Source organism: Diabrotica undecimpunctata, chromosome 1, assembly GCF_040954645.1.
Source record: "Diabrotica undecimpunctata isolate CICGRU chromosome 1, icDiaUnde3, whole genome shotgun sequence".
Classification (NCBI taxonomy): Eukaryota; Metazoa; Arthropoda; class Insecta; order Coleoptera; family Chrysomelidae; genus Diabrotica; species Diabrotica undecimpunctata.
The window spans coordinates 5,022,924-5,095,012 of NC_092803.1; the positions used below are offsets into that span (position 1 = coordinate 5,022,924).

A 72,089-nucleotide genomic window follows, 5' to 3' on the forward strand; every position below is an offset into this window, starting at 1 on the left:
GGTACCCTTTTTCATACAATTTGTAATGATTCGAAAAATTATGTAGGTCACCAGTTTTATTTCAACTATTACTAATAGAGAAAACTAGTTAAGATTTGATTTCAGTATAGTGCATCCACTTACATATTACGTGTTTAGTCCTCTCAGGGCTACTATGCAGAAGTTCTAAACTTAAAATGATTTTTTTTTTTTTCGTAGGGCACATTTTTTTTTTTCGATATCTGGTTCCTGACATATTCTATAAAGCTCGAAGTTCTATCGTCTTCTCCACACTCCATTGTGTCCAAGTGGTCGTAGTATTTGTGGTTGTGTACTTATTTTAATATACTTCGTTTTGTACGAATTTATATTATTAAAACCATGTTTGCAGCTGATTCTCTTAATGCTACATATGCCTCTCGTACAGCGTTTTCCGTTCTACCATTCATATAGATATCATCAGCGTAGGCAAGCATTTACACTCATTTATTATATATTGAACCAATGGTTGTGATTTGAGACATACGTATTACTTTTTCCAGAGCCAGATTGAGCAGTATAAACGAGAGATAGTCTCCCTGGCACAGCCCGTTATTTGTTTTAAAAGGTTCAGACAGTTCCTGCTGAATTCGTACTCTATATTTAACTCTTTCAAGAGTTAGTTTTGTTAAATTTACCAACTGATTTGGTATTCCTAGCACTTTCATTGCTTTGAACATTTCTTTTCTATTCACAGAGTCATAGGCTGCTTTGTAGTCTATAAATATGTGATGAGTATCAATGCCATATTCCAGTGTTTTTTCCAAAATTTGTTCTGGGACTTCCTACTTCCTACTTCCAGCCTGGGATTTTCCTACTATCCATTCTGCGTATTTTTTTTTGCATATGGTGCCATACGGTGACACAAGTATGATTACACACGGAGTACTGTGTAAAATATTTTATACGTTCTGTAGTTCAAAGATATCTACTTTTTTGTAAATGGTGCAAAGTATTCCAATATTTTAATCATCGGGGAGGGATGGATTTCTGTGTCCATATTTTACTGTGTCACCTATACCTTGTAATGATTGGAATTTTCAGCTACACATATCCTATAGGTAGAAAAGTTGTCCAAGGTAAAACGAGAGGGGTAATTTTAACAAATCAAAAATAAAACAACATCTAAAATTCTTAGAATTATTTTAATTTATATAAAACTATAAAACAAAAACAAATAAGTCTTATGAAATGGCTGATGATAATAATGAGCACTAAACACTAAAACAACTTCGAACGTTCATGTACATGGACGTGTGCTTTTATATACAACCTTTGTAAAAGAATCAGTCAGATAATATAAGGGTTTTACCAACCCTTTTCAAGTTAACAAAAATTGGTCCCTCAGTACAAAACAGGGCAAAATTCTGGTCTCAGCAGTATATGAGAAATATGAAAGTGTATTCTTTTTTACAGGGGATAAAAATAAAAGACAAGTAAATATTACAAAATAAGTCTTCCCCTTACGGCAAGTCATAATTCTTAAGATAATACTTAATTATAAGTTACAACCAATAAGTATATTGTATACAAGTAAATACTTATTTTTCTTTTATTGGTGGTTTGTAAATATTTCAACGGAATATCGTTCGTAGTAATGTAAAAAGTTTTCGAAATTTATGGATCCTTTTATCTTGCGGTAAAAATAAGAACCAAAGTGTTCACTTTACCACCGAACAACTGTTTCTGTACGCCGCGAGTTGGCACGTTGGCAGTTGCCATTATTTCAAGTATAGTAAAGACGGTAGTAAGTCGCACTAGTCGCAACCAGAAAAAATTGTTCACATGATTAAAAACCGATACAAATGCACTTATAATGGTCAGTGTATTTTTATCGAGTTTATGTTACAAGAAATGAACCAGGTTTACGTAAGCAAAGCAAAAATCGACGGGCAGAAATGCATATCCGTTGAGTTGTTATGTGTTACTAAATGGTTTTCTCGTTTTTTGTCTAGGAGTCTATTAGTTGTCGGGGGGGATCGGAAAATTACAATTATCTCGTATGAGGCAATGTTGCCGATTTTAGCGCTTTATGTAGTTTGCAATATCTAATTCAAAACTTAACGTACTCTATCTCTGAATATACATGGATTTTACGTATGTATTGGTTAAAAAATTTACATAGAAACATTTACGAAAGCTTAAAATATTTGTTTTGAATTGTCTTATATCTTTCATTAACCAAACTGCCAATGTTTACCGTTCAATTTTTTTTAATCTTTTCTAAACAAATTAATTCGCAAATCTTTGGTGAAATTTCTAATGTTTAATTGTTATTAAGTTTTTTATTAATAAAGATAAATAATTTTGCAAATTTTTTTTAATTGAAAAAATTAGGTACCTTTAAAATGAGGGGGCTTTAAGATTAATCGCACATATAAAAGCTTAATTAATCTTGGAAGAACCCCATCGAATGCCCATTTTGCGATTATTTTTCACAAAATTTGTTATAACTCCGATTCTAACAACCGGATTAGACTTTATTAAACGTCATTTTGTATTTTTTTTTTTTTTTTTTTTTTTTTTTTCAAATGGAACAAATTTCATTTTGGCAAAATTAAATATTTCTAATAATTTACGAGATACAATCATTTTAACAGTTAAATTGTTAATAACAAATTATCTGACTCGTTTTTAGCCTAGTACCGTCGACAAATATCGAATCTACGCAACAAAAACATAAAAAAACGTCAAAGAACCGACGGGACATAAAAGTGCATACTCAACCCTCCCCCCTGGCTCAAAGAGTATTATCTCGAAGGTGATTATAGTCATTTAAATCCCAGTAGACCAGAACTTTGCCCCACTCTGTATATATAATATATTTTATTTAATAAATTGGTCATGTATTTAAGTGGCACCATATAGCCCTAATGCCTTTTAAAACAAATTTAAAAGCAAATAACCAATAAGTAAAAAATTGTTATTGCTGCTTAAATTTACGAGTCTGGTTTTTAATCAACTATCGAGCTATACCCTGTTCAAAAATACGTTGTTAAGCAAAAAATATTGGAAACTTACGAGAAGTTACTTGTAACTTCGTTATTGAAATCAGTTCGAAAAACTTCAATATATTGAGTAAAAATTCAATGATAACTGTTACACACCTTTGGCACCTTAAAATTTATTAAAATTACATTATAATAATTATTATCTTCCGTGATCAGGAATTTTTTAACAAAGAAAAAACATACAAATTCTTTAGGGTGTAAACAACATATACTTTAGTATTGTTAGAGATTATATTTAGCTGTGTTTCTCAGATATGACTTAATTCCAATAGCTCCACTTCGTTCATTTAAAAGAAACATACTATTATATGAAAATTCTTTTGGAAAATATTGAATACGGAAAAAACAACTGAGTAATTTGTGAAGATTTTAACATCATTGGTATTCTCAGACATATATCCAATCCCTATACAGTGAAATATTGGAATACAATTGACACAAGGCTCAAAGAATGTCGTAAACAGTCCATTATTAAACCCCCAACATGTTTTGCTTCCATCTCTTCATATTAATCTGGGTTTAATGAAACAATTCATGAAAGGGTTGAATCAAGATAAACCATGTTTCCAGTATTTGGGTAAGAAGTTTCCTGAGATAACTTCTGAGAAAATAAAAGCTGGAATTGTTGTGGGTCCTCAAATGCCAACTAATGGTCGACACTGACTTTGAAAAATGTGTGGAGGAGCTTTAAGTCAGTTGTTAAGGGGTTTCTTTAGAATAAAAAAAAATCCCAATTACAAAGAAGAAGTAAATGGCTTGTTAAAAAGTTTTAAAAACCTAAGTTGTTTTATGAGTGTAAAACTTCATTTTCTTCACCCACACCTGGACTATTTCCAGGATAATTTGGGAGGTTACAGTGAAGAATAGGGGAAGAGGTTTCACCAAGATAATAAATTAATGGAGCAACGTTATAAAGGCAGGTGGAATACTACTATGATGGCTGACTACCTCTGGAATCTCAACAGAGACTATAGTCCAGAGGAACTCAAGAAAAAGGAAGTTTCTTTTGACTTAACGGTTGGTAACATTATATTAATTTGTGTAATAGTTGTAGAGAATTAAAATAGAATCAGTTTTTACCTTGTAATCAATGATTTTGTATTATATTCGTCTTAATATTTTCCAAAGTGATAACAAATAAACTGAATGAAATTATAACACTAGCAAAAGAACAACAAGAATTTAAGTCAGGAAGATCATGCACCGAAGCTATTTTTATAATGAGCCAAGTACAAGAGAAATCATTAGAATACAACTAACTGGCATAACTATGTTTCGTAGACCTTAAGAAGGCATTTGATCGAGTCAAAGGACGTTATTCACTTATTATATGCAATAGAGATACCTCTACGAATAATCAAAACGATTTAAAATATTTACCAAAACAACAAAATAAAAGTAAAAGTAGAAGAAGAACTAACTGACTCTATTGAAGTTGGCAATGAAATAAGACAGGGAGATTCCCTACATCCTCTATTGTTCAACTTTATTATGGATGAAATGATAAAAAAAATCAGAACACTACTAAAACACTATGGGACAGAGCTAGAAGTACAGTAGAGTCATGTCAAAGAAGATGAAGATCAAGCATATCCACTATAGCAGACCTGTCTTTTTGTACAAAAGGTAAATGGCGATTTTTAAAAATCTGTACGTGATAGGGAAAATCCGATGGCAGATTTAGAACTAACGCGGTAAACGAGTTCTAAAACATCTTTCACTTCTCAGTCATCGATCTTTTTTTTTTTAATTGCAGCACTGTGTTATTGTTATGTTTATAATTCTGTATTTTATAAATGGTTTTTTTAACAGCCTTTTTGATCTTATACAGCGAATATGAATAAAAATTTTATACTTAAAATGGTTATACAATAAGAAAATTTCTACATATTGTATCAGCTTTGTTCTTTGTTAAAAGTTCCATCTCCATACAACTAATACTGAGCCATAAAAGAAAATCCTAATTAGAGTAATCTATAAGATTTAAATGTTTTGACATTTCCACAAAATCACATTTATTATTGTTTTGTCGTTGAGTTTAAAATGTCAAATTATAACATAAAAAAATGAGTAAATTATTAAGCCCCCAAAATTATAATTAAAATTTACATGACCATGTTAAAAATCTTATACCGAGAATTTGTATTAATATTATTTGCCTATTTGGTATTATGTAATCTATCATTGACTGTTCTTCCGTTCTATTACGAAGAACTAAAAGAAAATACCGATCAGGAACGAACACAGGAAAGAGCGCCTAATAAAAAAATAAAAGAAATAATAGACAAATTAAAGAAAAATAAGAACTAAAAATAGGATGAAGAAACAGCTAAAGTATTCAATTATTGAGGACCAGTACTAATTGAGTATTTGGGAAAACTTGCTGCAAGAAAAATGGGAGCAAGAACACATACCGAAAGAATGGACTGAAGCCAAACTGTACCCAATTCACAAAAAAGGTAACAAAAGTTTATGCCATAATTACGCTACTAAATATTGCGTATAAAAGACTTGCAGTAGATATAAAAGATAAGATCTCACAAAAGGTAGAAAATGAAATAGGAGAATATCGATGTGGATTCAGAAGAGAAAGCAACACAGTTGATTAAATTTTCCTGCTGGATAAGAAATCTACAATCTTCCTGTTCATCGACTTTAAACAAACTTTTGACAGAGTATCACTCTGAAAAAAGAAAAAGATAAGTTTGAGGTCAGTCAGGGGTCCAACAAGGGAACCCACAACACAATTGTTGTTTAGTATACTTCTCTAAATTGCCGTCAAAACCAGAGGGCACAAGAAGTAGAGGACGACCACGAAGGAAATGGATTGATGATGTGGAAGAAGACCTACAGATTCTAATGGTCAGAAAATGGAGGGAAGTTGCCAGGAATAGACAGCAGTGGCGACTTCTTTGTGAGCAGGCCAAGATCCATAACGGCTTGTCGAGCCACTTATAATGATGATGAAATTGCCGTCAAAGAAGCAGAACAGGATGGGACTAATATATATCAACGAAAGCACCAATACCTAGCATTCGCCTAGTACTGATAGCCAGAAGTAAACAAGAATTAAAAAAAGACTAGAACTTTCTCGACAGCCAGAAAGAAAAGGATATAGATAAACCAACAAAAGACCAAATGTATGGAATAGACAGAACGAGAATACATGCAAGAACAACATCATCAACTAGCCTATATTTTCCACTGCTGAACGTAGGCCTCCCGGAAAATTTTCCACCTATTTCTATCTTGAGCTTCTTGCATCCAATTTGTGGTGATTCGCTTTATATCATCCGCTTATCTAGTCGATGGTCGTCCTCTATTTCGATATGCCTTCGATATTGTCTTGCACGCCATTCCAGAATCTTTCTGTTCCATCTATCATCCATCTATCTGGCAACATGTCTGGTCCAAGCCCATTTATCCATGGCTATATTTTCAACTGCATTGGTGCATGTTCTTTTTCTTATTTCTAGGTTTGGTACTTTACCTCTAATAATATGGAGTTAAACATAAAAATGTCATTTGATTAAACATTTGTATTTCAGTTGTCTGATTATCTCGGCCTAAGTGAATCTCATGCCTTAGATATTTGTAAGCTATTACTTAGTCGATCAATCGGCTTTTAATCTGAATTTTATCGCTGATTACAAGGTTGGTCATACATTTTGTCTTTGAGGTATTAATTTTAAGACCAATTATTTTTGATGCATCATAGAGCGCTTGCAGCATTTTTGTAGCTTCACTAACTCTATCAGATATTATAGCGATGTCATCGGCAAATTTTAGGTGGTTTAGATCTTCTCCATTTATACTAATTCCCATTTTATTCTCTCATACCACTCGCTTGAACATATATTCGAGTACAGCTGTAAACACTTTCGGGGAGATAGTATTACCCTGTCTAATTCCACGTTCTATTCGGAACATTTTGGTATCTTCATGAAGTCGAACACAAGCTGTGTCAGTTTCAAAGATACTCTTAATCAAGGCAAGGCAAGCAATATATTTGTAGTCGATGCGGCAGTCAGTCAATGCTCGAAGCATTTTATGACGATTTATGGTATCAAGAAGAAAAATATATAAATTCGAAGAAGTAGAAAGGTTCCAATACCTACCTACCTACCGTCAATACCTACCTACAATACTTACCTACCAGCAAATTGTTGTCCAACTGGTGATAGGAAATTGCCAGTAACTGTGTAATATGCTTCGGTTGTGCCGAGATTATTTAGTCCAAGTCCGAGCATTATTTTTATCAGTTTATTAGATTAAGCCACCAATGGCTCCAAGAGTATTGCACTTACAATATAATAGACTGAGAGGTATCTTTTAATTTGCTACCTCTTATATGACTTTGACAATTAGACTTATTCAGCATAAATTTCAAGGCTAAAAAAAATCTATGAAAATACCTATGTGGAAATGGCTTAAATTCTTACAAAACAATTGATTTTAAAAAGACTCCAGTTGTGAATTTTCTTAATGGCTGGACACTTATCTACTATAAAAAATCACAGGATTTTTTTGTCATATCTTAGTATTATTGCTATATGTACAGTCAATGAATATTTTCTTCTTTGGTATATTATGTTTTCGTTAAAAGTGGGCCAAAAAATGTGTTTCTTAAATATGGCAATATAAAATTTAGTGTCGCCTCGGTGGCTCTGCGGCCTGACAGACTCACTTCGATATGAGTCGTGATGTAATTCGACTCATACTCAGACTAGAATTCGTTCAAAAGTGGTAGCATTTAATTTAAAGTAAAACTACAGTCTTAAGTTGGAATTCGCGGGTAATAAGATCTGAGATAAAGTACCGCGGTTCGACAATACTCCTTACTTGGTCTCTATTGGAAGTCGTTAAGATGTAAGAAAACAGAAATATACAAAGATCTTAAACTTTGATACCATGTTTCAAAAAAATATCTTTTGACCCACTTCCAATTTTTTCAACGATCAAACTGACCGTCTCTTTCTATATCACGCTTTGCTCGGTGACTGAGACTGTATCATATTTTTCAAATAAGCTACAGACATGTTATTTTTACTAGGAGGTGGCTGTGTGAGCTGAGAATCTAGATTAATATTATATTTGCATAATAGAGTACTTATATAGGCCATCCTGTACTGTTTGTTCATAGTAACGTATACCACAGGGTTGACACAACTCGATAAGTAAACCAGCAAATAGCTGATAATGTGTAGCGGTGCGTGATGTACTTCCACATCAAAAATTTTGACCAGCGTGATTGGAAGATAGCAAACAACGAAGCAAATGAAGATGACCAGTACCATTTTGGTGATCTTCATTTCGCTTCTTTTATATTTATTACCAGAATTATGCTGTTGCATCTTCTTATGAGACTTTCTCACTACCCAGTATATATTGGCGTAACATATAACTATAATAACACAAGGTAGTGCGAAGCCAATGATGAATAGAGCTGTTTTGGAGCTGTTACCATGTTCGTCCGGGTTAATGGAGCAAGTTCCAAGCTTTGTGTCCATTCCGTACGTTCCCCATTTGCCTAGAAGTGTAGGTATTTGCAGACCGTAGCTGAAAGCCCATATGGCGCCAATGTACATTGTCACTTTTGCTTTCGTGTAGATGGTTTGGTAAAGGTGTGGCCATGCAATGAGGATATATCTAGAAAATAAATATCGTATATTAGATATATTTATTTATTTACTTATTGACCCTCATTTTATAAAAATATAAAAGTATTCAGGTGTAATTTTAGTATGACATGTCTACAATCCGTATTGACAAAGAGAGAACAAAAAAGCATAGTTTGTTCTATGAATACGTAAATGAGACAAGGTTTCGTGTTTGGTATTTTTGGTGGGAACTTGTATTCCAATTGGTGAAGCAGTTGTACCTAACCAAAATTGTACTGAAATAAGTACCAAGGCAATTAACTCTATTATTAAGAATTTAATAAAAAATACGCTTTTGCGATCATTTTGCCGCCATATATAAATAAAAAATGTCCATAAATTGGACACGCGTTAAGAAAAAGCTCAAAGTCAAGAGTAAAATAACATAATATAGTCCAGTCGGATTGAACGAAAAACATGCCTAACCTTGCATGCCGAGCTGACTCAAATTTTATTACTCTAACCTTTAGTTAGAGGGAGTAAATAGTAGTGTAAATTCAAAAATTACGACTGAATTCCTCCGTTGCGTTAGCCGCCATCTTGAATTTAAAAATGAAAACAGTGAACCGTTTTTGCTCAATATCTCAGTAATTTTCAACTTTTAGACAAAAAGTATAAGAACTAGAATTGTTGCAAATACGATTTCCTATAATTTCTTTTGACAATTTTTTTGTGCGGTCGATATTTTCCGAGTTAAAGAGGAAAATACTGGGAAAGGGTATAATTATTAAATTATCTCGTTTACTATTAACCTTATGACATGAATGTAAATAAACAAAAATGAAGAAAATTATATATTATATAATTTTGATTTCTTTGATTTTTGTGTTACAGTCAACATTTATTAAGATCGTAAGCCTAACGAACTTCACTCCCTAACTAATTCAAGCATATGCTCCAACTTCGGACAGCTCAGACCAGGAAATAGAAAAATTCTATGAACAATTTAAAGAATCCCTAAAACATACCAAAAAACAAGAAGTGGATATGCTGCTAGGAGATTTCAACCCCAAAGTAGGTGTATTTGATTGATATGCACTTCGCTTTTGCCGCTGGTTAATAATCAAACTCCGTGCGAAAACGAAACTGACTTTATTTTGAATTACACAATACATATAATATGAATGCTAATAAGTATTATGTCCGCTAGCGCTAAATGCTGTATCACCGATCTCGTCTCGTATTTGAGAGTCGTCGTCTTTGGGGTGTCTTAAGGGACTCGCCTTATCTTCACATATGGCATAATATATCTTCCTACGCTACTATGTTGCCGGATTGTAAAAATGCATAAAATAAATTTGAATTAGATAGAGGCGTGAACAGTAGGCAAAGGAGGTGTTGGCAATACTGTGGGACATTTTGGACTAGGGCCGCGAAATGATAGAGGAGACCGCCTTGTTCAGTTCTGCCAGGAAACGGATAGTGCAATAATGAACACCTTTTTCCAATTACCACCTCGAAGACTCTACACCTGGAAATCTCCAGCTGACTGTCCAAAGAAAATGATTAGAAAACGGATTGACTACATCATCATCAACAAAACCAGGCACCAAAGGAAGAAGAAGAAGCCTAACGAACCCTAGACGATGACGTCATCAGCAGCAAGCTGTAAACAGGAACAAACCTCCGACCTTAAATATTGATTTCAGCAAAAAAATTAAAGAGATCAAAATTGTAAAAAATATAATCTTCATTTTTGCTTAAGTAAATTCATGTAGTAAAGGTTATAATAAACTAGATAATTCCATGATTATGCTTTGTCACTATTTTTCCCATCCTCTCCCTTAACTCTAAAAATATCGACCACCTAAAAAAATTTGCTGAAAAAAAATTGTCGGAAATCGTCAATGCAACAGTGTTAGGCCTGAGATCAGAGATCAAAATTGTATAAAATAAAATTCTATCCATTTTTGTATGGGTACATTTATGTCGCAAAGTTAATAATGCACAATAATTATGATATAACTGTCACTATTTTCCCCCTTATCTCGGAAAGTATCTTCCATAAAAACAAAATTTTAAAAATGAAATTATATTAAATCGCATTTGCAACAATTTTTACCCTTTTTTTTTTCTAAAAATTGAAAATGGCGAAGATATGTATTAAGCAAAAACGGTTCTCCTACTATTGATCCCCTCTACAGATTAGAAAAATAAAATTTGAGGCAGCTCAGCATACAAGGTCAAATGCTATCCCAACTGGAGTATTTAAACTATCTTAAGAATACAATAAACCATTGCAATCTCTCATTGTCGAAGTCGTTTTCTAGAGTCATAATTAAAACCTTGTCATCTTCGTTACAAGTTATGGTTATCTGAATCTGACAGACAAATATTCAGATTAAAACCTTATTTAAGGTCATATTTGTACTAGAATTAATACCAACATGTGTTTTTCTAAGTAGATTTTTTTCTGGAATATTACGTGAACAATATTAAAATATTCATATTATTCAAACAAATACTTAGGAACCAATTCTACCGCAATAATGTCACTACAGTGATTCATTCTATTGCATTTTGAACAACTGAAAGGTACTTGGTACGAATAAAATAATCGTGGCAAGTTGTTCGCCTTGAGGTGGGTAAGAACTATAAAAATAATAAGATTATGTGTCATCTACCAATTGTTGTTTTCGAAAAAAGGTGAACCATCGGTATTTTGCTCCATATAAATTGTATAATCGCTTTCAATTTTTAATGTCTATTAAAATGGGGTACGAGGAATGACATTACTTTTCAGTTTGTGCTTGTCCATTTTTATTCAATTAAATGTTTTTCTAAGGCCTTATTTTATCGTGATTCCAAACAATTTCTTAATATTGTTCTGAGGCTATTTTGTTGTGGCATCTTAAAGTAATTACTATTTTAATGGGAATATGCCACAATTGAAGTTTAAAATAAATTTATTGGCGTTTCAATTTTCACTTCGGAAATCGTTTTCAAATACCAAAATTATTTAAAATTTAAAATCCAAGCAATTATTTAAAAAAAACCTAAGATGTCCTGTTACTACATAAAATTTTGCGACATTTCCGTTTATTTGGTAAAGATTTTTTAATATCCACATAATCCGCATTTGCTTGCCTAAAATCATTAAATTAGTGGCGACACGTAAAGAACCCTCAATTGGTATATAACATGCGAGTATTTCAACAAGATGAAAGTACAATTGTGTTTTCAAAGCGGTTGTTAAATGTCAGAGATGGTAAAGTCGCTATTAACACCTCGACCGGATTTATTTAATTATCTAGAGATTTCTTTTACTTAAAAGTATCGAAAGAGGAGCTTATTGAACTTTCGACACATTATTTAATTCTTTAAGGCGGTATGAAGTTCAGCGGGTTCGCTAGTTTGTAATAAGTTAAGCTAGCAATTAAGAGTAAAGGCGGGTGGACAGGATCCAAGTGGACAGTGAAGATTCCAACACTTGGAACCTACTTTGGTCGTATCACCTGTTCATTCAATTACACTTGTATCAACAGGTTCTAATCAAGTAATGTAGGACGCTGGCCAACTTCCTTAGTAGAAAACGAGAAATAAACACAAGAAGAAAATGGTCTGAAAGGGAGAGTGTTAGATTCATGGAGTTATACGAAGCTGAGAAAGCATTATGGAAATGTACGGCTAAAGCAATATAAAAATAAAAATGCTAGAAGTGCGGCATTTTTTCTTTGTTATTTCTTTTTTATGGATTTCAAGCTTATGTATTAACATAACAGCAAGCACTAGAACACCTTCCACAATCACTTCCGCCATCTTTACAATGGTTATTTGATTTGATATCCAAGTCATTTAACAATGGCAACCAACTTGGTACAAGTCCACTTGGTCCAAGTTAGAATCCAAGCATTCTTGGATCGTGTCAACCCGCCTTAAGGTCGAATTTTACCTAAAAGTCTTTGTTTTAATATTAAGTTTCAAGACTTTTAAATGAATTTTTCTTCATTGTTATAATTCAATAAATTAAATGTATCTTACCTGTTGATCGAAATTGATCCAATGCTTAAAAGGGATACCCCAACACATCCATACCTTAACGTCGGGATTATCTTGCAAAGAACATCTCCATGTACCCACTTCCCATGGAAGAACTGGCTGGCAGCAAAAGGGACGACTATAATGCCGAATATCGTGTCCGAGAAGCAGAGACTGAAAATAAGAAAAAAAATTATTGTCTACTTAAGTTTAAAAATAAAACTAATTTAAACTGTAAACTTACGCAAGATACACAAAAATTCGCCAGAATTATAATCAATTTCAGGAAGACTAGAAAGTGTACATAAATAAGAAGAATAAAGTAAACAAACTGTACTTACCTAGCTATAAATGCTGCGGCAACGGTGCGAAGTTTAGCATGCTTCACTAGTGCCACGCATGTCAACAGGTTACCAGCTATCCCCACCACCATTATAACGATGGTCAGAACACCAGCTGATATCAACATTGGTTGCGAATATCTAGAAAGAAATACAAAATGTTATTTGTATATAAAAAAAACATTAGTTAAATAAAATGTGTCACATTTTAGACATAGATTTTAATATATACTAATAAAATACTTCAATTTAAAAAATAAATATTTTCCTTTTTTCACTGACATTCAAAGTCTCAAATTCGATATTTTTCAGGTCCACTAGTAAATATACCACTTCATTAGACTCCTTTTTCACTTATTTTCAATCAATATCAATCTTACTTACTTACTTACTTAGTCCTAAGCCTTTCTACCGTTAGGTGTAAGGCTGGTGGAGTTAAGTTTTGCACTGCTGTCTCCATGCTTTCCGGTCTTGTGTTAGATTTCGTGCACTTTCCCATGTCAATCCATTCTTCTCAACTTCTTTTCTGATTTCGTCTACCCACCTAACTCTTGGTCTTCCTCGTTTGTTTTTCCCTTGCACTCTCGTTTCAAACACTCGTTTTGTTATTCTTTCATTCGACATTCTACACACGTGCCCGAACCATCTTAGTTGCCCCTCTACTATTTTTTCGTTTATTGGTTCTAGTTTTAGGTTTTGTCTGATTGTTTCGTTATCGTTTCGTTTCGTATTTTGTCTGTCCTCTTTCTGTTTGCTATTTTCCTCAGGAACCTCATTTCCATAGCATTGACTCGAGTTTTTGTCTCCCAGTCAATGTTCATAACTCGCTATTATACATGATTGTAGATCTAACTACTGATTTAATGACTGCCGTTTTTACCTTCTCCGGTATTTCTTTTTTCCAAAAATGTTGTTTTCATAGTGTTAAATAAGCTTTCTGTTCGTTCTATTCTCTCATTTATTTCCATATCTTGTTTACCGTTTGATTCAATTATTACTCCTAGGTAATTAAAATGTTCCACTTGTTCTAGTTGTTTTCCGTTTAATTGTATTGCGTGTGTCTTTTTCTTATTTGAAATTAATATTGTTTTTGTTTTCTCTGTATTTATTTTCATATTTATGTTTAACAGTTCTTCTTCTAGGATTTCAAGGTTGTTTTGTAGGTCTTCTCTGTTTTCTGCTATCAAAACCATGTCGTCTACAAATAGAAGCTCTGATAGTTGAGTCTGTTTCATTTGCCAGTATCCTAATGTTAGTTTTCTCATTTTTCTCTTGGCTTTCTTTATTGCTTCATCCAGTACTACTGAGAACAGCAGTGGGCTCAACACGCATCCCTGTTTGACGCCTTGACTTGTAGTAAATTCTTCGGATTCCTCGTTGTTGGTTCTCACCGTATTTGTATTATTATTGTACATATCCTTTATTACATCAATTGTTATCATGTCAACTCCTCTTTCCTTTAATGTTCTCCATACGTCCTTTCTTTGTATTTTGTTAAACGCCTTTTCCAGATCGATAAAGCATATATGTATTTCTCTATTTTTATTGATTACTTTCTCACTTACTTATCTTATTGTGAATATGTGGTCTTGCGTGCTTCTGTCCTTCCTGAATCCACATTGTGTATCTTCCATAGGTGGTTCTATTTGGGTTTTTATTCTTGTTTCTATTATTCTTGGGAATACCTTCCCAGGAATACTTGATATAGTAATACCTAGGTAATTATTACAGTTTCTCTTGTCGCCCTTTTTGTGTATTGGTAGTATAATGTCTTTCTTCCAGTCCTGTGGTATTTCAGCTCTCTTTATGATATCATTCATTAGTTCTTTCATGCTGTCCACTCCCTCTATTCCCATGAATTTTATCATTTCCGGGCTGATATGATCCTTGCCTGGTGCTTTGCCTAATTTAACTCTTTCAATTGCCTTTTCTAGTTCCTCTGTTGTTATGGATTCTACTTTTTGTTCTTCATTTATTTCTTGTATCTCCACTATGTTGTCTACGTCTGTATGAGCTAGCTCTTTGAAATGTTCTCTCCATCTTTCCATTATTTGGTTTTCTTCTGTTATTACCTTTCCATTTTTGTCTTTTATATTCGGCATCATGTGTTCTTTCTTTTGTCTGAGCTGTTTTAATGCGCCATAGAAGAGTTTTTGATTTTCTCTATAATTATTTGTCGTTTTTAGTCCAAACTTTTCCCATGACCTTTATTTTTCTGCTTTCACAGCTATTTTAACCTCTTTTCTTTTTTCTTTATATGCCTCATAAAGTTCAGGGCGCTTTGTACTTAGATATCTCTTCCATTTTTCTTTTTTGTTCTTTACTTTCCTTCGTATTTCGTCCGTCCACCATTCAGTTCTCCTCATCCTACTATTTGCTATTTTTGTCTACCCGCAAGTTTCCTCAGCAGCTATGATTAAGTTGGTCTTGAGATTTTCCCACTTTTCTTCTATACTTGCAGTTTTTGCACTACCTTTCAAAATATTGTCTAATTTTTCTCGGAATATCTTCTTATATCTTTCTTCTTTCTTTTTATCAATATCAATATTTTTCAATAACATATTTTTCTTAAAATATTTCGTCCATACATTACAAAGATTGTCCATCGTTTATTATTATCCCCTTCCATGGGTACTAACAAATTTTATTTCCAAAATAGTTTCCCATTTTTTTAGTTTGTTCTTTATATTATTGTTTATCACACAACATAATGCAACTGGGTAATCGTTGTGTCATTTTTACTCCGGTGTAAATGAGTAAATGACTATTTTACAGTTCGATCTGTTCCTGTTCCTTCTTTTTTATTCCTGCTATCACAAGCTTATCCAATTTTATGCTTTCAGATTCATTTCTTTTCTTTTACATTAATAAACCTGACTATTATCGTATTGATACTAAAATCTGCATTTTTTCTACGGAGAATTTGGCAAGGCTATATGTTTAATAATGTGAAAAAGTTTCCCTGTTTTACAAAACGTAAAACACCACTGACTTAAATAATGATAAAGAGAATAACAGGATAAAACTGTATAACCTATCCCGATTCGGATAAACTATATAAGGATAACTATATTAATAGCGTTCATTAGTTTTTATTAGGTTTATTTTTATAACATTCCCTTAGCGGCACGCAAATGTATCTGCTGTTGTGAAATTCGTAATCGCATTTTAAAGGAAATGATAACAAGGTATACAAATACAGCGGAAATTCCGAGGCTATTGTTCGTCATAGACTTTCTGTAATCTTTTATCTCGTTAAATTAACAAATCTGGGAAAAATTTAATCAATTATAAGTTTCTATTAATTTTGGAATTGTATATTTTTATGTACAGAAATGTGTGCCGAATTCAAAGAACAGTGACGCTTGTACAAGAATATTGAAGAATCAGAAGTTGTCTTTCATTTGTCTGCTTTGTTTATAACAATTAAGAATTATTCTTAATTGATATTGAACTTTTATTCAAATTTCGAAAGCTTTATTCAAATATTTGAAAGTCTTAATCTTTTAAATGAATGTAAAAAGTGCAGATGGTATTGTTTGAAGGATTTAAACTATCGTTTTTTAAATCAGAGCAAATGCTGTTTAAATTAATACTACAGACATTCTCGGAATCCAATGGGGTTGTACTTTCATTAATGGCACTTCCAATAATGTTTGAAACATTCTTCTTGTTGGTAATACTCTCTTCAATGTAACCAGCCGCCACAGCAGCCGATTTCCATCCTACTGTAACCTCAGAAACCTTTTTTGGATGGTGCTAGAAAGGTCACCAATGGAGACACTGCGGACGGCAGCCAGATGGTTGGTGGAGAGCGAGTCGTGGGTTCGAAACTAGCTTTTGGAACCAGGAATGGGTCCAACGGACGAAATAAAAAAAGATACGATAAGAGATATTGGAAAAGATACAGAAATAAACAAAAAAGATAGATGGGTAAAATTACCAAAGATAAGATAAGATAGGGAACAGGGCGCCACTTAACTTTTTGGGGTTTAAGAAGAAAATTAAGAAACCTTAGAAAAGAAAAGAGATAAGGAAAGATATTTAGGTTCAGAGTCAAACCCAAGAAAAGATATCAACAGTTAATTTTTAAATAAATTTGGTTAACACTGCATAAATAAATAATAAGTATATTAGGTATTATACCTACTTACCTACGAAACTTAATCAGCCTGATCTTTCTTCTGGTCGAAAGTATAATAATAATTTAATATAATAAGTAAATATTCAGAGTTATGGTTATATCAGGAAACTTTTTTAGGAGTCGACAAATAAAATACATACGTAAAACAATAACAATATATTCAACAACAAAATTATGACGCTGCTGAATGCAACACAAGTAATAAAAATACACCAACAACTATGAAATGGTGGTATACATATAAAAATAAGCAGAAATATAATTAGAAAATACCTTTACAAAGATATATAATACACTCATGCACAAATAAAGTTTTGGCGTGTCTCGAGATATTACAGCAAAAAAAAATTGAATACAAATTATAACAAACACAAATATAACAAAAATTAACCAAATCTAAATTTACAAAAATACAGAAAGTTTACAGAAATGAAAACATAAAAATTGAACCAAACCGCACTTGGTTAAGTCGATTAGCTATCTCGCACTATTATTTAATGATAGACTGAGACTTAAATGTTCATAATTATTACTTATTGAAATTTCTTAGTAGCTGATGGAATTTGGTTCGTAACAAAATATTGACTGTTCTTTAAATTTAATGCAAAATTCAGTAGTTACTCTCAACTACATTTAAAGACATGTATGAACTTTAGATACGTCCAGATAATAGATGATATGATACCATACCATATTACTCGCCCAGATAAGTGGAGAACTAAGATTAAGCTAACTTACGGTAATTCCTGACGACTGCTGCATTAAGTCACTGAAGTTAATACTATACTTGTATTAAACACTGAATTTAATTAACATTAAAGGTACTTTATATATTCAATCTAATATAGTATAAGATAAAAAAACTCAAATAAACAAGTGTATACACACTTATAAAGAAAATGCACAGAGAACGGTACGATAATAGAGATACAGTAAGATCTAGTCTTTACGCGAGGACTGTCCCACCAAAGGTGGTTCTTTTCTCTACGAGTGCCCACCGAGAAGTAAATCTTTCTTGCAAAAATTTACCCAACTACAAAAAAAAAGGAAGAAGGGATATCTCCCACTCAAAAATCATAGGACAGTTGTATGTATTTCTGAGAAGGTAAAAAGTTCTAACATCGAACATAACGGTACCCTTCTAGCTACAAACGTGATGAAATATAAAATCTCCTAGATTACGGGCGTTCGACGAGAATTACCGAATTTATGAAAAAAGAACTGAGTTGTCTAATGAGTAAGATACAAAAAACAAGTGCACAATAAGGACTCAGACTAAATATCACAAAAACCAAATGGATGTTAGTAAGCAAAACCCAACAACCACCACAGCAACTGATATTAGACAATGAAAGAATTGAACACGTGGATTCGTACATCTACTTGGGAACAACAGTTAACTCAAATTGGGATCAAGCGAAGGAAATACGTATAAGAGTAGAAAAGACAAGAGCATCGTTCACTAGCATGAAGCAAATTTTCACCTCTAAAAGCCTCACCCTACCTCTCAAAATTCGACTTCTGAAATGTTATGTATTCCCGGTTTTGTTATATGGAATGGAGGCGTGGACAATGACCGCAACATTGATGAAAAAAGTAGAGGCCTTCGAAATGTGGGCTTACCGACGTATATTACGTATATCCTGGACTAAGCACGTGACCAACCAAGAGGTACTACGCCGGATAGGTAAAGAGAGAGAGGTAGGAATAAGTATAAAGAAAAGAAAGTTGGAATACTTGGGTCACGTTATGAGACATAATAAATATAGAGTACTACAACTGATCGTTCAAGGGAAAATAGACAGCAGAAGGGGTCCAGGGAGGAGAAGACACTCGTGGCTCCAAAACTTGCGGCAATGGTTCGGATTGTCATCTGCTGAACTATTCAGATCTGCCGTAAACAAAGTCAGAATAGCCATGTTGATTGCCAACGTTCGGAACGGACAAGGCACATGAAGAAGAAGATGAAAAAGAACCCGGAAAAGGATTAACTAAGGATTGTCCAAACCGGCGTCTTTAAATAAATACGTAGGTAGATTCTTCAGTCATATTTCGGTAGTTTCCCAATAAAAATTTCTGATCGTTAATACGACCATCAGCGTATCATCCACATGGGTAAAAGGAATTAAAATTAATTTAATATATTAATTAAAAAAATGTTACACTACTTGTCGTTGGATTTACATAATTGTAGCGGACGTACGTCGAAACGTATGTCCTATGTATTTCTCAGGATCGCTCAATTTTAGAAAACATTAGCAATTTGCAAATGACATGATCCAAATGTATTAATACCAACTACTTGATTAGTGCACTTCTCGTTATCACACCGTACGAAAACTCAATATGTACTTACATTTTTGGTGCGGAATAATAAATACTTCTTCATCAAACGCACATAATTAATTGCATAGCTATCAGCAACTGTAAATCGTCGAGCCATCACAGTCTTAGATGGTCGGATAGTAATAAGCAATATGCTTCCTTCTTCCTGTGAGCGTAAATCGCTTAATTCACATCTTCTGTAAGAGCCAAAGATACCACAAATGGCTAGCACCTTCAAAAATCAATACGTAATGTCAGGAACATCTGTGAAATACTTCCGGTCACGTCATTCTTGTTAATTGCCTTCATGAATGCATGCATTTTCACAAATGATTTTAAATCGACATACTTCAATCATCTCGACATCTTTGTTTATCCCCAACATACTTTGCAATTTCGAATGGATAGCCCACATAGTCGACGGTTTGTACTTTTCCGACATTTTCTGCCGACATATTAACCGCTTTACTATTTAAGTAGTCAACGTTAGAATCTATTTTTAAGAAATATACAACCACTAATAACAATTAATCTAATATGACAGATTGCAAATTATATTTTGTTTTTCTGATTTCCAAAACAACAAAAGATATACTGATGTGCATTACAAATTCAACCATTTTACATTATTAGCTCTTATTTCAATTTTTTGTAGTAATAAAATATGATTTCAAAGTGTACCAAGTGGTCTTTAAAACACTTACTCTATTTCGAGCACTCCGGCTGTTCGAAAAATCGCGCATGTTTTAAGGACCTCAATATCCACTTATACTTTAATATACTATTATTTACTATAATTATTTCTAATAGAACGATTATGTAAGCCGAATGACAACAAACAGAGTAGTAAAAACGACAAGAGACGGTTCGCCAATAGGAAGACGATCAGTAGGAAGACCACGAAAACGATGGAACGACAACTTACTGGAGGCACATTGAAAAACAGAGTCATGTCTACATAAAAAGAAGAAGAAAAAGAAGACTATTATTTGCAAAAAAAAAACACTATTTATGGTCTTAAAACGTAAGTAGAGTTGACTGTTTTTTCGAGTACGGGTTGAATCGAGATCAAGGATTGAACAGGGCTAGACCTCCAAACCCTAATAAGAAAAGCACAGGATAGAGACAAATTTTCAGAAATCCAACCTCCACTAATGATAAAGATACAAAATACGTAAATCATCCGGACATGCGGACTTTGATACACAAATAAATTTCAATTAAACGCGTTGTGGAGTATCTTAGAATATATCTACATATAAAAGTTGTAAAATCCTTATACCTAGTGTCATGGTTTTTAGTGTTTTATATTATTTTCCTTGAAAACAAACAAATTTCTTGCTGATAAAATCACTATAATGCTGATAATTTCAGATCATAGATGGATAGATGGTGGACAGCTGGATGGTTAGGTATGTGGCGTTGGGGCCGTAGAAGTAGCCTCTGGAGATGTACAAGAAGTATAAGTGTAGAAGAAAGCCTCCTTGTCGCAGATAGGTCTATTAGGGGTGAAAATGGTGAGAAGTAGAAAAATACGTGTTCGTTGAAATCAATAAAGAATTTGATGGCAGATTTGGATGACTAGGTGTCGTTGGGGCCTCTGTAGATATACAAGAAAGCGTCCCCTAACGTTAGAGGGGTGAGAGTGTTCGCTCAAATGGAAAAAATAAGTAAATAGCTACCAGTAGGGTGTTATGTAGACATTTGGTAACAAAATATGATAAATGGGGAAATTGCATCACCATTAAAGTGATTTTAAATTCTTTATTAATTTCAACGAACACGTATTTTTCTATTTCTCACCATTTTTACTCCTAAAAGACCCCTCTGACGACAGGGAAGGCCTTCTTCTGTACTCAACTTCTTGTACATCACCCCTTACATCACCAGAAACTTCTTTTACGGCCCCAAAGCTAGATACCTAGCCATCCAGCTGTCCGTCATTTGTGATCTTAAATTTTCATATCCTATCTACTTGTGAGATATATATTGATTTTGGAAAATGAGCGATAATAAAGAAATATAGATAAACTTTATAAAATATGAAATCCGAGTGGTTAATAAGATTATAAACAATATGAACCAACTGATGGAAATGTCAACATTGAAGAACGTAGTCTGTAGGTAGGAACGTATCTCAACAAGGTCTCGTCTCTTACCGTACCAGCACAAAATCTATCTGACTTTCCCTTCCCCTGCTACTATAGGTAACATACGTAACATACTAGTCTTCAGTCTTCATAAAGAACGTATTAATAAGAGCCAAATCTCATGCCACTGCAAAGCCAATCAGACTATTTCCTTTATCATTTCTTATTCTATCCTCAAACCTCCATCAACTCTTTTTATTCCCTCTCTTTCTCTACCAATATGTCCATTCAAATCACCTCTAATAAAACACTTTTTGTCTACAGGAATCACGAGTATTTTGCAATCAATGCCCCAAAAAATGTTTCCTTTTAATATTCTTCACATCCTATCTGTAAATTGTAGACACATGATATTTACGTTGGTATTGCCTGTATTCAATTGGACACTTATTTCTTCTGGTTATCCTTAAAAGATGTTCCTTCCATCCGTTTATCAAATTAATACCTAAGCCAAGAAGTTGCTCAAGTTGCACTTCAAAAAATTATGAAAAGTAAAGCACTTGAACCACATGATATCACTGACGAAAGTGTGGTCAGCATTAGCAGGGACAAAAACAAGTTGGCTAACAGGCATAATGAATAAAATGGAAGCAGAACGATTGCCAGGCGAATGTAGAAGCAGTAGATTAGGGCCTATATACAAAAACAAAGAAAATGTTTAACACTGAACAAACTAAAGGCCGATAAAAATAGCACTATTTCCAACATAATATCTTTGGTGATATCATCGGTTTTAGATACTGAAACAGTATTAACTCAAAAGTATTTTCTGGAACAATCCTCTTTACATTATATTATGTAGTGCGAAAAGTGTAGCAGTACCTCTAAGATTGCAGTGGGACAGGGCATCCGTGATAGGTTTTCATTAAAAGTTTATCCGATAAAACTAAATCCCTTGTACTATTATCCCAATTATACAGGTAAAACATTCATTTACTTTTTATCAGTAAGGTTTCTTCATCACTATTAAATCAAATATCAGTCCCTTTTTTTACCGATAAAAAGTGTAAAGGAAACCTTTATTTACATCAACTGATATTGAATGAACAATTCTTGCCATTGGTTGGTGTTCATTTAGCAAACACAATAATCTAGTAAATATATTTAAATATTTGTTTTCTGTATTAAAAAACGGTGTTACAATATTTTGAAGATAAAAGGTATACACGGATGCCACATCTACCTATTTTCTGTTCATTTTAGTAACCGTTATCGTTTTACAATACAAACACAATCGTTAAAGGATACACAATACCTTTATACTTGTATTGTTATAAGATGTAGCAATTATAAGTATAATATCGTCGGTAGGTAGACTTTACGGGAAAATTATTAAAGAAAAACTAGAAACTGAAATAATAGGAAAAATTGGAGAAGACCAAGCAGGGTTCACAGTAGGAAAATCATGCCTAGATCATACGTACACATTAGAACAACTGATAGAGAAGAAACTGGCAAAAGGTAGACCGGTCCATCTGGCCTTTGTTGATCTAAAGAAAGTATGACTCAATACCTAGAGTCAAATTATGGGAAGCAATGAATGATCTCGGAATCCGACAAACACTAATAAAAGCAGTTAAAGCACTATACAAAGAAAACAAAGTAGCTATTAAATGTGGAAATAAAGCCTACAATCCATTTAAGACGACAAAAGGACTTCTACAAGGCTGTGCTATGTCCCCTACTCTGTTTAAAATATTCTTGGAAAAGACACTCAAACCATGGAGGAGAAAGTGCGAAGGAATGGGCATACCAGTAAGAGACGAATACCTATACACCTTAAGTTTTGCCGACGATCAAGTAGTCATCGCACAAGATGAAGAAGATCTCAGCTTTATGCTCAGAAAACTAGAAGAAGAATATAAAAACAACGGAATGGAAATAAACTTAGAGAAAACCGAATACCTAACAACAGAAAACAAGGATATGAGAAACCTAGAGATAGACGAGGGAAGACAAATAAATGGAACAGATAAATTCAAGTATTTAGGAATCATAATATCGAACCAGGGAACAACTGAAGAAGAAATAAACAACAGACTGAGGCAAACAAGAAACTGTATAAGACAACTAAACTCAGTGTTGTGGGATAAGAACATTACGATAAAGACAAAAAAGAGAATATATAATACCCTGACAAGAAGTATCCTGACATATGGGTCCGAAAACTGGACAATAAACAAGAGAAATAGAGGTAGAATAAGAGCAGTAGAAATGGAGTTCCTGAGGAGAAGCTGTAGACTTACAAAAAGAGACAGAATTGAAAACGCAGAGATTAAGCGGAGAATGGGAGTGCAATCAGACATAATCGACTATATAGAGGAGAAGAGACTATCCTGGTACGGCCACGTCAGAAGAGCGGACAGAGGACGCTGGATAAACAAAATCACAGAATGGAGCCCGATTGGAAGAAGAAAGAGAGGAAGACCCCGAAGGTCATTCAGAGATGAAATCGACGAGGCTATGGAGAAAAGAACCCTGCGAGATGGAGACTGGAATGACAGGGAAAATTGGAGAAAACGGTTGAGTGAAGGAAGACAGTGAAAACTGTGGAAATCCTTAGTAGTAGTAGTAGTAGTAGTAGTAGCAACTATGTGGAAATAATTTATCAAATATCTTTCATCATATTTGTAAGAGTTATATTATTTACTGTAATAGCAGTTTTAGAAAAGGATTTATAAGAATAGATCTCGTATAGAATTGGCCATATAACCATGCAGACACTTTTGGAACAATCACATCAAATATTAATAAAGGAACAGTATCAAGTCAAAAATAAATAAGGAACTTTTACGATATACCTATTATAGATGTATCTCGTTAGACTTAAGAATGTTAAATGTGATAAATAATGATAAACAGTGTCTTACTGTTTATCATTATTTATTATAATATATATTTAAAATAAAGGACCAAGGCAGGGAGACTCACTATAAACCACGTTGTTCAACCTAGTTGTTGAGGCATCAGAAATCCAATGTAACCGGTCAGATGAATACTAAATCGGTAAAAGTGACTGCATATGTAGATTATGTAGCTATCATTATTAGGAGCAAGCAACAACCAATACAAGTATTGATCCCGAAACATTTATTAGATCCTTAGTAACCTAGGCATGTGAGATCTGGGTAACCACAAAAAATGATGAAGAGCAACTGAAGATATTCGAAAGAAAGATAATGAGAAAATCAGAAGAAGCTATAAGATTAATGGTATAAATGAAGGAAACGATATTATAAGATTTCTAAAAAGTCAGTTACGCCATAGCTGGAACATGTCCAGAGACTAGAAGATACAAAAGCAACAAAGAAAATGTTACCAAGGAAGCCGACAGGAAGACGAAAGAAAGGAAGACCCAAGATGAGATGGTTGGATGACTGGAAGACGACATATAAAATACAAGCGTAAAACAATGAAGAAGAAGGGTACAAGAGTGGCCTGAATGGAACGACATAGCCAGACATACAAAGCCACATCCAAGGTTTTGATGCGAAAAAAAGAACAAGAATCTGCGGGTCTTGATTTTAGTTAGACTAAGATTAAAATTATGGCATTTGAAGCTAAATAGCTTATAATAACATAAAATCGATTTGGACAATCATCCACTAGAGCAAGTGAGTCATTTTAACTACTTAAAGTGTTCACAACTTTCGACAAAGATAGACATTGATCGCAGAATTAATGGTTTGTACTATATGTTGCAATATTTACAGGATATTGAAGAATAAGATTAAAAACACTACAACTAGAAACCTTTTAAGGACCTACGTACTATGTTGTATGGATCTGAAAGCTGGACGATGAACGATCATGCAAAAATAAATCTCTAAGATCCAAGCTAGTGAAATGAGAGTTTTTAGATGAGTGAAAGACATTCCAAGATGAAAGTGAATGAGAAATAAAGACATAAGACAAAAATAGAACTAAACGAAACAACCACTAAATTTCAAACGGAAAGAAAGAAACAGTGTAGGCCACTTAAGTAAAGTTTGTGTAACGTTCTGGCTTAAGTTAGGGTTTTCAGGTCCCGCAAGCACCCATTGCGACCACTGACATAGACTCTTTAAAAGATGGAACGAAGTTTGATCTCAGAATTAGCAACAAATACTTAAACCCTGGAATAAATAAGAAAATTAAATGCAGAATGCAAAATAAAAAATCCCCCTGCATGGAGACAAAAGCCGAATTATGATAATGATGATGATAGAGTCACATGATATATTTCTTCAACTTACACAATTGCCCTTAGTCACCGATATATAAAAGCTTTTCTAATGTGTAACATTGTTGTAATAAATTACCACCCTTAAAAATAACTTGATATTTCTTATAAGGGTGCCTTAAAAATTTAATGACTTTATTACAAATTGTTAGGAATTTTATGGGAAATGAAATCACGTTTTAATGTCAAAAATAAACATTTTATTGTGATTTTCGATACTTCGAATTCAAAGCCATTAAAATTTATGACCGAAATAGAAAACTGTGTTGCACATAAAAGTTATCCAAGATATTTTAGAGTTAGTATACCAAGGAGACTTCGTAAGTATGGGTAAAATTTTATTTAATTTAAATGAATGGATTTTTTTGTGTTTTAAAATTAAATAATATAGGGGTCCTTACATCGAATCTGGACAGCAGAGCAGTGGCAGAGTGTACTGTTTAGTGATGAATCCACTTTCAATATTAATAATCATGCTGGAAATGCCTATGTCAGAAGATTTCCTAGTGAAGAACTTTCTCCAAAATGTGTTCTTCTCACAATTAAACATCCAACCTACGTTATGATATGGGGTTGCATGTCCGCTCGAGGAGTTGGTCGCCTACACGTTGTCTCTGGGATGATGAATGCTACAAAATACATTGAGGTACTACAGAACAAGATGCTGCGTAGTGTAAAAGACCTGTTTGGCGAAGAAAAATTTATTTTTAAGGATGATAATGCTCCTTGCCATAGAGCAAAATTATTTAAAGTTTGGATGGAGAGTAATGAAAGGATTGTGGCAAAGGATATCAGACATCATTTCCAAAAGCAAACCCACAAATAAAACGAAATTAATCGAATCTCTAATCCACGCTTGGCATCACTGTATTTCCATGGAAGCTGGGCGCACCCAGGGGGGGGTTTTGGGGGTTAAACCCCCCCCCCTCCCCCAGGGCATATAAAGTAAATAACATATAAAGAATAGTAGGAAAATGTAACGTGTCTTTCACACACAATACAATAAATCCAAAACGCTGATTGAATAATTAAATTACCACTTTAAATATGTAGAACACAATAATTATTGTATAAATACACAATAATTAATAATATTTTTCATTATATTTAGGTATAGATACCTAATATTAGGCTTATGAAAAAGTAGATAGAACGAGTCTGTTGCGAGTAGCATGCGCCTACAGGACTGTATCTGCGGCGGCCTTGTGGACTATCACTGGTTGTGTTCCTCTTCATGTGTTAGCAGTAGAAAAGAGACATCTCTATGGGAGAAAAAAGCATTTGACAACAGCTATAAAAAAAAGAAGAAAGGGAGGAAAGATGGCAAGAAGAGTGGAACAACAAGGAATATGTTGCTCAGTGGACAAAGATGCTGATCCCGAGCCTAAGGGACTGGGTAGATTGTCTGTTTTAGGGCGTATCTTCATAGGTTCAGAAAGACAGATACAGATAAATGCCTATACTGTGAATATTCCGACATTGTTACTCACACAATGCTGGAGTGTAATAGATGTACAGTGGAGAGAAACAGAATGTATAAAGAAATAGGTATGAACCCTGTGACTGTAAGAGAGATGATCGTGAAGATGACGGGAAATACGAAGGGATGGAATAGTGTTCACAATTACATCCGAGCAGTCATTAAAAAAAAGAAGAAGAGAAACACCAACCGGGCTAACGACAGAGATAAGATCTAATTACTATTTTAATGGGAATAAGTCGCAATTGAAGGTTAAAATAAGTTTAGTGACGTTTGAATCTTTGATATTTGATCTGGCACTGATAACTTGTTTATACTCCAACAATTAATAGAAAAAAGAATAGCGATTGGTAACGAAGTACATCTAGCCTTCATCGACGTAGAAAAGGCGTATAATACAGTTCCAAGACTTAAATTGTGGTAATCTTATCAACAACTCGACATTAGTCCATACCTTTTAGGAATAATCACAGAAGTATACAGGGATAACACTTCTTACCTAAAAATCGGATATAGACTATCAGAGCCAATAAAAGTAACTAAAGGACTAAAATAAGGATGCAGTATATCACCCTTACTGTTTAATTTATATATTGAGGCACCCCTCCAAAATTGGAAAAACCACTGCCAAGGAATGGGAATCCCCATAGGAAATGACGTACTGTTCTCCCTGAACTTTGCGGATAACCAAGTCATCCTAGCTCAAGATTCTTATGATCTAGAATTTATGATAAAGCGTCTATAGAGAGAATTTTTAAAATGGGGGTTACAAGTCAGCATGAAGAAAACAGAATATTTACTTAGTTATCAATTCAAAAGAAAGGTTTGAGGTGTTGATAGACAAGGACGTGGAAATCAAACAAGTGGAAAAATTTAAATATTTAGGTCCACTCATTGCTACGAACGGCTTGGAAGAAACCGAAATTAAACACGAATTAATCAGGGACGTAAAATTGTAGGATGTCTGAACTCCTTATGGTGAGATCACAACATTTCCAAAAGGAACAAAAAAAGAATAGGGAAACCATTTTTGAATCAATTATTTGTTTCAATTATTTGTTATGGCTCTGAAGTATGGACAATTAATGCAGACCTGAAGAGAAGATTGCTGGCAGTTAAAATGGATTATTTGAGAAGAAGTGCTAGAACATCAAGGCAGGAAAGGAAGACCAACGAATCTATAAGAAACAATATGAATGCTACAGAAACGGTCATTGACAGAATAGAAAAAAGAGGTTCAAAATTGTTTGGACATCTATTGAGAATGCCTGACGAACGTTGGCCCCAAAAACCTCACAACGATATACGGCGAATACGGCGATAGCCGACTTCAATATGTATTGTATTTACAAGTTGGATTATTGTCAAACGTCAATAACCTTATTTTAACCTTCAATTGTGGCTTATTCCCATTAAAATAGTAATTTTTTTAAAATGACACAAGAAAATAGCTTCAGAACAATAGGTAAGATCTAGATATGAGAAGGGAGTGTTCCAAAAATGCCTTCAGCCTTACAGTGGCCACCCCACTTTCGGGGTATGGTACGTGCCACCGTCAACAGCGCACAAGTAAGAGAGGGTGGATTTAGTTGGTAGGCAGGATAATAGATACCTGAATCTTTGGCACTACTATCTTTAGTACTTTAAATTAAACTAAAACCCAATTTTTAGGGACTCAAAATGGAGGTAGCATAAAAAAATTTCAAAACCCCCCCTAAGACAAATTCTGGGTGCGCCACTGCATGGAGGAACTGCAAAAATTAATAAATTCCATGCCCAAAAGATGTGAACTAGTTACTAAAAACAAGGGCTGGCCAATTAAATATTAAAATGAGTTTAAATTACTTCAATGTGACGTACAATATCGTCTTGATGTAAATAGCCTAATTTTTCTAATATTGAATAAAAAATTTTCCGAACTACATTTTTTTTTATTAATCAAAATTTTTGCTGTGTTTCCATTTTATAATATTGTGTTTAAGTGCTTGTTTGATGTAGATAGTAAATGGTTAAAAAATATTTTGAGGTAAATGCCTTAAACTTCTATTTTCGTGTATTTGGTAAGGTGATGCAGGACTTTTTAACACCACTGTATATTCTAAAAGTTTGAAATATTTATTAACATGTGTAATACAATAGATATTTGAAAAGTGGTCCAAATTAGGAAACCTTACCCTACAAAAATGTTGCCAAATATAACTTAATACAGTATACTCCCTCTATAACGAGAACTGAAATGGCAGACTAATTACCTATTACGAGTTTTCGCTTATAACGAGGTACATTAGATGTAACGTGAAATTTCTGTTGAACTATAACCCTCTATAGCGAGGTCAATTTGCTTATAACGAGAAGATTGAAAAACGTGTTTTTTTACGTTTTGGCCCGACCGTAGCTATAAATAAATACCCTTTTTAACTGCCGTTCACAATAAACTTCTTACAATTTATGATTCTTAGTCGGAAATTTACAATTTATGATTAACAAGTGTCATTGTATGGGGTTGACCATTCACACCTAATAATATAGGTCCTAATAGACAAGATGTGGAAAGTATTTTAAAGGTTGTCAGAAACTTTATCAAAAGAAAAAACGCAAATGAAGAAGCATAAAACTGTTTCACATCTTTAGAATATATATGATAGATAGAATACTGGACAATTTAAAGCAGTCAAAAATGACAGACTTCTTCCAATTGCAGATGCAGTAATTTATGTTATTCTTGAAAATACGCTTTATAGAGATTTACAGAATACAGATTTTTTTGTTTTAACGTATATCATTGACAATAAAAGTAAACAACTCTTTTTTGTTTTAATGTATTTCATTGACAATAAAAGTAAACAACTTTTTTTTCAAAAACGCCATTCAAACAATATTTATTAGCATCTTATATTGCTCCGAACGGCTTCACTATAGAAAGTTAATGTTTTAGAAAACTACATATTCATATGTATGCACAGTATCATTGTTGTTGGATATATCGAGATCCGCTTATAACGAGGTAATTAGTCTGCCATTTCAGTTCTCGTTATAGAGGGAGTCTACTGTATTTTTTTTTTAAGAAATTGTGTATTTTTTACCTATCTTCAACAGTTTAACCTACTACATATTATAAGTATTTAGAGTATGAATTTTTTAATCTTTTTGAAAATTTGTATATTGAAAATAATTTCCGACAAGACATCCGATAGACCGATAGACAAAATCTAATAATTAAATAGTGTAATATAATATTTCTATAATACTTCGTTTCAATTTTCAAACGAATAATGTGAATAAACAAATATTTACATTGCTTTTCGTACTTTACTGTTCATTCAATCACACAGTTTTGTAACATCGGCCTACTTTAATCACAACAATCAGAATGTCTAAGTCATCAAATTAAATCGAATCGAACAATTGTATCCAATAAACAAATAAAATTCTACCTACTTAGCACATACGAACGAAGGAGAATCACTTGGGCGTTCTGGAACGGCCATAAAAACAATTATTACCAACGGCACAAGAGCGAAACAACCACCGATCGTTACACATGCTCACCACATGGTAAACAAATCGTCACTGCAGTTTAAGAGATGCATCAGTAACGCCGAAACACATAAGCGCATATTTTTCATCTAATATAACGTATGTACCGACTTCCTACGTACAAAATTGTGATAAGATTGTGTAGAAAAAATGTTACCTTAAAGAAATTTTGGGCTAGGTCCCAGATGTACTTGGGAGGAGATAACTACATCGATAATGATAAAATCAACAAAAAATATGAATGTTGTTACATATAAGTAAAACATCATTTATTATTTTATCAAACGAATTTGAAAATGGTCTTTTTCTTATCTCTTTTTTGTCTTTTAAACGTCTTTTCGCCTTGCCTTAGGACAAATATTTTCGGAAAAACATTGTATGCTTTATTAGAAAAATTAAGAAATTTTGTATTAATTTTTAATTCTAACATTTGGTATTAAAATGCAGTCAAATGAAACAAACCAAATATAAAAATACCAATGACTAAAATAACATTGTAGTAGGTCATCAGCGCTTTTTATAAATGGAATAACTACACTGCCTGTTTAGAAATGTGCATAACACGGATTCCATAAAAACTCATCAACTGGTATTATCTCAGTTGCAAAAAAGCAATTCCAAGAGACTTTATAAACGAATATGTACCAAAGTGAGACGTTGAAGCAAAACTATTAGTTACCTATATTGTATATTAGTCTAGGCGGGATCTGTTTTGGATTGGACATTTTCCATAGGAAGCTATTTTTTTGCTGGAATCCCTTCAGGATGTGCCCAATATCGATAATCACGATATGCGCCAGTCGCAAACCCTGTGCTAAATTTTTTATTTGACAAAATCTGAAAAAAATTGAAAATTTCTCATTTTTTTGCTCCTATTTTCGTTTATAATTCGGAAAATATTGATCCTAGAGAAAAAATTATAAGAAGTTAAAAGTTTCGTTATTCAATTTTACACAATATTTCGTTAGCTAGAAATTGAAAATATAATGTTTATTGTTGAAAAAATAGCAATAATTGGAAAAAAAATACAAAAAAATTAAGTTAATCCTTTAAATGTTTTCGACTTTCTAAACTTGACTTACAAGCTCCATATTCCGCCTAGAAAAACCTTTTAATATGTTTAAAACGTGTGCTAACTTTTGTTACGATCGGTCGGATAGGTTTTGCATAATAATTTTGCAACCCAGCCTACTGGAAAAAAATCGCAAATTTTCAAATTTATAGTAGGCCCTAAATAAGGCCCTCAGATAGTTGCAAATTTTTTTACACATAAAGGAAGGCTCAAACTTTCAAACGATTTTTGTAAAATTCAAATCGGTTCACTAGGAGAGCCTAGAAATTTTTTTAAAGTTTTAACCATTTTTTATATATATTAAGCTTATAAACAAATTGAATAACTTTACGAGCTTTAAACATATCAAATTCAAAATTTATACACTTAAAAAACATTAAAAGACGCTTCTTTAAAAAAAAATACATTCGGCTTACTGGTTGCCGAGATATTGAAGGTCAAAGTTGGCATACATTTGCCGTGTAACCATAAGTGATAGAGGGCTCGTTTTTAAACAAATACCCTCGTCTTGTCAAGTACTTTTTATATGAAAAGTTTTACATAATGCGCTTTATCGCAACATCCATAAAAAAGACAAATAAAAAACCGTTTTCGCGTAAAATGTCGCTCGGAATGCATGAGAGTGGTGGTGGGGGACATTCACTCGAAATGTGAATCGGCGAGTTCAAAATCATAGCGCGCGCTAAAAATTGCATTATCTCGGTTTCTTGTTAACCAATTTTGCTCTTTTTTTTTTTAATAGATGTTTCGGACGACAAGGATTTCAAATATCATATTTTCAAATGCCAGTTTTAATTGCAAATTGGGAAATTTGCAATAAACAATTGGGTTTTTCAAATTTTTTCTTCATGCATTTTTTTTGATCTTGCAATTTATACATTAAAGTCAATTGTTACTTTTAGTAAACAAATATGTATTTATAAATTGTTAATAAATAATTTAAATTATCAAAACAAAGGCGAACGAAAAAAAATTTTTTTTTTTTCATAAATAAACTTTATTTTGACTCAATCTTCAATAATTTTTTTTAAAGTCTTTTTCTTTTTTTGGAAGGACAAGAATCTTCAGGCCTTTATATGTAAAAAAAATTTCAACTATCTGAGAGCCTTACTTAGAGGGCCTACTATAAATTTGAAAATTTGCGATTTTTTTCCAGTAGGCTGGATTGCAAAATTATTATGAAAAACCTATTCGACCGATCTTAACAAAATTTAGCACACGTTTTAGACATATTAAAAAGTTTTTCTAGGCGGAATATGGAGCTTGTAAGTCAAGTTTAGAAAGTCGAAAACATTTAAAGGATTAACTTCATTTTTTGTACTTTTTTTTCCAATTATTGCTATTTTTTCAACAATAAACAATAAATTTTCAATTTATAGCTAACGAAATATTGTGTAAAATTGAATAACGAAACTTTTAACTTCTTATAATTTTTTCTCTAGGATCAATATTTTCCGAATTATAAACGAAAATAGGAGCAAAAAAATGAGAAATTTTCAATTGTTTTCAGATTTTGTTAAATAAAAAATTTAGCACAGGGTTTCCGACTGGCGCATATCGTGATTATCGATATTTAGCATATCCTGAAGGGATTCCAGCAAAAAAATAGCTTCCTATGGAAAATGTCCATTATGGTCTGAATTTCTACAGATCCCGCCTAGTCTATATAGCGAGTTCCAGTATTCAGTGTTTCAGTGTTGAAAAGCTAGATAAGCCTTTTAATGACAAGTAAAGATATATGTAAAGTTATAAATTATCACAGAAATAAATTTTAAAATAAAAAAATCTGTCCAAGCGCGATTACATCAAACGATTTCAATAATTTCTTTACTTCAGTAGCTAAACATAAAAAGTTCTTTTAATTCCACAAATGAAAATGTAGCCATAGATTTCTTGAAAAATGTACACTCTCCTTGCGACTATTTATTTTTATGACCTGCCAGTGATACTAAAATCAGGAATGTTTTGCATAGATTGAAAAATTCACACTACACGGATTTTTATTTCTTAAACAAAAAAATGATTGTGGAAACAATCGATATAATTATCGACAAACTAATTATACTTTATAATAACTGTCTTACAGAAGGGATTTTCCCAGATCTATTAAAAGTAACAAAAGTGCTACCAGTGTTCAAAAAGGGAGCTTAAGATGAAATTGAAAATTATCGTCCCATCTAAATCATTCCCATTTTCGGTAAAATTTTTGAGAGTATTCTAAATGTTCGTTTGATAGAATATCTAGAAAAATACAAAATACTTCACTGTAATCAATATGCCTTTAGAAAAAAAGTGTAGTACTACACTAGCTATACAGAAAATTGTGAGAGATATAGTTGTTGGCTTGGAGGAAGGTAATTTTGTGTCTTTAACATTGTGTGTAAATTCATGCAGTAATTCATGCTAAACAGTCAAAAGCTTTGGATAAGTCAACCTCCCACTCATGGAGGTTTATTTTGGGTTAATATGTTCAGAGAAAGGATTTTTTTTGACAAAACGGTGTAAAAAGTTGTTAAGTTTGAATAACTGTCTAAATTCTTCAGGTTACACCAACACACGTTCGTATGGTCGGGATACAAAAAGGAATCAAATGAGCATTTTAGGTAGGAGCAAATTACGGGCATATGCGATACTAAAATCGAAATCTTTTTGTAGATCTGATTTATGTATCCAAGGATGTATGTATGACAAGGAGTGCCAAGAAGCAACATATAACAAAAATAAAGCATACCTAAGGACAAATCAAGCAGGATGCACAAGAAGAGAAAAGAATGAATACAGAATATTACAAATTTCAATACAGATTACATATAACAAACAAGAGGCAATTTCAGCAGAAGCAGTTAGAAAGCATAGAAGGGCTAAGAAATCGAAACGAAACTCTAAAGTTCTACAGAAATCAAAACAAAATGAGCAAAGAGCTTAAGCCAAGCATAGGAAGCTGCAAGGATGAAGAAGGAAATATCCTAAATTATAAGGCCTAAACTTTAAAAAGATACGTTCAATTTTTGTCGACGTAAAATTTAATGGCCATTATATAGAAGAATAATGGCCAATGTACTCACTCTCATAGATTTTTATAAAGCTTTCGACACGATCGAAATAGACAGCGTTATAGAAGCAATGAATGACAGTAGGATTGACCATAGGTATAGTTAACTTATTTACAATATTTACAAAAATGCTACTATGACTGGATAGATAAAAACGTAGGATAAGGCAAGAAGATACATTGTCACCGAAATTATTCATAAACGCATTAGAATATGCCTTTAAGATGGTCAATTGGTACCACAGACGAAACACAATAGACGGCGAAAAGCCTAACCATCTCCGTTTCGCAGATGACATTGTCCTTATCACATAAAATTTAGGAGAACCCACAGATATGTTAAATTAATTGGACTTTGCATGTTCAAAGATAAGCCTCAGAATGAACTTGACCAAAACTAAGTTTATGACAAATATGGTCTCCAATAACCATTTAACTATTCAAGACAAAGTGGTAGAGCTGGTGGAGAAATACACTTTATTAGAAATTACACAGAGCCAACAAACCAATTGGCCTCAAGAGAAAAGTGTTTTACCAATGCGTATTACCAGCCATGACCTATGGAGCGGAAACTATGACTCTAACCAAGACTACGGTTTCGAAATTGAGAGTGGCACAGAGACGTATGGAACGGTCTATGCTGGGAGTGACGTTGGGGGACCGAATAAGAAACGAAGATCTGCGAAAAAGGACGAGTATTGCTGATGTTGTGGAACGCATAGCGGAACTGAAATGGAACGGGGCAGGCCATGTAACGAGAATACGTGACTCACGATGGACGACCAAAATAACAAGTTGGAGGCCAAGAGCAGACAAACGTAGTAGAGGAAGACCACCTACACGTTGGGCTGACGAAATCAGGCGTGTTACCAAAAATTGACAACAAAGAGCACAAAATTTCAAAGAATGGAGAAGTTTAAGGGAGGCCTATATCTAGCAGTGGACGTGATCAATGAAGACTGGATGATGACGATGATAATATAGAAGAAGCTGATAATATCTTAGCAGATCGAAAGGATTGGAATCTATTCAAGCCAAACGAAAGACCACCTATCATTGAAGAGGTTGCTAAAGCCATTAAAAAGCTTAAATATAATAAAGCACCAGGAACTGATCAAATTTGCAGTAAGCTCTACAAGAATGGCTTATCTCAAGACGTCATATGACCGTTACATAAAAAAGGCGACCAGCTCACAAAATGTTAGCAAATATTCTCTATGAAAGTACAAGTTTATACGTGTGGTAAAACACCAGGTTGGATTCACTCCATAAAATCATCCATTGGCCAGATTCATTCAATAAGACAGATCCTCGAGAAAACGTTGGAATTAGACATTGAAACGCACCACCTACTTGTCGACTTTAAGGCCGTATACGATGGTGTCAAGAGAACAGTACTATACCAATTAATGCGCAAGTTGAATGACAATGTCTAACTTCAAAACCACTGTTAGGATACAGGGAGTGAATTCTAGAACTGTTGAAATAAAAGATGGAGTCAGACAAGGGTATGTCCTGGCTTGCCTTCTATTTAATACTGCGTTGGAAAAAGCAGTCCGAGACACACGAATTAGAGATGGCGGTACTATTTACAATAGATCGATACAAATCTTATCATTCGCTGATGACAATAATATAATAGTGTATAGCAAGCGAAGTGTAGAGCAATATTTCCTAGCATTAGAAACGAGCGAAACAGGTCGGTAAGTGCATGTTGGTTACTAAGGATCCTATAGCAAATCAGGACCGGGAAAGAGTCTTTGGAAGTCATATATTTTAACGTTGACATTTTCACATATCTTGGCTCGCTAGTGATTACTACCAATAAAACAAGCGAAAAAATTTAAAGACAAATAAAGCTTGCAAATAGGCATACTATTTAAGAAACATTCAAAGAAGAACTAAAATTATTATATACAAAACACTGCTGATGAGGGTCTTCATATATGGGGCAGAAACATAGGCTCTAATGCAGAAGGATGAAAGACTCTCGGGAGTATTTGAGCGTAAAATACTTCGCAAAAGGTTACTTCGACCAAGGTCAGTGGCCCAAAGATACAACTTCGAATTATACCAACTCTTAATGAATCAGACATCGTAACTACAGATGAACTGGACATATAACAGGCCAGACAACAGACAACACGATTAATAAAAAGCTAATCACAGAAAAACCTGTAGGAATAGGAATGGACCGACCACGAATTAGGTGGTTAATTGGAGTTGAGAATAACTTGAGGGATATAAAAAATCAGATGACAGCAACATGTCGTCGTAAACCGAACAGAATGGAGACGAATCTCAGCAGGCCAGCATCCAAAAAGGATTGTCGAGCAAAAGGTGATGATGATGATGATGATCTATATATCCAGGAGAAATCCTTAAAGCCTCTCGACGAGAAAAGATAATAGACTTTTTTCAATAACTGCAATAGTCAAATAGTAAATATAATGTTCATTTTGGTACCGTTTCCTTGTGTAAATATTGTGTTTTTAATTTAGAAAACAACGCTTTTTTTAAATATGCAAATTACGTGTCTAAATAACATAGTGTCACAACAGTACTTATTTTTTTGTTGTTTGTATTTACATCGTTAATTGTTATGCTACATTATTTGTTGGTTCATTCTGAAAATTTTTAATGTATGTATATGTATAATTATGTCTGGTATATATTCGTATATATATGCATAAAGATAATAATTATTTATCTAGGTTATTTAGTTAATGGTAGATATTTTTTCTGGTTTTTCCGCTACGCAAGTTTTACTTGAATTACTGTTTAAATTTTTTTTTAATATGAACGCTTTCTCGTTATATGTTTGCTTGTGTACTGGTTGTATAAATAGAATTGGTACCTACCGTAACAGTTCCGAAAACTGCGATCTATCCATTTTCGCGATCTCCATATCCACATCACACACTCTACACTACGATCCACATCAAACACTTAGATATAATTCCAACGGCACAAGGGAGCGTCCCTAACTTGCAGCAGGATGGTTAAAAATTAATATTAATTGAACTTAATAAACCTAAAAGAGTCGGAGTGTGTGTTTAACTCAAACAACACAATGAATGAACGTTACATTGGTCAAAAACCCGCATAGCGAACCATGCGTTAGTCATATTTTGGTATTAATCACCACAATTTTCATCGGAATCCACTGCTAATGTGGAAATACATCTGTTTAGACGTACTATCGGATTTATCGTGACTAAGTCGGTGGTACTACCTTACCTTGACAGATAAAATAAATCGAAATCAAAATCAGCGGTGATACGCACTCAACGATGTGTACACAGAAGGTACATTTATGGATGGATCTTTTGTTAATGTCGATGTTTCCTGTTTAGCGAAGATCACATTGTTCGTTTTATCTCCTGGATGTTGTGTTTGATTGTTTATCAATAGTATACAGAGTTATAAAAAAATATATACATATTTTTCATTTTTCATAATAGTAACAGTATTAATCCGCTTAAGAAAAATATTCTAGCGAATATCTTAATGACTGATAGTACTGATTTACAAAAGAGATCCTTATAATTTTAATTTAATTTAATTAATTTAATTATATATATATATATATATATATATATATATTTATATATATATATATATATATATATATATATATATATATATATATATATATATATTTATATATATATATATATATATATATATAAATTAAACCTAGAGCTAAGATTAATACTATTATAAAAATTAATATTAAACTCACCAGTCTTCCGGGTTAAACCGCGTCGATATCCATTGGGCCGAGCTTTCGACATCCTCTCTAATGTCTTCTTCGGGGCTTCCGAGGTCTCAGTCACTACTACACTCACTAGGCACTGCACTACGTAGTGCATAACGTTGATGATTAACGTTTTAGACTTACTTCGTCAATTTTGGGCTATCCAACAATATAAACATAAAATTAAACATAAAGTTGAAGACAACACTACACTAAACAAGGACAAACAGTTTAATATATATATAATGAGTTTATTACAGCTACCGCCGTTTCTCGCAACCTAGCTTCCAACGCTTGCGATCGTTCCAGTCATCTACTTGTAGACTTCTATCTTCCATTGCATCTTTTACTTCTTGTCTCCACGATCTTCTTGGTCTTCCCTTTTTCCTGCGGTTGGTGGGGATCCACTGTAACATTCTCTTTGGCCATCGTTGATCATTCATCCTTTCTACATGGCCATACCATTTCAGCCTTTTGCATTCTATAGTTTCCAGGACGTCAATGTCTATGCCCATACGCTCTCTGATTTCAGTATTCATTACTCTACCTCTTCTAGTGAGTTGGCAACATCTTCTCCAATAATTCATTTCCATTGCTTTTATTTTGGATGCGTCATTTTTATCTATTACCCAAAGCTCTGAACCATATGTAGCAATGCTTTCTATGATACTTTTGTATATTCTAATTTTTGTGTTTCGGGTGATGTGGTTATTCCAAAGTATACTATTCAGTTGACGTATTGCTGAATTTCCTTGACCAATTCTAGTAGCTATTTCTTTTGTATTCCGACCATTGTTTGTAATGTTTACACCGAGATATTTATAGCTATCAGTATTTTGAATTTGTTTGCTTCCTAGTTCTAAGTGCTTTACTTCACCTCCCACTACTACGTACTCTGTTTTTGATGGATTAATTGATAAGCCCCACTTAGTATATTCTTCATCTATTTTTCGTAACATGTAGTGGATATCATCTTGATCTTCTGCAAGTATTACTTGGTCATCAGCAAAATGCAAGCTGTACAGTGTATGGTCTCCAATTTTAATTATTTTCGTCATATCATCGTACAACTCCCTTACAGCATTAATGTAAATCGGTGGAATATTCTTGTCTTCTAGCACCTGCCATAGCTTGGCTAATGGGACACTGTCATACGCTTTTTGAAGATCAATAAATACCATGTGTGTCTCCATATTATATTCCAAACGCTTTTCTATTGTTTGTTTTAGGCAAAACACATTGTCTATACAAGAACGACCAGTACGAAAGCCACTCTGATCTTCAGCGTCTTCCCAGCAATCTTCAATTCGGCTTTTAATTATCTTCCCGTAGACTCTACAGATTGAGTTAGTTACACTAAGCCCTCGGTAGTTCTTACAATCTTTTCTGTCGCCTTTATTTTTGTATAGATTGCTGACATATGCAGTTTTCCATTCTGGGGGTAGCTCTTCTCCTCTCAGGAATAAATTAAAAGTATAAGCCAATAGCTGAAATAGTTTGTCAGGGCCATATTTAATCAGTTCAATGGGTACTCCCCCCGGTCCTGGAGCCTTTCCATTTTTCATAGCGTTGGCGTGTTTTTTAATTTCTTCTGGTGTTATTTCAGTTTCTTCGCGGTAGAAAATATCATATTTTTGGTAGCCAATATCTTGGAATTCTGTTCGATCTTCTGTCAGCATTTGTTCATAATATTCGACCCATAATTCTGGGGCTATAAGAGTTAACCTACTGCATTCTTTTCTATCTGTTCTACTACCTCTAATTGTTTTCCAGGCTTCTTTACTTCTTGCTGTACCCATAAAATTTTCTACGTTATCGCAGGCTTTATTCACATCTCATTTTTGGCTTTATTTACCTCTTTTTTTGCTTCTTTCAAGAGAAGTAAAACAGCTTACAGCTTCGTGAAGAGCTTTCATAATTTCGTTGTACGTATTAATTGGTGAGGAGTAACAAACATCGTGCAATTTCAGATTCAACCTCATTCGATACAGAAACTGGGTAGACTCATTTTCAAAACCTTGTAGATTATATCATTATATTTAAACAGTTTAAAATCATTTAAAAAAGTCGAAGCTACATTCTGGTCGGCAACAGGAGAGAGAATGGCTTCCGGTCTTAACGGAAATGTTAAGGTGACATGTGACATATGACAGCTTGGATGGGCAGTCACAATCATGTAGATGTAATCTGCACATTTCAAAATTCTACTAAATGTAACTAAGCATTGACCAAAGGTCCAACGGACACTACTATAGGAAATCAACTGATGAAATATAACATATAGAATATTATAACTAGATTGCATAATCCAGATCTCACATTTAAACCTGTCTATAATAATTAGGGTGTTAGTTTGAAAGCAATTGAAGTGGACATAAAGTATGAATGCAAGAAATAGACTAAACAATCTATTAGACAGTGGGTGGTTGACTACAATAAAAGGGTCTACCAGGCACTATCAATACTGTAGAAAATAAGAAATCTGACTATAAAATTAAAATACTAAAAACTAAAAAAACCAAAATTGAAAGCAATGTATAAATGGGGTATAATTCAAGAAGTTCAGTTAAACCCGCAGTCAATGGGAGAACTATAAAATTAATATGTAAAATCGTTACTCAAGACCAACTGACTGAAACATCAACTATCAAACCTATCATAAAAATATAATTTTTTAAATAGGACACCCTGTATATTTTCTCATATTTAGATTTCGTCTTCATACTGTTAGAGCAGGAATCATAATTCCTGCTCTGACAGTATGAAGTTTCTGACTACTATACAGGTTATTTAACGAATTATGACCATTTTTATTTCGATATCGCTTTGAAGAAACGAAAGAAGAGAAAGGCTGATTCGATTCTGCCAAAAGACGGATATGGTTGTAACAAATACATTTTTTAAATTACAACCAGGAAAGTTTTATACATAGAGATCACCCGGTGATGCCCCAGGGAAAATCATAAGAAACCATATTGATTTTATCAAAATAAACAAAAGGATTCCAAATTCACTGTCAATTCTCTGTTCCACTTTTGTGAAACGTAGACTTATTTCTAAAAAGCACATAATCGAAAAAAAAAAAAAATCGGTCGCTTTGCACTTGCTACTGAAACCATTGACAAAAAGCTAATTTATGATGATAATCATCGACTATCTTTTTACTTTTTCAGAAAAATTCACTTTTAAAATAAAAAAAAGCAGACCTTGATCTAAATTAATCTCTTCCTACGTATCCTATGCCTTTTGTTAATCTACGGAAAGTATATGGGTGAATAAATTTTTACTTTTTGTTTTTTCTTTCTATTAGTTGTTGCAATACAAACATCCATACCACCATTTACAGTCGAAGAAGTAAAATATGCCATCAAAAGCACCAAAGATGATAAAGCAGTAGGCCCTGATAATTTTCACTCAGAATTCTTAAAACTTATGGACTATGATGGCATAAAATGGTTGACAAATATATTTAACAGTATATATGATACGGGCGTGGTTCCCCAAGAGTGGTTAGTGTGAACTTTTATAAATCTTCCAAAAAAACCCAATGCGAGAAAGTGTGAAGACTATAGAATTATAAGCCTTATGAGCCATTTACTTAAAACATTTCTAAAGGTCATCCACAAAAGAATATATACAAAATGTGAGGAACAACTAACAAGAACACAATTCGGATTTCGTGATGCTTTGGGAACACGGGAGGTCCTTTTTGCTGTACAGGTGCTATTTCAGAGATGCAGGGATGTGAATTGTGACATATACGTATGCTTTATAGATTACCAGAAGGCATTTGACAGAGTAAAACATGACAAATTAATGACTCTAATGCAAGAAATTGGAATTGACAACAAAGATCTTAGAATTATCAGAAACATTTACTACAATCAAACGGCCAAAATCAAAATAGAAGACCAGTTAACCAAATAATTATTCAAAATAGAATACTAATAAACGGTGAATGGTTGAATAACATTAGATATGCAGATGACACTATAGTTTTTGCCGATAATCTGAATGACTTACAGATATTAACAAATCGCATAACAGAAGTCAGCAACAGATACGGACTAGCTCTTAACATAAAGAAAACCAAATTTATGACAATTAGTAAAAAACCATTACTAAACGCTCAACTTACAATCAACCAACAGAATATCGAAAGAGTCGAGCAATATACATATCTAGGCACCAATTTAAATAGCCAATGGGACCACTCAACAGAAATTAAACAGCGAATAATAACAGCAAAAGCAGCATTCGTTAGAATGAGAACCATTTTCAACAGTCGAGACATATCATTAAAAACAAAATGCCGTCTATTGAACTGCTACATATTCACAGTTCTGCTCTACGGAATGGAATCATGGACACTGACTGTTGCATTTATGAATCGGCTCGAAGCTTTCGAAATGTGGTGTTATAGGCGCATCTTACGTATATCCTGGGTTGACAGAGTTACTAATGTGGAGGTCCTGCGTAGAATGGGGAAAGAATGTGAAATTCTCATGACCGTCAAAACTAAAAAGTTGGAATATCTAGGACATGTAATGAGAAATCAAGAACGTTACGGCCTTCTCCAGCTGATTCTCCAAGGGAAAGTAAATGGTAAGAGAGGACGGGGAAGAAGACGCATTTCCTGGCTTCAAAATTTACGAAAGTGGTATAACACGACTACCACTGAACTGTTCCGCGCTGCAATAAACAAAGTAAAGATAGCCGTAATGATCGCCAACATCCGGAACGGATAGGCACTTTAAGAAGAAGAAGAATACAAACATGTTATCTCTATAATATAACTTATATGCATAAAAACAATAATTGTAAACAAAGAAAGTATAATTTATATAAAAAACGTTCTAGAAAAGTATAAAATTAAAGATTAAGCTACGTGATGGCAACATCGGTTTTGACGATTGTATATCGTTAATATAGCTTTTACATAGGTATATAAAATGGAAATATACTAAGGAAACTGATATCTGTGGCTTCGAAATGTTTATGTAGCATAAATCATGTACACATAACCACATCCACCTACTGATATAATAGTACTAAATTTGTTGTATTATAAATCGTATAATAGAAGTAATCAAAAAATTATCGTGTTTCAAAACCAAATGCAATAGCTTTTGACGTACTAAATATATCATCCAATTGTTAATCATATTTTATTTTATAGATGTTACCACAAACATGTTTTAAAATTAAGAGGTGTGGGGAGAGTATCTGACATTTGAGAAAAATGCGATAAGCAGCTTCGGTTACTGATTGACAGATAATTACTAACCTGTCTAAGTCATTTTTTGTTTTCTGTTACATAATAAGCTGCTCTTTGTAAATACAGTAAAGTGTATATTTCCTGTCACCCAAAGTAGATGGCGCTACTACATACAGCTACTACTGGCGCTACTACAACATAGTATTTCTAACCAACATGGTAAATGCGATTCTATAATATAGGCTCTTCCCAAATCAATGAAAGGAAGCACACGTCATCATGATTCCAAAACCAGGAAAGGACAGCAAATTCCCTCTGCGTGAGGATGTGTGTGGATCTTCAACGAAAGTGTCTAAAGTTTGATTGCAATTTTTAAGTTTTTGATCAACCTGTTCGAATGCCATCTTTTACTCGTACAGCTTTCTCAAAGCGACCAAATAACTGAACAGTATTCCAAAATAATTGGAACTTTTAACTAAGCAACAATACACTTCTTCTTCTTCTTCACGTGCCATCTCCGCGACGGAGGTTGGCAATCATCATGGCTATTCTGATCTTAGATGCTGCTGCTATACACTATCAATACAATACGCTACAATACACTAATCTTGTTGAATTAATGAAGAAATACTTGCAATTTCTAGTAACGAAATCAAGAAGTTTAGATGCCTCTATTGAAATAGAAATTATGAGGTCACAGAAAGTAAGCTTCTCATTCACGGAGTTCAAAACTTCTGGCTAAAGAAGTTTTGGAGTGTACACGAGCTCTTAACAGTATTAATTAATCATGTTATTTTTAATCCGCAAGAAATACCACCATTTCTTACTCAGGGAACCACTTATCTAATACCGAAGGATCAAAATAACACCCAAGATCCAGCCAAGTACCGCCTGTGTAGCCCAGCATATCTACCAACACTGTTCTCTAAACCATATCATAGATCCTTAACAGAAGCGATGCGCTAAGGGTTCTATGGGCTGCAAAGAACAACTTATAATAGACTCAATCATTTCCAATCAGGCGTACACCAAAGAAAGGAACCTTTTCACCGCCTTCATCGACTACAAAAAGGCCTTTGATTCAGTACCGCATGAATGGCTTATAGATATATTGAAAATATATAAAGTCGATGATAATATAGTGACCTTTTTAAAGCATATAATGACGGAGTGGAAGATTAAAATTCACCTTCAATTACCCGGTGAAAACAACATCGAAACTGAAGATATTTCAATCAACCGGGGTCTTTTCCACGGGGACTCGTTCAGTCCTCTTTGGTTCTGTTTAGCGATGAACCCACTATCTCAGCTACTGAACTTCACTTACTCAGGTTTTAGCATCAAAACTAGCAATACTGTTGTGATGCTAAAAACTATAGAAAATTTCTCAAATGATATTAGTATGCATTTTGGACTAGACAAGTGCCGTATACTAAATATAGTCAGAGGAAAGGTTCAGCCCGGAGGTTTCGATATGCAAGATGGCCAAAACATCGAAGCAATGGGTGAAAATGATATTTACAAATATCTCGGAGTAAAACAAGCGCGGAAAATTAGAAGAGTAAGACAAGTCCATACAGAAAGCTGTACTTCTCACGACGTCCAGATGTGTATAAAAATTTTTGGGAGATACTCCAACATACCAAGTCATCTAGGGGTCGATAACACGGAAAGAGTCACACCAGAGCTCAATCCTTTTGACACCGTAGGTATCTGGGATGAGTGAATTTTCCCCTTAGAGGAAGTGTGAGCCGTATGGCTAAATCTGGAAAACTCGTAAATTGTGGGTGGCAAAGTCATTTCGCTCCTAAAAATGAACCAATCCATATTTTCACATAAAACAAAAAACATAATATTTAGAAGACATGGTTGCAACCGAAAAACAAGGTTTTATAATCCGCTAACGGAATTATCCTACAGGATGTTTCAAAGTTAGGAGAAAAATCACCTTTCGATTAACCCCGTATAATAAGTCAAATACAAAATGTTATTAAAAAACTTACTATACTAAATTAAAATTAATAAATTTTTATACAGTGTGCTAAAAAAATCATCAAAATAGGGATAAAAATAAAAAAAAACTGAAATACTTTGAATTTGACCAAAATTTTCTCGGTTCCGTTTTTTTGCATCTGAGTGTATATAATTTCCATAGTTTTGATTATATTATAATGGAATTTGTCTATCAGAGTCGTATAATAATAAATTATATATTTTATAGATTTTAGATTTAAATTAAGTGAGTAGGCGTATTAAAAAAACTGTGAAAAAGTGCATCCTTTTATTCCAGTTAAATGGCAAAAACAAGAAGAAAAAGAGAAAGTACAAGAGCCTAGTAATATTCATTCAGTTCGCAGAATAAAATTCACACCTCGTATGACGTGTTTCGATATTTATTAAAAACTGCAGACACCCGAAGGCTAAGATGGTTCTCATCGCTTTTTATAAATCTACGATCGGTTGATCAATAAATAAGTAAAAAATTATTGACTCATCTATTGATTTAAAAAAAAAACATTGTTACCAAATGTAGAGAAAGTTTTAATCATAACGCTATTTAATTACTATGGCAAAACTGTTCATTATGTTTGAAATTGCTTAAAAAACCAAAGATAATTAAAAATATAATAAAAGAGAAGTTCCACAAAAAGAAGATCAAATCATTTTTTTCAATTTAAAAATATAAGGCAAAGATGAAAGAATATTTTTATGTTTATTAAGAATTGGGGAAGGAAGACTAAGTACTGACCAAAAAAATTTAATATGAAGGACATAATTTAAAGAGTTGTTAAATCAAAAGGAATATACTGTATACTGTAACATAAGTCATAGAAGCATGCCATAGAAATATATTTATTGGCTAAAGAGATAATAGAAAGTTAAGAAGAAGAGGTGGTTCTGAAGAGGAACCAGAAGTAAATGTCTTTTCTGAGTCTAGAAAAAAAAATACAAAAAGAACGAGCAAAAACGTGACCATGGACATGGTCCAATTTCTTCCCCAAATATATCTTAATGACCTCAATCAGGGATCTACAGGTGAACCTTCAGCACAACAAAGCGTCTTTGGTAGAACCTACTGTTGCTATGAGAAGCTTTGAGATTCACAATAATACATACAAACCTTCTGGGTAAACTAGTGCCAAATGAAACGTCTTTCGCATGTAGAAGGTTGTAAGGATGGTTTACAATATTTGTTAATTTATATTTAAATGGGAATAAGCCACAATTAAAGGTTAAAATACGTTTATTGACGTTTCAATTTCCACTTCGGAAATCGTTCTCAAAATACAAACATTAGTAAATTGACTCTAATTATGCTAAATGAGACCAATTGTGTCGCGAATTCCTCGGCAGAATGTAGTAGGATCTGGTTACCCATATTGAAAGAGGAAGTTATTAAAAGAAAAATACCAGTATTGGTAAGTCAGTAACATATAGAGAATACATAATTTGTGTTTTTTAAATAACAAACATATAAAATCGGAATTTGGTGTTTATTGAAGGTAAACTAAATGCACGATCAAATACTTACCATGTCGGGATAGTATTATGAGGTTTTTTTCCTGGTTTTTCCCTCATAATTTACTATGGAATCACTAACAGGAGAATTTTACTGTCATCATGGCATGTATTTGTCTTTTTAAAGACGAATTACATGTTATGATCTTTTCTGACGGATATTCTCAAGTTAAAGTTGATTTCATGTAATCGAATGAACTATCTTATAAGTAAAGTCGTCCCAGGAACGCAACTCAACAATATTGGCAATATCATTTTAAAGTCGTCTACTTTAAAATGTATAAGGTATGTCTGAATTGTCAATATAGATGAGTCAGATAAAATTAAATTATTAGAAGAATTTTTCACTAAGTAACAAAAAACAAAATTTGTTTAATTTACTAATGTTTGTATTTTGAGAACGATTTCCGAAGTGGAAATGGAAACGTCAATAAACGTATTTCAACCTTTAAAAAAAAGGAAGTTAATTTTTAACATAAAACAGAGAAAAACTTCATACCTTGGTCATGTTATAAAAAGCGGTCAAGAAAAGAAAGCTTTTGTTAGTTAATTATCATAGAAAAAATAAAAAGCAAGAGAGGACTGGGACGATGCAAATATTCGTGGATGTAAAACATAAGAAATTGGACCAGTTTGGACTTACATTCACTGTTTCAAACTGCATAAGACAGACATTACTTCGCCGAGATTGTTGCCAAACTTCACGCTTACTCCACGCTGTGCTGAGACTTTTTGCATTTATCTGTCTCCTAATCTAACACTAGCTGTTGACTAGTTTGGGCAAGGCCTCACTTGCTATTCCTAAGTCAGATTAGTTCCGCTTCTTGTCACTGCTCGAAGAGAACTCATTGAACATTTGGCATGCCTCGAAGGGCATGGACAAGAAGATAAACTATTCTGACTTATCCAACGCGAAGTCAAACCCAAAAACTCACAGATATTATATTAACTCCTGCTGAAATCTCTAATTTAATTATACATACATACATATATTGCCTGCTTCTTACTGTCTTCTACATGTTTCTCGTCTTCATTAAGCAAGTAAGCAATTTAATTAAAGCCAGCCTGAGAGACTTGTTCACCACTTGAAGTGACTTTCGGATGTAACGATTTATTGGAGCGAGGTGTATGAATTCGAGTTTAAACAGGAATCACTCCACCGCGCTCCAATACTCTAGACCATCCCTTTAGCGTTAGGCACTTTATTCCTTCTATCTTCTTGTGACTTATCCGCGAAACTAAAATTGCTTGTTCGTGCCTTAAGTCTCGGCTCTGGGCTACTCTCAGTTCGGTGACTTGGAGCTCGAGGGTTTGGACCCTACGTGCCCGAGTTTTTTGGTTTTTGTTAATTTTTTTTGTGGCTTGTGCAGGTTTTTGTTAGTATTTTGTATATGTATTTTGGTGACTAAAACGGTTTTTTATATTTCTTCTTATATTTTTTTTTGTAGTATGTCCTGAAAAAAAAAACCTTCTTAATGGGTCTAAAGAGTGGTTGTGACTGTCTGCATTGATAGAGCTACGAACTATCCTCTCGTTTTTCCTTTTTGTTTTCTCTTTGGGGTATATCAGTATTTGTTGCTCCGGACGCTTGTGCTTCCATCGATAGAATGCATCATATTATCTCTCGCAATATGGGACTTAAGTGGTTCTTCAGCTCCGCAAATGTTATTCTTGCTTTTTCTGTCAGTATATCGGTCACCCTGACTTGTAGCAGTTCTCTAAACAGAAAACGTTCAACTTCGTATCTCGGCACGTTGAGTTTGACTGCTTATTTAGGTTGCTGTTGTGAGCCGCTTGGATGTTTTTTTAGTGTTTTACAGACGTGTCCCCATGCGAGAGATGCGTATGTGAGTATCGGTAATATGATGCCATTTATTAATCCCATCTTTGTTTTCGTTCTTAGTTTGATTCTTCTACCTGCGAGTCCTCTTTACTATATCGATACTATACTTTATCCATTATTACTTCTAAGTATTGAGCTTTACTTTTCCATTCGATGGGGTTATTTTGCACTGTCAATTGTTTCTCTGGCTCTTGATGTATCTTTTGAAGAGCATTGCTTTATATTCCATTCTTCGATATTGTTTAACGCTGCATAAAGTCTAGGTAGGGTTCCAGGTGATCTTGAAACATCGGCAGTGTATATTGTATACAGTAGTAGTGACAGGACTGTTTCCTATGGTACTCCAGCCTCCGGGTTTACGAGTTCCGACAGGACTTGTCCTATTTGAACTATGAAGCTTCAGCTGCTCAAGTATGAAGAGACCAATCTTGTCATTGCCCCACTGTATCCATAGCCTCTCATTTTGTTAATTAGCCCTTGATGCCAGACTTTATTGAAGGCTTTGCTTACGTCGTGAAAGACTGCTCCTGTGTATTGTTTGTCATTAAATCCGGCTTTTATGTACTCCGTTAGTCTGAGTACTTGTAGTTCGATAGAATGTTTTGATCGAAATCCAAACTGCGCTTCTCGAATTATCACTAGCCTGTCTGTTTTTGCTTGGAGTCTGCTAAGGGCAACTCTTTCCACAATAGTGCTGATTACTGGAAATAAGCTTATCGGCCTGTAATCTAAATTTAAATCATGGATTTGAAATTTTTATTTAGGTTGTCGCAAATTTACTACAAAATGTAAATTTGGCATTTTGTGACCAGTGTTATTTTTCTAAAGTAAATTAAAATTGATTTAATTTGGCTAATAGGTAACAGACTTGTATATTTTTTGTTTAAACTATATTGAAGGTACTTGATAACAGTCAGAAAAATCTTTAAAATGAATAAATAAAATTTATTTTCATACTATTTCATCAGTGAAATAGATCCTTTATAAAAATAGTTGAATATCAAGTAAAGTTTTTTTCCAGATGTATCTAAAAGTAGGCAACCACCTTTACGGATCCATGTTTGTTTGGTGGCAAGTTGGATCTCTATTTTTTAATAAACATAGTTTTTATACAAGGTTAGTAGATGTTAAGATACTTAAATATCTACTAACCTTGGTTTTTATATAGCTCGAAACCGCCAAAATATTGATAACCAATAAAACAGCAAGGATAACTTAGTAATAAAAAAAATATCAAAGATCAACTACTTGTATCATTATATAAGAAATAAAAATATAACGTCGGGATATTCTATTTGTGAAACTGGCGGTTATTTGCGGGGAATTTCAATAATAAAACAAAAATTAAAAACATCAGTTTTTTCAATAACTACGGAAATTGTTCCTGGCGTAAATGCTCACAGGATATGTATATATCGGGTTATACCTGTACAGCTTCGAAAAGGGAGAAAATGACAATTACACATCATCTTTTTATGCAATAGTTAAATAGCCGAGAGAGCTCTGCTTGTAAGAGGGTGGGGAGGAATTCAATCAAGGATCTATTAGAGTAGATACTAGAGAACTAGAACCATGTTAGAAAGAAAAGAAGAGGAGTAAAAGCGAACCGATCGTAGGCGAAGACAACGATCTAATCCCATATTTAAACTCAATAAAAGTCTTCTCAACCCAAAAGGCAGCTTTCGTACGAACTTCCAATCTTCTAGACCTCAAAGATCTCACAGCAAAACTTCGACAAATCACTGAAGATAGCAATATTTCCATAAATTCAAGTATCAAATCTAAAACTAATTCGCAACCCATTCTAAATCATCAACAAAACTTTTATTTAGTCATTGCCGGCGTCGACAAAACACTATCTCGAGAAATCATCGAGGATAATCTATCCGAAAACAAATTCCCATTCACCAAAATAGTTTGTAAAATTGCCAACTCTACAAATCAACCCACCTCTTTCATTAGAGTTTTCACAAACTCTAAAACTAAACTCGCTGATACACTCTCGAATGGTATTAAGATCGAAGGAAAACGATTGAAATGCGAGATTCCAAGAGCAAGCAAGTCCGTTCTGGTTCGACTAAAATACTGTTCGAAATGCTGCAAAAGTGGACACCTCAGCAACTAATGTCCCGAAAAATCAATTATCTGTCCATACTGTGGACAGATAATTGATTAGTCCATACTGTGGACAACAACACAGGTCTACTGCATGCCCCACGATAGGTGTTCCCAAATGTCCCAACTGTAATGGAGGCCACCCGGCATTTTCACAAAAATACCCACACCGAAAAATCCAACTAAAAGACACAAAACAAAACAACCCGTACACATTTCCAAGCAAATCCCCTCATACGACCTATCCTCGGACATGAAATCCCTAATCCACTTCACATCCATGATCCTCTTCAATGTATTCCCTAAAAAGAGGAGTGACACAATCCGCTGTTAAAATCAAATGTCCAATGCATTGTATGGGTATGCCATATCAACATCCTGTTACAACAATTCCATAATCCTAACCTTCACTCAACTCCGCACATAAAAACACAATACAACACACACATTCATTATTCCTATATACACTTATCATTTACCCACACGTATACTTTACCTCCACCGAAGCTCACAAATCATAATCATACAAATACCAAAAAAGAAACAAGCCAACGACACACAGCCATAACTACACAAACTCGCACAATCCACACACACCAAACACTAAACAGTGAGCACCCAGTACACTCCTTAAGAGTCGCATTCAAAATCACAAGGACAGGGGAAAATTGATTTTCTGTAGTTTCCCAATCTCATTGGACCAAAACAAAAAGGCCAACAATCTGAAAAGGACCGTTTTTCCAATAGAACTTGTATGTAGTAGAAGGCTTGGTTTAACAGGCACCCAAAGGCAGGATATCCTTCTGACACTACTGCTTTACAGCCACCATTTAGTTCCGGAGAGCGGCAATATGCAAATTGACGTTTACCCAATAAAAAAAACCCACCCTTGAAGATGCGACAAAGCCTAAACAAGGTAAAAACACGTATTCATTCAACCAACTCGTTTTATCTCGTTAGATCAGCATTCAGTGCAACAGGTGCCTATAAGAACAACAAGACAAGAACAGTCTTGACAAGAACAACAAAGTCTATTTTGATGCAATAAAAACAAGAACTTGTTCATCTAAATATAATTACTGGTTGCTGTTCTTAGTTGATTTTAATCAAAAATAAAAACACAATAACTTGTATTACAGAAGTCCAGAATGTCGAAGTAAATAACAAATAAGTTTTTTATTTTACGGGAATTTTATAGTAAACCAACTACCAACTCGTTTTATATATACCGATAAATATATAAACATTTCTGAATTCCTAGATCACCCAGTGCAACAGGCAACAGGTGCCTAGACAAAAACAAGAAAGTCTATTTTGATGAAATAAAAACAAGAACTTGTTCATCTAAATATAATTACTGTTTGCTGATAAACAAAATATCTAGTTCTACCTATTCCTAGTTTATTTTAATCAAAAATAAAAACACAATAACTTGTATTAAAGTAGTCCAGAATGTCGGAGTAAATAACAAACAAGTTTTCCATTTAACACGATTCTTATTGTGAACCAACTCGTTTTATATTCACCGATAAATATATAAACATTTCAACAATGAATTTGGTCGACGATATGGAATCTCAATCGCAATTCAACGAAAATAAAAGTAAGATTATTTAACGTATTCTCATTTATGTTTTGATTCAAGTTCACGATTGTGTTTTGGGTTCTATAACGTGTAACGTGGTTCAGGTTCTCTAGTCCCCACCACCACCGTCAGCTGATGCGATTTAATTCAGTTGTTTGTGAGTGTTCCTGAGGCCGGTTTGACGATGATAAGATCAACAGTGAGTAAAATTTCATAGTAAATAACAGAAATATATTATGTAGAATAGTCAAGGTCCTTTGATAAAAATAAACTTTCAGAAATTTTATTAGATTTAAAATCAAATTGCAGTGCAATATGTTCATAAAAAATATAAAAAAAACCCTTGTGTATTTCAGCGTAGGGACAAAGCTGTGTCAAAGAGGCCTTATTAACTGTGTCTAATGAGACTGTAATAGAAAACTTATTATTTTGATGGTTTTTTAATGTTTATAAATTTATTTTTAACAACTGTTGAATTGGAATCAAACTTACGATTACCTACTGGATTTTTGATATAATATAATGTCCTTCAGTAGTTATTTTTAACATTATCATTGTTAAAAAACAGCACAAACGAAATTATGAATTTAATCTTTATTGAAATCTCCTGAGCCCGTGTAAACAGAACTAACTGTTGGTTGTGGAATTTGAAATTTTAATTGATTGTTATAGAAACATGTACAGGCCGTTGAGAAATATAAGATACGGAATTTTAGAAGTAAAAAATATCAACTCTGTACGCAGAACAAATACAAAGTCACTTCCAGTGTACTGCCAGATTTTTAAAATTTCGAACACCGTTTGAGTAAAATACGGAATTTGGTGGGAAGGGGAAGGGCATTCTGATAGGAATTCGTGTCGAAACAATGCTCTTTCAGTTATATTGAATTAAAAATTGACGTGCTTCGTAGTGTAGTTCTGGTTATATCCGCACAAAATGAGAGGTATCGTGGTACAATGAGATTGGAAATATCTCGTAAATCTCCCTCTGTTCTGGTCAAGGAATTACGGTATGAACATACAGCTCAAGGTAATATCTTCTTATCTAGACATGACTCTGTCTGTTTTCCAATGCGCCTCCAGTAAGTTGTCATTCCATCGTTTTCGTGGTCTTCCTACTGATCGTTTTCCTATTGGAGAACCGTCTCTTGCCCTCTTTACTACTCTATTTGTTGGGATTCGGCTTATACGATCGTTCCATTCTACTCTTCTCTTTCTTATCCAGTTCTTGATGTTCTCCACTTTGCATCTACGTCGTACATCTGTAGTTCTAGCTCTGTCCCATAGTGTCTTGCCATCAATTTTGTGTTTTCATCTCTGCTGTTTCTAACATCCTTTTTGTCCTCTCTGTATCAGGTCTTGTTTCTGCTGCATATATCATTATTGGTCTGATGACTGTGTTGTAAATTCTGCCTTTCGTTTCTCGATATTTTTATTTCGTCATATTGTTTCGTTCAGGCAGCCTGCGGCTCTGTTTGCTCTATTCACTTGATCTTCCACTTCAGTTTCGTGCTTTCCGTAGCTAGATACTGTGATCCCTAGATATTTAAACTCCATCACTTGTTCTAATTTTTGACTTTTCAGCTCCAATTTACATCTTAGTAAATTTGCTGTTGTAACCATGCATTTTGTCTTTGTTGGGGAAATTAACATGTTAAATTTTCTGGCGGTTATATTAAATTGGTGCAGCATACGTTGTAAATCATCTTCACTTTGAGAGAGTGGTATTGCGTCGTCTGCAAACCAGATTATTTTAATTTGTTTTTCTCCCATTTGGTATCTTTTTTTTATTTTTACTTTTTTTATTATTTCATCCATAATCAGGTTGAACAATAGAGGACTCAGGGAATCTCCCTGTCTTATCCCATTGCCAGCTTCAATGGGATCGGTTAGTTCTTGTTCCACTTTTACTTTTATTGTGGGTTTTGATAGATATTTTCGATCGTTTTGATTATTCCTAAAGGTATTTCTCTTGCGTACAATAAGTGGATAACGTCCTTGAATTTGACACGGTCAAATACCTTCTTGAGGTCCACGAAACATAGATATGCTGGTTTGTTATATTCTAATGATTTCTCTTGCACTTGCCTCATTATAAATATAGCGTCGGTGAATGATCTTCCCGACCTAAAACCTTGTTGTTCTTCTGCTAGTGTTATAATCTTATTCAGTTTATTTGTTATCACTTTGGTTGTTAATTTTAGTGTTGTGTTTAATTGATATTCTGATATTCTTTTTCTGTAGTATTTCGTGGACTCCGTATTTAGTCGTTCGACTTTGATTTTTGTTTGTGTTGCCGCCGCTCTCTTGGGGGGGAAGTATTTCAGGATGAAATACATCTTTCATACAGGAAAATATATATGATACACGTAGTAAGGGACAATAGAAGAACATCATTGCTTAAAAAATTAAGACAATGTTACGGAAATATGTAATAATCACACCACTCATTAACATTGTCTTCATTTAATTAAATTACTTTTAAGTGGTACTTACTAATTCCATTACTGATCATTTTTATTTTATTTTTTCCACATTGTTGTGTAAAGGAAAATATGATTTTAACATATTTAATTTGAATTTCAAATAACTTTAAAAATAGCTCAATGTAAAGGTCACGATAAAAAAAGTTTATGAAATTTTATCATCGTTTACCTTTTAATAGGTCAACTTTTTTAATTAATGTACTTTGGTTGGATACAATGGTTTTAAACAATGAGAATTTTAATATGTGTGCTTGTGTAGGATTTTTTGTCTCACTATTTTTCCTCGCCCCACTAGATGCATTTTTTGAAGGTCTCATTACGTCCGACAAATACATTAATTTTCTAGTTTTGTGACGTACATGATTTCGGGAAGACGTCAAATATGTCGCCTGAAAACCGCAAGGGAATGGTATACTTCTAAAGTTAGTGGCCGTGTTGATCGCCAGCCTCCAAAAATGCTACTTGAAGTACAAGATGATGATTTCGTTATCTTTGTTCTCCTGATTACAACAATTTCACTTCATATCCGATTCAGCTATCAAAGTTCTGTCACAAGGCTTTAATTTTTCTGTCACTCCTCTTTCCATCCCAGATGAGAAAATTATTTGTCAAACTGGAAAAGCTATTTTCCATCTTCCTTCCGACCAAGCTGAAGTTGCCAGACAAGATGTCGTCAGAATTCTAGGTACTTCTAAACCCCCACCATCAAATATTAGTCTTTCAGAAAGACGTGCCCCCAAGAAACTTTATAACAACACTGAAATGTTCGAACTTCCTAATTCCACAGACCTTTCCTGGTGGTGATCCCACCAAATTTCAAGAAAAAACGACCAAATCCATCATAAATAAATCCACTCTACGTCTAGAAATCAAAAATCTCTTATACCCAGAGAAAAATCATGCCGAATTCCAAGAATATACGAGCTGTCATAAATTCATAAGGTTAATGTCCGCTCCTAAGACCCATCGTTAGTGCATACAACTGCTCCACTCAGAAATTGGCAAAAGATCTCGCCTTATTCTTACAACCATTAGCCGAAAATGCCTCTTCTTTTGCCAAAAATTATTTCCATTTCATTGATCTTCTGAAAAACATTTCTATTTCCCCCTTAGTTTTACTAGTTAGTTTTGACATTGTTTCTTTATTCAACAATATTCCTCTTGATAAAAACATTTCCATCTTGGACAATAAACATCAAATCCCCCAATCTCTTTTAAAACACTACATACTTTTCATTCCAAAATGATTTAGATCATTCAATGGGATCCCCCCTCTCTCCCGTAATGGCTGACATCTACATGATATATTTCGAAACAACAGCTCTGTCCTCATCAAATCTCAAATCCACCTGCTGGTTACGATACGTTGATGACACCATGTTTATTTGGCCCAATGGTAAAGACATATTAGATATCTTCCTCTCCCACCTGAATGGAATACATCCCAGTATTCAAGTCACGATGGAAGTTGAGTCTCAAGCATCTTTGCCATTCCTTAATTTTCTTATTCAGAAACACCCACTTCAGTTTTTCCTATTCCGTGTACCAAAACCCACCCATACAAACCGTTATATCAATGGACAGTTATATAATCACCCCGCCCAACTCAATTCAGTTTACAACACTTTTCTTTCCCGTTGCATAAGGCAAACACTCTTACAAAGCATTCAAAAACATCTAAACCCCATTCAATCCAAAAAAGAAATCCTGTCGCCTGATCAACCCAAAATCTTTTTACCTCTTATCAAAGGTGGCACTGACAAGATCAGTAGAATTCTTAACCCTCTAAACATTAAAAGAGTCTTCACTACTCAGTCCTAGTTGTCCAATCTCGTTAGATCCGTAAAAGACCAAATCCCCAATGAAGACTATGGTGTCTACGAGACACCAGTTCCAGTTGCCCACGAACGTACATGAGACAGACAAACCGACGAATCCACAACCGTATTTACGAACATTCTGTATCTGTAAAACATTCCGATACTACTTCAGCCGTAGCCCAACATCATATTCATACAGGTCATAAAATAGATTTGGAAAAAGTAAAAACCATCGCTCCTATCCGCTCCTTAAAATTGAGAATTATTCGTGAACCGATCCCATTCCCGCGCATACTGGGGGTATAAAAGCAACTTAACAGGGTAAAACCCGTCGTTACTCGACACTGAGGAATAGACAGATTGAGACCTCAGTGCCGTTTGACGGTTCTCGTATTTCTGGAGAACAAGATAATGGTACGTCGTACGTTACGACTGAGGGGAGGGACCCCGAACTCGAACGGAACCATATCCTTCTTGATAATGGCTCCAAAAGGGGTGCCGAAATATTGAGTTTTAAATTCTCAACCCGGTTTTTCCAGAGAACTTTAATTTTGAGTGTACTTATGAGATTGTCCACGTAGCATATTGTTTTTATAGGCTTAAAAAGCAACAACCCCAAATCTGTTTATTATTTCTAAAAATTAGAAGAAAACTGTAAACTGTAAAAAAGTAAAAGTGTAAAAGCATTGCATTTTGGGCGAAAAAATGTTGTAATATTTACGGAAGGCTAAACCAGAAAACTGCGTTTTTCTTATAAAAGATTTTCCATAAAAAAGGGGCATAAAGAATACAGATCAATAAAAATAATCACACAAAATCTCATACAAAACCCTACAATGTGTAAACATGCAAAACAAATATATCACATCGCAGTAACGATTTAATTATGTTTGTTTGATTGATTTTCTCATGGCATGCATTGAAATTTCATCAAAATTTTAACCATCTTGCCAATCAGCGGATACGTGAGTTCTTATTCGTAAATGTCACACTGATAACAAAGTGTACAAAATTTATCGAAAATAATTGAAAAACCGGCTTGGTGTATACTTTTAGAGGGTGATCCTAACACATAGAAGCCATTTTTGGTGAATATCTTAAAATATATTTTAACATATACGAGTGATAGGTACATTGAGAAAACAGTTCAGATATAGATAGTTCACAATTTTTTTAATTTAAATTAAAAATTAATCCTCTGTGTCTATTTACAGTCAATTAATTCACCTTATGTTACCTTGGGCGTTATGTAGCATTTTTTCCACTCTGTAAATCATATAAATCTCCTTCCCTTAGGTTTTATTTACCACTGAAAATTGCGTCTTAAAATTTAGAACGAGAATAGGCATAATCTAAGTGTTTGTTTCTGCTGCCAGATTTCTCTACTGATATAGGTACTGTCCTTATCTTATTTCAGTGTTTTCTATCAATCCCGCATGGATTTTAAAATAATATCGGAGTTTTCAATTATTAAGACAGGCCTGAAAATCTAAATATATTGCAAGTAGTGGTTAGAAGAGAATATCCTCAAGAGCATATTCTTGAGAAAAAGAATATTCTCGAGAACGAGAATATTCGTTCAAGCTGTAGTGACTGATAACGCTAGTGCTATGGTTAAGGCCAGAAACCTAATTTATGAGTACAAACATATATCTGTTTATGGGTGTATTGCTCATATCTTAAATTTGTTGATTGGTGACATTTCTAAAACAAAAATAATGACATCATTAAAGAAATCAACAACTCTCAAATTTTGTAAGCCACTTTAAAAAGAATTCTACTTGAAAAAAATGAAACAAAGGCAGAACTTATTTTGAAACTACCAGTTAAAACTCGTTGGGGATCAATTATTTATAGTTTAAAGAGTCTCCTTGATACAAAGTATGCTTTAAAAGTTTTGGCGGTTTGTGAGAGTGTTGAAGATGTTCTCAGTAAACGAGTTGTAAAGTTGAGTTTGGATGAGGACGTATTTTGGGTAAGGGTATCAAAATTATATCATCTCATAAATCCTTTTGTTGACTATATTTCTAAATTAGAGTCAGATAAGCCTCGACTAAGTCAAGTAACTGAGTGTTTTTTTTTACTTAAAAATCATATGGACAAAGAACTATCTTGCAAGTCCGTTAAGGAAACAAGAATAAAAAGCAATAAAAATGTTTGTCTCTAAAAGGAAACAAATGGCAATACATTAAATTCATTTGGCAGTGAATATATTGGATCCTAAGTTTAATGGTGTTCATTTAAGCAGAGAAGAACAAGTTGAGGGAACTGAGTTTATAGATAATTTAGCCACTTTAAAATATGGCGATGACTCGGCTGAAATAATCGCAGATTTGGCACTTTATCGGCCTAAGGAGGGAATTTTGGAAAACCATATGTTGTAAAATCAATTGAAAAACTAGACCCAATCATATGGTGGAAGTTTCGGAACAAAATTAACTAAAATAGCAGTGGCTATATTAGGCATGCCTTCATCCAGTGCAGCGACTGAAACAAGTTTCAGTACTTATGGTTTTATCCACTCCTCTAAAAGAAACCGGCTTACTGCTGAACGGGCTGGTAACGTATTTTTTATTGCTCACAATTTAAAATTGTGAAACGAAGACCAATCCATGGCTGAACTGGCGACTCGTGAAGATCCCACAAACTTTGAAATGCAGAATGTAGATGACCAGGATGAGCTAATAATAGAAATATATTCTGAATCTGAGTCCTCATCTTTTTCAGATTAGATCACCACATCCACTATTTGCTGTTAAGAAGAAAATTTAATTTTTTATCAAATAAATTTTATGTTTTCTGTTGTTTTTATATTTTTTTATATATAAAAAACACTGTGGTTTCGTCTCATAATTTTGTATATAATTTCATGATTCTTAATACCCTATTTCATTTTTAACAATATTCCTAAGCTCGTCATAGGGTTCATTCTTAGAAAATTCTCCATATCGAGAATATTCTCGAGAATATCCTCCGATTTTTCATTCTCGAGAATTTTCCAACACTAATTGCAAGCCGATCCAACTTGATATCCAAGATTAGAAGAATTAGCATCGCATTGAAGTATTTTTCATTATATTCCCATTTAGATTGTGAGGGAATAAACTCGAATTCTGTGCCTGGCGTTGATCCGGTCAAGGTGTGCTGGGCTTATTCCGGTAAGAGCGATGCTTGGTTGTAAGATGACACCTTTGCCTGAATAGTTGTGGCAGTATTTTGCTACTGCTACAGCAAAGCTGAATGGAACGGTACAAAAAGGCGAAAGACAACACTTTCTAAATATTGTTTTGAAGCTATTTTCGTGTGGTATCTTAATGCAATTTACTATTTTTATTGGAAACAAACCACAATTATATATATATATATATATATATATATATATATATATATATATATATATATATATTATTAATAGGTGACTTGAATATGTAGAGGGAAATTTAAAGCTAGAAAAGACCAACATAGCCTAAATTGAATGAAGAAGAAACCACTGGTATGATTAAGTACTTAAGTAACAGATCTTGGTAAATATCATTAAATATAAACTTATATGTTGTTACTTATATTTGCCTATTAATCTAGTAACTCTTGTTGATAAGGAGTGTTGCTATTGGTTCATTTTGAAGGTCAATAAAAGGCAATTACAATATATATGACGTAAATAGCATCAACAAAGCATATCACAACAATATCTTGGATTTGTAAATTTTATTTTTAAACCTTCTTATCAGTTAAGTACGAATTACCAAATTTATTACATATTTACATAAAAAATATGTAGATATCCTTATCTAACAGTTAATAAATTAAATTACAAGCATTACTTAGATATCAACATTGTTAATCTATAACTACTAGGGAATTGTTGTTATACCGAAGAAAGATTTCGTTTAACAGTTGGACAGCAGCTTATAACAGTTGCAATAGCAACTAAGCTTACTACATATATCCAAACTAGTGATTTTGCCCATTACCATGCGGCGGGGGATCCAGTCAATTGCATCTGCAATCACTCCACTTAATTTTTTCTGTCTTCCTCCTATTTAAGGCTAGGACGATAATAGAATAAAATTTTAATCTGTTGGACAACTTTCGTAACAAATAAGTCACTTTTGGAGAGTCGCTGCACTTTTTGGGTAAAGTCTACTTCTTCTTCTTCCTCTTTATAAGCAATTCTTCTTGTCCATTGGCGGATTAATACCTCTATGAAAGGTTGTCACTTCATCTTTTGCGCGGTCGTCCGATACTTCTTCTGCCAATTGGTGACTTATCTCTTGCTATTTTGACGCTCCGTCCGGCTCGCGGAGATAAGAATACGGCCGGGGTCAGAAAGTCCTGCCTGTCGTAAGAGGCGACAAATGGGTAGGAATCGAGAGGTGGAGAGCTGTCGGGTTGGTAGAAACGCACACGGTCGCTTAGGCGACACGGTCACCGGCCTACATTCCTAGTATTCGAGACGAGACTCTCGTGGGACCACTCTACTCTCATTCCAAAAGAACCTGTCGAGGTTGAACGAGCAGGGCCCGTACATACCTCTCCTGGCCTTGTGCCAGGCGTGGTGTGGGTGCCCCCGGCACGAGATCTAAGAGTGGTAGAGGAGAGATCCTCGGCGGCGACCTGTCTACGTGCGAGGTGGAAATTCCTCCGCCTGCCGAACCTATCCGCCCGGGGGCGGGATAACGGGTAGGTGAAGTACTCGCAACACAGGTACTACGGAGAAGGTGGAGCCCCACGAAACGTTTATTTTCCATACGTGGCGTGGCACCTTCACTTTGGTGTCGGACTCGTAGGGGCAGAGGTTTCGTTAACGGACGTATAGCCGACAGGCCAGGTAGTCCAGGGTCCTGCCAAATTATTAAATTTGGAGGGCACAAAGCTTTGCAATGCTATTTTGACGACACGAGTCTCCTCCATTCTGCTTATGTGGTTATTCCATTCTTTTTTTCTATTGTGTCCATTCATTTATATACTCTACGTTACATTTTCTTCTAATGTCTTCACTTCTCTTTCGATCTATCAGCGTATTTCTTGTAATTTTTCACAGTACTCTCATCTCTGCCGTTTCCAGTAGCTTTAGCGTTGTGGTTGTGTGGTTCTTGTTTCTGAGACGTATGTTATTATTGGTCTTAAACTGGCTTTATAAATTATTGACTTCATCTCAGTGTTAATGTGTCTGTTTCTCCATATAGTGTTATTAAGGCATCCCTCCATTCCATTTGCTTTTTGTACTTGATCTCTCACTTTGTCTTGGTCTCCATAGCTAGACAGTGTAATTCCCAGGTATTTTATTTTTATTACTTGTTCAATACTGATGCCATCAATTTTTATTTTACATCTGGTTGGTTCTTTGCTGACTACTATTGTTTTAGTTTTTTCAGATGAGATTGTCATATTAAATTCTTTTGCTCTTATGTTAAATCTGTGGACCAGTCTTTGCAGACTATCTTCATCTTGGGCTATTAATATTGTGTCGTCTGTGTAACAGAGTATTTTGATTTCTTTGTTTCCCATTCTGTATCCTCTTCCTTTATTAATGGTTTTGATGATTTCATCCATGATTAAATTGAAGAGCATGGTACTCAATGAATCCTCTTGAGTTATTCCGCTGCCTATTTCTATAGGTTCTGTAAGTTGTCCATCTATTCTGACTTCCATTTTGTTGTTTTGGTAGATGTTATCGATAATTTTTATAATATTTAGAAAAACTTCTCTATTACACAGAAGATGGATTACATCTTTAAGTCTTACTCTGTCAGACGCTGTCTTCAGTCAAGTCAATCAGACACAGAAATGCTAGTCTATTATACTTTAGTGATTTCTCAGTAATTTGCTTTATAACGAATATTGCATCTGTACACGATCTTCCACTACGAAAACACTGATGTTCATCTGCTAAACTTATCCTCTGATTTATTAGCATTTGTAAAATTTTAGTTGTAAGTTTCAGCGTAGTATTTAACAAGTTTATTATACCTCTGTAGTTTTCTGGCTGTTTTTTATCTCCTTTTTTAAATAGTAGAATTAGTTCACTCGTTCTCCATTCTTACGGTATTTTATTGTGTTTTATAATTGTATTAATGAATGTTGTTAATTGTTCTACCATTGCTACTCCACAATATTTCAGTAACTCATTTGGTATCCCGTCTTTACCTGCTCCTTTTCTGTTCTTCATGTTTTCCGAACTTCCTGTACATTTATATTAAGTTCTTCATGTGTGGTAATTTCTGGTATTTCCGGTTCTAGCGTCGTTTGTTCTTCCCCTGTATATAGCTTTTTTAGGTAGTCAATCCACGTATCCTTTTGTATGTATTTTGGTTCTATTAGTTCCTTTACCTCCGTTCTTTGGCCTCTTATGAAGCGCCATATTTCCTTTTGCAGTCCGTAAAAATCATATTCCATTTCTTTCGAAAAGCGTTCCCAGTGATCATTTTTTCAAGTAAATGAAAATATGTATACACCTACTTTTATAATCATTTATTAACAACTATTTACAATATTTTCTCAGAATATAGATCGCTGTCGGTTTACTTAATCTTAACCTTTTAAAAAAGTCTTTATCATTACAAAATTTAAGTTGTTCAATTCTGCATCAAACATTATATTCTCGTACTAACTTTATAAAAATTAAATCTTTTAATATTCATATCTCTAACCTACACTTAACAACAATATTTAGGTTATATTTTTGATTTCGCAATAACCTACAAATAACGAACTACAATAAACACAATGTATTTTCCAGATAACTTTTTATTCAGTATTTTATTTGGAAAATAAATATTTTATATCATATGTCAGATAATTTTAATTTATTTTATCTGTCAGTTTTTCTCTTCAGATTTCTTTCCTAGGTGAAGCTAGAATTGTAAATCTAAACTAACATAAAACTTTAAATTATTTTCTATTAAATGGTACCTTTAAAATATTAATAATAATATTTATTAATTATAGTAATCCTCCTCCTCCTAAGTGCCTTCTCTGTTGAGGTTGGCGATCAATATGGCAAATTTCTCTCTATTCTGGGCTTGATGAATTAATTCATTTCCTTTTGTGTGGGTCCAATCTCTGATGTTTCGTAGCCAAGATTTTTTCTTTCGTCCTATGCCCCTTTTACCTTCAATCTTGCCTTCTTCTTTAAGTTCCATCTTCTATCGAAGGTTGGAAATCATCATGGCTATGCGGACTCTGTTGACTGCCGCTCTAAAAAGTTCTGCACTACTGCATTCAAACCATTCCCTTAAATAAATAATAGCTTTATTACCCAACAGTTTCCCATTTCTAGGGTAAAAATTTAAGATACATTTTTAATTAGTATACAATCATTAGTAGGTGATACAAAAATATCAAGTAAAAAAATAAGTACAAAAAATAAGTAGGTGAAAAACAAAATAAAGAGTGAGAACAATATAATTAAACAAATCACTACGTATATAAGAAATAAAAAAAAATACACAAAAAAAAAATAAATTAACAATCTAATGTACTCCATAAACCAGTGCGGTATCAACCAGATGATTAATTGAGCATGAGAAAACATCACAATGGTTGCATATTTTGTTATAATTGCACATAATATAAATGGGTGACTTCAGTAACATATTTGTTCTCGCACGTGGACAAGTAAACACTATAGTTGACCTGGAAGTAATTCTTGGCACATTAAATCTAATTTGACCTAATATATCACTGCAGTCAATACAGTTGTGTAACAACTTATATAAAAATGAAACCGAAAATATAATTCTTCTTAACTCTAAACTTACAATATTAAACCTGTTACATAACAAATCGTAATCATAACCATGGACAGGATATACTCCATCAACCTTAAAAGCTAAATATTTTAAAAGTTTCCGTTGTACCTTTTCAATCTGTTGCATATAACATTTATAAATGGGATACCAAATTAAGCTACAATATTCTAGTTTTGTTCGCACCAGCGATAGATACAGCAGTTTAATCGGTCTTATATCGCTAAAATTTCTACAGTTTCTGATGATAAAACCGTACATTTTCATAGCATCGGATACTTTCTGCTCAATATGGTTGTTAAAGGTTAATTTTGAATCAAATATAACTCCTAAATCTTTAATGCTATTACATTTTTCAAGATCTGACCCCTGAATTACATAATTAAAATCAACCTTATTTTCTCTTCTAGAGTAACTTACTACTTTACACTTATTGACATTAAGAAAAAGTTTGTTTTTTACACACCAAGTATCTATATAATTTAGATCGTTCTGTAAATCTATACAGTTAGCAATTGTTTTAATTTCACAGTATATTTTAAGATCATCCGCAAAACACAATTTTCTGTTATTGATATCTAAAAATAAATCATTGATATATAATAGGAACAACAATGGACCTAAATTTGGTCCCTGTGGAACACCGGATGTAGTACAGATTAATTCTGATATGAAACCATTATAGGATACAAATTGGTTCCTACCTATTAAATAGCTTTCCAGTAACTTTAACTTTAAAATGTTTCCAGCAAATCCCAAATTTGATAATTTAAAGAGAAGGTATTTGTGATCAACCTTATCAAACGCTTTAGAAAAATCAGTATATATCACATTTACTTGACCTTGTACATCCAAAACATCTGAAATATATTGAGATATTACAGCCAAGTTTAATACAGTAGAACGTTTATCTATAAAGCCATGTTGATAAGGTGATATCCATCCCCTAACAGAAGGGTAAATACAGTTATATAGAGTTACTTCGAAAACCTTTGAAAAATTGGATAACAAAGATACCGGTCTGTAATTGGATACATCAGATTTCGATCCGTTTTTGAATACAGGGCATATTTTCGCATTTTTCCATAACTCGGGATAAGTTCCCGTTTTTATTGATAAGTTAAAAATTTTTTGAAGAGGCTTTACAAATACCCGAGAACAATCTTTCACTAAAAATGCTGGAATATTATCCGGCCCGGACGTCATTTTATTTTTAATTCTTTTAAAGGCTACTAAAATTTCGTTTTCTTGAAATTCGTTAAAATTAATAGTGGGTAAGTAGATATCACTACATTCTTGATTATTTAATACATTGTTGTCTACAGGTAAATAAACTTTTTCAAAAAACATCTTAAAAGCATGGATTATATCGCGAGGATTATTAAATTTATCGCCGTTGTAACACATTTCACCTGGGATTCTAGAAGTTTTATTCTTTGCATGAACATATGCCCAGAAATTATTAGATTCGTTAGAAATACTATTCTGAATTTTTTCAAGATAAACGTTATATTGAGCTTTAATCATTTGTTTAATTATTTTTCGCAACCTTTTAAATTCATGCATATAAAGTATATTACCTGTTTTCTTATAATTTGTGATATTTTTTGATTTCAACTTTATCATTCTAATTATTTCCGCATTGTACCATGTAGGATATTGATGTTTATAATTTCTGTATATTGGTACACACATATCAAATAATTCATATATCTTAGCATAAAATAATTCTAGGACTGTATTTACATCATCAGACATATCTAAAAAATTCCAGTCGCAATTAAGAAATTCTGAGTACAGTAAAGGAAAATTTGCTTTTTTAAAATTATATCTTTTAGTTTTAGAATGAGCCACAAAACTGGTTTCCTTTTTCTGAAAATCATTAATATTTATCATTAATGCTGGATGATGTAAATCTTCTTGAACAAGTGGTGCATTATCGCGACTTACATGACATGTATCTGATGATATAACTAAGTCTAACAATCGATTTAAATTATTTCCCACCTGATTATACTGATTTAAATTAAACAAACACATGAAGTCTAGCACTGCCGATGTCTTCACATCAGATCTATTTTGATCAATATACTTTGGAATGTTAAGGTCGCCCAGGAGAATAACAGTGTCATTAAATAATTCAAGTTGCTCTAACATTTAAAAAAAATATTCAAAATCTTTCAACTTTAATTTGTCAGGAATATATAATACTAAAACATAAAACTTTTTATTTCCTGTGCGACACTCAACAACCAACAAATCAACTAGTGGAAAATGTAAATCAAATGTTGAGACATCAACAACAACACACTCAAAATTTGACTTAAGTGCCAACAGTACACCTCCACCAGTCGATTTATTAACTACATCGAACTTTCGATCTTTTCTAAAAACCTGATAGTCATCATTAAACAATTCCGAACTAATAACATCAGAGTTGAGCCAAGTCTCAGTTAGAGCAATGACATCAAATTCACATTCACTAACACTAGAGTAAAAATCAATTACTTTAGAATTCAAACCACGCACATTCTGATAGTAAACCTGAAGATCTTGGCTTGTAAAACTGTTGGGACCTATCTGTTTAAAGGAACAATTTTTGGGATGCCATCCAAGTATTTAATTCTTAAGTTCTTAAGCCAGGATATTCTTCGTCTTCCCACATTTCGCTTTCCTCGGATTTTGCTTTACATAATAAGTTGCCCTCTCATCACATGTCCTAATTACTCAAGTTTTCGTCTTTTGATAGTTAGTATTATTTCCGCCTCATTTCCTATCCTTCTAGTTACTTCCACGTTTGACATTCTTTGAATCCATGATATTCGTAAAATTCTTCTGTAACACCAAAATTCAAAGGCGGCCAACTTATTCAGATGGACTTGTTTTAGTGTCCACGCCTCCAAGCCATAAAGAAGAGTAGAGAACACGTAACATCGAAGCATTCTCAGGCGTAGTTCTAACCTTATATCCCGACAACAAAGAAACTTTTTTAGTTTAATGAATGATGCACGTGCTATTTCGTGCATCTGATGTTATCCATGTTCTTAAGTATTTATAGTAAGTAACACTCTCAATTGCAGTATCTTCAATAGTCAGTTGGATATTTGCATGTGCAGATTTAGTCATGATCATGCATTTAGTTTTCTTTAAATTTATCTTCAAATTTATCTCTCAAGTTCCCTATGGCGCATTATATGTCCTATGTATGACGTCTTTCTAATTATATTTATATGTAATTTATATATTAATATAATTCTAATTATATTCTAATTATATAATTCTAATTATATTAATATGTAATTAATATTTTTTGTATTATTAATTCAACGTAACGTTTCAAGAACAAAATATGATTGAAATATCAAATGGTGGAAATATGAACGATTTGTTTCTTAGGTGGCGTCGTTAGTTTACTGGACAAACGGTGATTTATCATCATAGCCTTTTATATAGTTAAATACTGCTTAATTACACTAGTTTTCTACTTAATAGTGGACAAAATTATAGAAGAATTTAAAGAACAGGACAAGGATACAATCTATCCTATGGCATTATAGCCCCAAGTCATGCCTCAGCCTCCTTAAGTAAGCTTCTCTAAAGATCTATTTCGTCCTCCGATCTCTTATTTGGTCTTCCATCGGGACTCTCGCCTTGCATTCTTGCATTTAGTAGTGTTTTGGGGATTCTGTTATCTGTTGGTGCCCTAGATTGATCGTATAGTTCTTTTTATTATATTTAATCTGCCAATTGAAATTAATTTATAAAGAAGTCTACTCCAAATTTAAAATTTTCTTGTTGGTATCATGATTTTTATGGTATATTTTTAAGAAATCAGTAACATTTAACTTTAACTTACATGTTTACAGGTATCACCTGTAGCTAACCTTCTACGAAGAAGCTATTCCAACGTAGCACCCACCACAAAATTATTCCTCGATGGAAAATTCGTAGACTCAAAAACCACGGAATGGATCGACTTACATGACCCAGCCACCAACAATGTGGTCACCAAAGTTCCCAAGACCACACCTAGCGAAATGGAAGCTGCTGTTGAATCGTCGAAAAATGCCTTCAAGAGTTGGAGTCAAACGTCCGTTTTAACCAGGCAACAATTGATGTTAAAACTCCAAGCTGTCGTCAGAAGGGACCTCAAAAAAATAGCCCAGAACATCACTTTGGAACAAGGAAAGACGTTGGTAGATGCTGAGGGTGATGTTACAAGAGGATTACGTAAGTAATGTTTATTAACGTTAACACTGATGATATAGTTTTTCCTTCTCATATCTGTGTGATTTTCTTCTATAACTAATCATATTTGAAACTATTTTTTTCGGTAACTATGGGATTCAGGAATTCAGTTGAAGTTATGTTTGAAGGTATTGCTTTATAGAATTGGCTGCAGGGCAGGTTCGTCATCTCTTAAACGGGAAGATTTTATTTTTAATTCGTCCATCCTTATATGATTCTATGTTTCTATGGTTTGTATGTATCATCTTGTAGCTCCCCTTTTTTATAGGGAAGATTTCTCCTCTGTAGGGAAATCTGTAGGTTTCTTGTTGCCTCAGTTAATGTTCATGCCTCCATTCTGTAGAGCACACAATTGGGTGTTTAGAATAGATGTTTTTATAGCTTTGACTACTGGGAGAGAGTTGGAAAGGATTATACCATGAGAACCAACCAGGATAATTAGACGTTTTGTATCTATTTAAAGAAACAAAAATACTGCTAAATATATTTAGGATATGATAAGCTCTTCTAGTAATAGTATTAAGTTAATAACAAGAGGAGCTTCAGCCGTTATTTTACTTACTAATTAACCAACTTTTATTGTTTTAGAGGTCATTGAACACGCCTGTGCCGCCGGAACTCTCCTCCAAGGCGAATCTCTCCAGAACATCTCTAAGGATATGGATGTAGTCTCGTATAAACTTCCATTGGGAGTAACAGCAGGTATCTGCCCTTTCAATTTCCCCGCTATGGTGCCTCTTTGGATGATACCTTTAGCTCTGATTACTGGAAACACCATGATTATGAAACCCTCAGAGCGGGATCCTGGTGCGACCATGTTAATAGCGGAGCTTCTTAACGAAGTTGGATGTCCACCAGGTGTAGTTAATGTAAGTAATTTAGTTTTGATCATTATTATCATCTTCTATGATTTATATAAACAAAATGTTGATCTGATAATGGGCTTGGCTTTATCTCCATTATTATCGAGGATATTTGAGGCTACGAGCGCAATATTGAACTAACCCACAAAAACAGTTTTCTATTTTATAACAAAATTTGAGGTTATTTTGCTAATTAATAGACTACAAGATGGATTAATCATTCTTAGATCTTGAAAAGATGGGAAGAAGGGCAACGATGTAGACTTGCCAGGGTAACACTAAGTAACCTTAAAAAGTCAGACTCAAAGAAGTACTTGGGACTGATCAGGGAAAACCTACGCTTGACAGTTAGTTTTTTCACTGGTCATTGTCAACCAAGCAAACACCTAATGCTGGAAACTAATGCTGGAAATGTGAACGAGAAGACGAAACTCTCGAACATGTCCTAGTCCTATGTTAATGTCCGGAGTCATCGTCAATATGAGAGTACGTGTTTAGCGAACCCTGTCTACACCTGCTTACATAAGGAAGATGCCCCCTTGGTGACTTGTACAACAAGCCAAATACAGATAGTAAATTCAATATGTTATGGAAAAAATCAAACTACAGCATATTTGTCTTTAATTTAATATTATTTTTAGGTAATTCATGGAGCCCATCAGGCGGTAGACTTCATTTGCGATAACAAAGATATCAAAGCGATCAGCTTTGTCGGATCTGATGTAGCTGGAAAGTATATTTATTCTAGAGGAACTGCCAATGGAAAGAGAGTCCAGTCAAACATGGGCGCTAAAAATCATGCTGTTATTCTGCCAGGTAATATGCGATCATTAATGTGTTAATTCAACATTTTTTCAGTAAACAGAATCAATATGCACATTTACTGTGAGAAAAGCAGTAAGTCCTTGTTTGTAGTCTTTTATGGTCTTTAAATTTTTATTGTTTTGGCTATTGATAAGTAAACAAAACTTCAACAAATATTTTTAACTTTTTTCCCATCTTTATTGTAGACGGTAGAAGCATACTTTTTGGGTCTACTTAAGTTTTGTACCACATTTCTTCTGCCAGTAATTAAAGCTTTGTACAGGACATTATTTTATGAACAAATGTCGATTTTTACTAAGTGATTTAATTTCTTGTAAAATCCTGTCACTCGTTCATAAAGATTCTGCTATTAGTAGTTGAATATTGCGATGTCAACTATTGGACATACTTTATCATCTTTATTGCTATTTACAACACTTTAGTCGCTTATAAAAACAATATACAGATACTTTATACTTTACTTCTGTTCAGATATAACTACATATCTCATTTTATGCCGTGTTTAGATGCTCACAAAGAATCTGCATTGGACCAAATCGTCGGCGCAGCCTTCGGAGCAGCTGGCCAAAGGTGTATGGCTCTCAGCGTAGTAATTTTGGTCGGCGAAGCTCAACAATGGATTCCTGACTTAATTGCTAAAGCTAAACAACTGAAGGTAAATGCTGGACACGAACCAGGAACTGATGTTGGACCTGTCATAAGCCCTCAAGCTAAAGAAAGAATCTTGCGATTGGTAGCCAAAGGTATTGAACAGGTTAGTATTATTTTTTATACACTGCTCGTTTAATGTATAACATATAATTGCATATATATATATATATATATATATATATATATATATATATATATATGATGCGACTCAATCTTTAATATAAAGAATACATACAGATCACTTGTCACTGTTCCAGTTTGTCCTGCATCCTACTTTCCCATAAAATTTATCAGTCCCTCCCACCTCTCCTACAACTGTGCTAATATCATACAGATCTCTCACAATCTTCACATACTTACTGAGAACTCCTTTCTTAAAAATAGAACTATAGTAACAAAAGTTTCCATGCAGTAC

At 33.7% G+C, this 72,089-nt stretch overlaps 2 protein-coding genes across 3 annotated transcripts in view; one reads left to right on the top strand and one right to left on the bottom strand.

Annotated features, from left to right (window-relative positions):
* Positions 1–1,144: 1,144 nt before the first annotated feature.
* LOC140444364 (G-protein coupled receptor moody-like) lies at positions 1,145–38,248 on the bottom strand. 2 transcript variants are annotated; one of them, XM_072536120.1, is made up of 4 exons: positions 37,852–38,248; positions 13,009–13,149; positions 12,671–12,841; positions 1,145–8,678 (listed from the first exon to the last, which is right to left on the bottom strand). In XM_072536120.1, exons 1-4 carry the CDS (start codon positions 37,896–37,898, stop codon positions 8,012–8,014), a joined length of 1,026 nt encoding a protein of 341 aa, XP_072392221.1. In that variant the 5' UTR covers positions 37,899–38,248; the 3' UTR covers positions 1,145–8,011. The 2 variants fall into 2 exon arrangements, with proteins under 2 accessions (XP_072392221.1, XP_072392215.1); XM_072536114.1 differs by lacking the exon at positions 37,852–38,248 and adding an exon at positions 30,768–30,904.
* Positions 38,249–53,073: 14,825 nt separating this feature from the next.
* LOC140444370 (probable methylmalonate-semialdehyde/malonate-semialdehyde dehydrogenase [acylating], mitochondrial) overlaps positions 53,074–72,089 on the top strand; it is a 23,958-nt gene continuing 4,942 nt past the window's right edge. The window contains exons 1-5 of the mRNA XM_072536123.1: positions 53,074–53,229; positions 68,954–69,317; positions 69,924–70,204; positions 70,840–71,014; positions 71,530–71,777. Of these exons, the coding sequence (XP_072392224.1) occupies positions 53,215–53,229; positions 68,954–69,317; positions 69,924–70,204; positions 70,840–71,014; positions 71,530–71,777 (1,083 nt within the window). The 5' untranslated portion in view covers positions 53,074–53,214. The remainder of the gene's footprint in view (positions 53,230–68,953; positions 69,318–69,923; positions 70,205–70,839; positions 71,015–71,529; positions 71,778–72,089) is intronic.

Bases quoted from the DNA above. Each gene is read 5' to 3' on its own strand.
- LOC140444364 (XM_072536114.1), bottom strand. From the start codon at position 30,817: ATGGCCGTTCCAGAACGCCCAAGTGATTCTCCTTCGTTCGTATGTGCT. The intron at 13,150-30,767 runs GTAGGTAGAATT...ATTTCTTTCTAG, and splicing joins CCTTCGTTCGTATGTGCTAA to ATATTCGCAACCAATGTTGA. The intron at 8,679-12,670 runs GTAAGATACATT...TTTATTTTCTAG, and splicing joins GGATCAATTTCGATCAACAG to ATATATCCTCATTGCATGGC.